Source organism: Zonotrichia leucophrys, chromosome 3 (genome assembly GCF_028769735.1).
Source record: "Zonotrichia leucophrys gambelii isolate GWCS_2022_RI chromosome 3, RI_Zleu_2.0, whole genome shotgun sequence".
Classification (NCBI taxonomy): domain Eukaryota; kingdom Metazoa; phylum Chordata; class Aves; order Passeriformes; family Passerellidae; genus Zonotrichia; species Zonotrichia leucophrys.
The window spans coordinates 47,889,940-47,948,141 of NC_088172.1; the positions used below are offsets into that span (position 1 = coordinate 47,889,940).

Consider the following 58,202-nt stretch of genomic DNA (forward strand, 5'->3'; position numbering starts at 1 on the left):
TGGTAGATTAGAAAGTTTCTCCCCACTAGAGTTTCTGACAATAAATTCATTTTATAAACAAATGGTAACAGTGAGATGACAGAGACTGGGGAAATCAAGTCTCAGCTCTTCATGTGAGCAGAAGCGATGCTCTTCAAGTCACTGTAGTCTTGCATATCTGCATGTGGGAAAACATGAGCTCTACCTGTGTAAGGGGTAGGAGGAAGAAAAAGGGGAAAAAGAAGGGAAAAGGGGAAGTGTCTTAATCCCACCTTTCACTTGAAAGGGTAATTAAGTGTTAGGCTTTTTTTTTTTTTTTTGTCAGGGCTCTGCTAAGAAATACTTGTCCAGAAAAAATGCTGGTTTGAGAAACAGGGGCAGTGCAACCTAAGGCATGATCCCTGCTACCTCTTAAGCTCAGGTGGAGAAATCCTCCCCTGAATTGCTTCTTCACCATGAGAAAACAAGACCACTATTATCCATGAAAAAAATCCATGTTATTGTGTTGACAGAATAGTAGATATCCATGTTGTCCAGTCACAACTTGCTTGGCAGCAGCCAGAGCCATCACACTGTCCCCAGCCTGACACCAGGCAGGGGCAACAGAGGGATGTCAGTCACAGTCTCCTCATGCTCCCAGTTCATATCTGCCTCTTTGTTCATCCTGCTCACTGGACTCCTAGTAGTAACACAGAAGTGCTGTTCACAGAAAAAGCAGCTCAATACAGAGCCGAGAAAATTATGAGTGTCCAATTTTTTCCTCATTTGTAGCTCTGCTGCTGCTTTACCAGTTTGTAAACAATGAGGTTATAGAAGCTTAAAAGCACCTTGGCACAGAACATGGAAGGACAAGGACAGTAGAAGGACAAGGACAGCAACCTCTCTGCAAGGTGGAAGAGCTGAACAAGGGGCATTATATATCATCCACTACATGAGCTATGGAGTTGCACCACTCTAACACACTGGCCTGGCTGAGCAAAACAAGCTCTGCTATAAACAACTCACTTGTGTTCTGGACAAATTCTTTCTGGAGGAGCTTGACTAAGTTAATGCAGGGATAAATTTAATTGCTTGGTTGTAGAGACGTTGTCATCAATCTTTCCATTAAATACTGCCATTAATTTTTTTGTCTTCTCTCTGTCACCTGGCTGCAGGACGAAAAGCTCAAGAGTGAGGGAGACGTCATGCATCTCCTCTGGCTGAGTGGGGTTTCTTGTCATGGCCCGAGGCTGGAGAGAGTGGGACATGTCCTGGAGGTGATAAATAGGATTGTGGACAGTGATTTCACACAGAAATGTCACTCACTTTGATGAACAAGGAGTGTGTGAAAAATACATAAAGAAATATGATCCTCTTCTTTGAACGCTTACGTCTCTATCTGAAACTTTTTCTACTCTTCTTCCTCAGAGGAAAACAAAACCCACCTCCATCTTGATGGTCATTTTAGTTTTTGACATACCTGAATTGTGGTAGATTCGGTGTGGGGCACTGTTGGAATTTTGATGCTTAATATTCCAACGGGGCACTTAAGCATGATTTCAGAAACCACAGACAACTGAAAATTTTCTCCAACAGGCAGAACCGGGGCGGCAGCTGACAGTGGCAGTGGTGACAGCACAGGAGCACAAGTTTGAGAGCCTCTGCAGAAGCTAAAGAGGACAGTATCAGGCTCAAGGGGAAGGATGCATTTAGCAGTTACTTCATGATTTTTCCTGTTATTTCCCTATGGCCATCTCATGGCCTGAATTACTGCTATGTACATTATTATTTTATAGCCTCCATGGCCCAACCAGGATGTAAGGAAGCATCATTTGCCAAGTTTTAATAGTGAATTCCAAAGCTTTGTTTAAGATCATTTGAGAAGGCTGTGTCAGAGAAGGAGAGCAAACCTGCAGCTCCTTCCCATACCTCAGCCATGAGCCTTGGTTGTCAGCATTTTATACTTTAATTTCTCAAATATTCCCACTCTGTAGTGTTTCATCCTAATGCTTTTTTTAATGCTGTCCTACTTTTCTGTCTTTTAGTTTGTCTAATTTCCAGGAAAAATATAGACAACTGATGCCAAGGAAAACTATAAATCACTTTATATAATTCGTAACACTGCTGAAAAATCTGTTTGAGATTAATGTCACTGCAAATGAAATGTGCCATTTGCAAGCTGCCTCTTATAATTTATTAAGCATGCTGAAATGTTTGCTAAAACAAGCTTTGTTAGCGTGTCATCTACTAGAGTAGAAGAAATATTTTGCTGACAGATCATAGAAATTGGATTTTTATTGTCCCCTATCGACTTCAAAGGGTTTTCTTTTCTCTGACAGGGTTGACACAGGATGCTACTTCAGAAGCATTGCATATGCTCTAGGGGACCATCTCTGTTTTTAATTCATACAACAACTCATCCTGCATTTTCCTTGTGTTAGCTGAATACTCTACATTCCAACACCTTAATCTGGAAAAAAATAGGTTTATAGAAACACAGGTTAAATGTTTAAGGCTGATGTAATGCACACTTGGAAAACTTTCAATCAATCATTTCTGACACATAACCTGCTTTGACCCTCACTCAGTTGCAGGCAGCTGCTGAGCAACCCCAGCAGGCAAACCTGGTGACAGAGCTGTGTGTGCCAGCCTGAGAAGGGCAAATCCCAGATCCAGATCCCAGTGAAGAGATGACAGGATTTCCCTGGGCTTCAGTGATGCTTGACAGAGGACCCAAAGGAAAAGACTGATCAGTCTCTTCACTTCAAGACTTTCTTCCATGAGCCCAAACGTTGGGGAGGTGCCTGGAGCAAGGACTGTCCTAGGGGCTGTACTGGTATTTTGGAATACAACATTAGAAAAGCCTCCTGTACAGGACAGCTTGGACACCCTGCATACAGTTTCCAATGTAAGGCCAAGACCAGGAATGCTCATAAATAAATGTGTTTCACAGCTTGCAGTGCTGCAGCTTCTGCTTGCACACTGGCTGGAAATGTGCTCAAGCCAACATCTTCTCCAGTGTTACTTCCACACACTGAGAGAAAAAGAGTATAATTACAGCACTCTGTTATTTTCATTTTGGTGAAGAGTGCTCATTTTGAAAAGAAGAAAGAGGTGGCCCGAACTGCCTCTGAGAGGTGGGAGCACCATCAATGTGCTCAATAAAACTCTTTGCAGGCTGGAGGTTGGACTGCTGCCACAGCTCATGTGATACCACATCTCTCAGAAAACTATGGAAAATAAGATTAAATAGTGACATTCCTTTCCAGGTGGCTAATATCCTGTTTGTAGCTACTCACATATTAAAGTGACTGAGAGAGGAAAAAACCCAAAGAAATAAATAATTTCTATTAAAGTTCCATGCCAAATACGGGTCACTGCATTTTTCCAGAATTAAAAATCCAAGGGATTTTTATATTTTTTCTGAAAATAATGAAGAGAAATTATAGCTAATGAATCTATTATTTTCTTGATTGTTATAATTTCTCTTGTCCTCTTCTAAAGACAGAAAGTGCCAAGTCTTCACCAAAAGGTTACTACTATTTGCAATATGTATACTCAGCTCCTGGCTGATTCCCATCCTCACAGGGGTGAGCAGCTCAGAGCTGGGGGAGGTTGAATTCTGGGGAAGTTGTGGTTTCTGGACACTGAGATTCTGCAGAGGAAATCTGTGATGACAGCAATGAGAGTGGGAGCCTGGAAAAGTGAAAGAAATGGGATAATGCCAGCATGGAGGCTGCGGAGAACCACGAGACTGCATTGCAGTGGCTCATGCATGATAGGGCCCCCCTCCATGGGCTGCTCTGGAATCTCTCCAGCTGCTCACTGGGTGAGAGAGGAGAAAGCTCAGGGGAGCAGGATCCAAATGCAGGGTAGCCTGGGGGACAGGCATGGAAAGGCTCCACGTGTCCCTGCTCTGCAGAGCCCTCCCCAGGTGTGCTTGCCCAGATGTGCCGTGCATCTGGGGCAGAGCTTCTCCCAAACACTGGAGCACAGGAATTCTTCTCTGATATGCAGCGGTGCTGTGGGGAATCACGGAAGTCCTCTGGCCTTGATTTTGTGAATCTTTTCCTACAGAAAATTTCGAGTGAAAAAATAGAGATAGGAAAATCCCCAAGAAAATCTCAGAGGGAATCTGAAAGAGTTGCTAGAGTGCAGGGGTGACAGACTTGTTATCTGTCAAGGGTTATCATTTTATTAAAGCAAACGCCTAAATCCACTGTAAAATGTAGCTGTTGAGGGGGGAAAAAGAATAAAGGAAGCGAGAGAAAAAAACTTGACCTAAATTATAAATAGCAACATGAATCACAATCTGTGAATGCATTTTTCCTTCAAAGATACTCAAGAGGTGCTGCCCAGCATTGTATGTCATGGAAACACATATTTCTTAAAATCTGCTAAAGTGGCATTTCAGTCATATGACAGACTGCAAAAAGACAATCTAAGAAAAGAGTAGAACAATTGCTACCCAGCAAAAAAGCTCAAGGACAAGAAAGCAGTAACAGCTGCTGCTGGGTTTGTGATTTTGTTTTTCCTGTGGATAAGGAAAAACCCACATTCCTTCTTAGAGCAACTTCACCTCTGTTGCAGGTGTCAAAATGAGTGTTAAGTCGAAGCAGTGAGCTGGAGTAATTGGAGCTCCTCTTTCCAAGGGACAGGCAAACTGCATCTCTGGCTTCTGTCAGACCAACATAGAAACACTTTTGCTCAGAGTGTGTCAGGCTGCAAATGATTGAATTGCCACTGGCTGTGACCTTTCTTCAAGGCTGTTCATTCCTTTTGCACAAAAACCCACAGAGCTTCATGGAAAATACGGAAAACTCTCACCACATTTTTTGTAGTGGGAGGAGAAGGAGTTTTTCTAAATATTTCTTTCAGGATTGACATTTGTTGAACTTTCACAATTGTCTTTGCTTTGAACTTTGAACTTAACACAGGGGTTGGTTGGGGAAATGGGGGAAGGACAGAGAATGGGGTAAATGAGAAGTTAATTTTGCCCAGTGTTCAGGACAATTGGGCCCCTCCACAGTATCTCATCTCATCTCATCTCATCTCATCTCATCTCATCTCATCTCATCTCATCTCATCTCACTCCTCTCTTTCGGCTTGTTTCTCCAAACCTCAAACCTCAAAGAGGTCAAAAGCAACTATTAAAATATATAAAAACTGACTCTAAATATTAGAGAATGCATTTTTATTAAGAAAAAAGGGGAAATTAAAACGAAATTACTATGGTGCCTGCTCTCTCCCATCGGTAGTGTGGGAATTTTACTTACCCTAGTGAAAAGAGAGTTTAACATTCTCCACTTGAAGAATGGAGATAGACAGCTGTGTGCCATAACATAATAAAATAATCTGATTTGAGGCTTCTTCTTCAGTTAGGTACAGCACATACAGTGCTTCTGACATATTAAATTTGTGGCCCACAGGACTCCAGACAGGATCTGGGTGCTGTTCAGGCTTCCCTCAGTTGCTCCTTTGATTCTAGAGGTGGAAGGCTCAGAAAGGCTTTGTAGTGCACTGTCAAAATTGAGCTTGACCTGCAACATGTGAGCCTCCAGCACCCTCTCCCCTGCACCTATAGACAGGTTCCTCTTTGGGACAAGCAGGGCATGGGCCAACAGCCAGGAGGTAGCAGGAGAAGTGAAATCCATCCTGTCCTGTACTTGGGAAGGCTATGGTACTTCCAAGGTATCACAAGTTTCAATCTGAGATCATAGGTAGGAAAGAGACAATGAAGACTCTGTTTACAGCTTCTCCTAGAATTTCTCTGGAAAAATCCGATTCACCAGGCAAGCTCTCATAAGGAAAACAGGCACAAAGCCATCAAAGAAGAGGAGGTGACATGGCTGATGTGTGACCTGCACTTCCAAAGCGTGGGTGCATGCAGGCTGAGGGACCCATAACCAGCGTGGGCTTGGTACTCTGCAGTTCCACCAGCAGCAGACTGTGCTGTGGCTTGGTTAGATCAGCAATGCACCCACACTTCCTTTCCAGCCTCACAGGGCTTCCCCCCACCGTCCCTGCTACAGCTACTGGGTAGCCCAAACATTCCTGGTCTCCTCCTACTCAGGGTGTGGCTCTCCAGCAGCACCTCTATCACATGTTGCACCTCCTGCGGCATGGAGGCTGGGAGATGCTCATGAGGCTGGGACATGCTCGTGAGGCTGTTCTTCCTCCAGGCCCTGGTGCTCATCCAGCCTCTCCCACGCCGAATCCCAGACAGGATTCACTCCCAAAAAAGAGCAATTTTAATTTTCACAGGGTAGTTCTGCAATTTGGGAGGAGAGGAGTTGCTGGGGGCACAAATGAATAGAATAGGTGGGAAGGGAGAAGCAGAAGATAGCCCTGCTGCTGAACTCTTTTTATCATGTAGTTTAACATGGTTTCACCTAAGAACAATGCTATTTCTGCAGAGGTAGAGAGGATACATTCTCTGACTTTCCTCTTTCTGTCTGCAGTCAGAGCACTGCTGCTTCTTAAGGCACTCAATGCCTGCTGAAGGCAGATGAGAATCTGCTCTCCTATCATGCATGGAGTCAATCTACACTCTAAGCATTTAATCTAACCTTTTATATAAAGACAGCAAAAAAAGAGAGGAATTACTCCTCTCAGGGCCCTTAAACGCTGGTTCAGCTGGGGCTTGATAATATGAACACACAACAGAAAAGATACTAATGTGATAAGCTCCAGCCTTTCTTCTAAATTACATCTTAGCAGAAACAAAATCAAGGAAGGAAGGAAAGAGCCTATGAGGATTTTTCTTAGAGAATTTAACCTCACAACTCTTCAGAGAACATTAACAGTTTTCCATTCCCATGGTTATGTCATCCTCACCTCTTAAGGCCTTTCATCATTTGCCAAACACCTCCATAAATTCATTCAAAAGTATCACACATAGATACTGCTTTTGCAGCACTCACAGGAAAATTTATATTCTAATAGGAAAACCCAACAAAGTTTTTCTTCCTCAAGTATATGATTTTTCTCTTTCTGCACACTGTCATTTATAGGTTGAAAGTTCCCCAGGGCAGAGACTGGCTCATTCAGGACCTTGTTTTGTGCTCTTGACTTTGACATATTTACTAAATAATTGCATGCCTTGGGTTATAGCTGCAGTGGGAATTGCCACTGAATTTTCAACTTCTCACAGATCATACAGATAATGCTATGCTGTCATTTCACATAGAACATGCTAATTTTATTTTATGCAGCTTTCAGTAGAACTTTACTAATTTTAAATACACCTACTGTTGATGTCATGACAGATACAGCCTTCAAATCAGCATGGAACAGGACACCTCAGTACAAAAGTTATGCAGGACTGTCAGACTGCTTTCTGTCTGCTCATTTTTCACTGTTTGTAGCCACCTGTCATCTGTTTATAATGATGTGAGACATAACTCATTGACACTTGCATGTCCTCTCCTCGCTTGTTTTGCAGTATTTAACGTTCCCTAGAGCTCACTAGATATTATGTCCCATCAGCAGGACCATAAAAATATTAGTATATGAAAGTTGTTTTGTACATACGAGGAAGGAATTGCACCTGAGAGACAGTAACTGTGACAATGTCTCTTCTGGATGTGCAGGCTAATTTCACTGTAGGCCGAGCTGAGCTAAATCAGTAATGAAATCCTATCTTAAATCTGGAACATCAAAGTTTCAATTTCTTTTTAGAACAACAATATGGTCAGAGCCTCACACAACATGTAAATTCTATACCTAGGAACTATTCATATAGTTCAATAGTTCAATAATGGAGTTTTTTCCTTTGCCTGCATGGCCCCCCTCTGTCTCTCCTCCTTCATGCAGTATTTTGAAGCCTTTTGATTCAAAGGTACCTGGGTTGCTTAAGAACTTGCCATGTAGCACCGATGTGGGGGCAATTAGATGGAGGGACTTTTCAGCTTTTTAATTAAAAATTAAACTGTAAAGCAGCCTGGGCCTGCTCAAGGCTGAGGCAGCGTTGGGACAGAACTACAGATCCTCTGCCTTTGATGGCTGAGAGCAACCAACTGCATTCCTCTCACCAGGACCCAGGATTCTCTCACATTTCAGGAGAAAAATATTGGAAGGTGCCCACTTACCTTTGAAACAACTCACTCCTATTGAATCTGACATCAGATGCACACACCAAGTCATAGAGCAGTCTCTGTGTGAAACACTAACGAGGTGAAGGACCAGAGCTGAGCTCACGAGAGCTTATACAGAACAGATATATGGGGGAGGGAAAGGAAAAAAAAAGTAAGATAAACCAAGGAAAAAAAGATCAATCTCACCTCCTCTGACAAAGAGCTTTCTTTAAATTGAAATTATTAGAAGAACAATTACATTATAAGAATAATTATATCAGTATAAGAAATTCTTCCTTTCAGGAAAGGGAATGAAATCTTGAAATCAGAGGACAGAGTTGAAAAAACACTCCAGAAAGGAGACATGGTCCATCAAAAATGAAATTGAAAAATCCTGAAAATTTGAAATGGAGTGACTGCAACCAATTGTACTGAGATGAAATCTGTTGCAGGGAAAAGGACCAAAACTTGCCCAAGTTATTCTCTTTGAAATCCCTAAAATAAGGAAAGAAAGGGAAACAAAAAGACAGAAGAGAAACAGAAGAATTGAAATTTCAGAAGGAAAAATAAACCCAAACCTACTACGAGGTGAAAACAAGAAAAGCCAATGGGATGACCTGAAGCGCAGGAATACGGCCCAAGACTTGCCCAGTTGATCCTCACTGAAATCCCAAGATCTCATTCCTTTTCCTGAAAGGCAATTCTTCCTTGTTTTGTATTTCAAATTGCAGGTAGTCAGTATGGAAGAGACATAATGCTCACAGAGTATTGATTACGTAGGACTTGAAAGTATCAAAAATGTGACTGGCTGAAAAAAAAATTTGGTCAGGAAAAAATAGGTCAGGAAAAATTTGAATTCCCTTTTTAGACACCAGAGGGAGATTTCTCCAAAAAATATAATCTGGTCTTCAACTGTTTCTGTGTACAGTACCATATTCTGAACACTCAGATCTTCCTTGGGTCCACCAACATTTTTATCTAAGATGTGAACATATAGGCCATATTACACTGCTGTCCTTGATGTTTGAAATATGTTTTATTTATATTCTTCAAAAGCTTGCTGGAGGACCCCAGAGAGTGATAGGATTTGCAAAAATCTTCCAAAAAAAATTCAAAGATTTTTAGACTTTCAGAATTGTCTCAGATTTTTTTTTCATAAAAGCCAATCACTTGATTCATTCAACAGCTACCAGATTTCATAACCAAAAATAAAAAAAAGGAGCAGATAAGAACCATGTATTTGAGTTTGATTTTTAGCATGAAGGCTTTTTAGGAAATAAATGGATATCTGTGGTTTGGCAGGCTGTACCTGAAATCATGCAGCCTTTTCTGAAGGTGAACCAAGCAGGGGTAATGTATCTGCAGTTCTAAAAGGTGGTGAATATTTTTGGCTTTCCCTGTGCCTTTGTTCCTTCAGCAAATACAAGCACAGTAGGGATTCTTTCTCTGGCTCAGGTTCCAGAAAGCCAACATGGAGAGGTTCCCATCCAACCCCACTACTTATTCACTTGTGCACCTGCTGTTAGCCATAATCTGAGAGATACCACTGTGCTTCTCCATCCATTCTTAAAATCGTTGTAAAATTTATCATTATAATCATAGTATCATTCTTAATCACGATTTCTTTATTGATTATAAAAGTCAAACCCCAAACCTCAGACTTGCGTTACTCCTCACTACTCTCGTTCACTTTGAGTTCAGCAGACTGACAAATTTTGCCTTACATAGTTTGAATTTTAAAATTCAGCCATATGACAGCCATAATCAATAACAAACATATGACTGAAACTACACTAGAATTTTGTCTTGCTGTGCTAGCACTTTAGGAATTGGTTACCTGGACTTTAAAGGGCAAGATGTTTAACTCAAATAGCAAGCGTCAATAAGAATTGATTTTTAGACCAGTACTGCTGCTGAAAATGCAAATGTAGATTATTGCAGAAGAGATACCTTATTCCAACTAGTGAGGGTTAACACCTTCAGAAACTTGGTGAGTTTTGCAGAGAAAAAGTGTGCATGCTGGGGAGAACAGATGGTCTTCCTTTGCATTTTGCAACATACAGAACATGTAAATCCCTAATCCCACTAGGAAAGCAAGGGTCCCAGTTCACAGCACTGTTGGTAGGATGCACAGCCTTTAAGCTCTGGGACAAAAGTTAAAATCTAGTCCAGTACTGATGAAACCCAGGTTTTTCATTGATTTGCCAGTGCCAGTCCAGTTGAGGCAAATCCCACACCCATAGAACCAGACCAGCATTCCAAAGTCAGCTTAACATAACTGCACATGTGGCAAAGACACAGAGCACAATGAGGGAGATTTAAAGAGTTCCAACAGCTTTCAGGATTTGTTGCTGATGAGTTATCCAACTTCCTCAGTACACTGTCTGAAATCCCTGTGACTGAAAACAGGTGCTAGTTTAAACATTAAAAGGGATACTCAGGGTGCCACATAAAGCACAAAAACTATTTCAATATGAAATAGGACAATTCAGGAAGATGCTCAGAAGAACAATTAGAACACAGAATAGCAACATAACACTCTTTCTACAGGCTTTTTGATTCATGTGCTGGAAAAAGTGCTTACAGAAGAGAAGTCTCACTGCCAACAAAAGTCTGCAAACCCAGAACCAAAATGTTGCTTCTTGAGTCTGCCCAAAAAGCCTTTGGGAAGCCTGCACAGAACAGTTCACTGGATTTTTGGAGACCAACTATTTGACCAATTTGTTTGTCTTGTTGTCAAAATGGAGCCCAATGGCATTAGAGTGACTTGAATCTGGAATGGAACACAAGATGAATCATAGAATACAACACTGAATCATAGAATTATTAAGGGTAAAAAAGACCTTTAAGATTTTCAAGTCCAACCTTTGACCAAGCACCTCTGTGCTCACCACTAAACCACATCCCCAAGTGCCATATCCATGAGCTTATTAAAACACTTCCAGTGATGGTGATCCCACTTCAGTGGTGTATTTCAGTGCATGAACAACCCTCCAGTGAAGGAATTTTTCCTAATATCAAATTTGAAACTTGAAACCTCTCCTGGCACAACTTGGGACCATTTCCTCTTGTCTTGTCACTTGGGAGAAGAGACCGACCCCCATCACACTACAGCCTCCTTTCCAGCAGTTGTAGAGAGCCATGAGGTCTCCCCTGAGCCTCCTCTTGTCCAAGTTAACAACCCCAGCTCCCTCAGCTGCTCTTTGCCAGACTCCAGACACTCCACCAGTTCCACTGCCCTTCTCTGGAAACACTCCAGCACCTCAATGTCTGTGTGGCAGTGAGGGGCCCGGAATCAAACACAGGATCTGAGCTGTGGCCTCCCCAGTAGCGAGTACTGCTGATACTGTAGTATTCCCCAGTATCCTGCTGAGTCCTGGGCAGGATACACTACTCCTGATCCAGGCCCGGATGCCATTGGCCTCCTTGGCCACCTGAGCACAGCAGGCTCATGCTCAGCTGCTGTCACCAGCACCCCCAGGTCCTTTTCTTCAGAGCAGCTTTCCAGCCACTCTGCTCCAGCCTGTAGCAGCCATTGTTGTGACCCAAGTGCAGGATGTGGCACTGAACCTCATAGAGTTGGCTTCAGACCATGGATCCAGCCTGTCCAGACCCCCCTGCAGAGCCATCCTGCTCTCCAGAAGGTCAACATTCCTCCCTAACTTGGTGTCACCTGTGACCTGACTCAGGGGGGCCTCAATCTCTTTGTCCTGATTACTGATACAGACAACAAGCAGGACTGGCCCCAACAATGAGCCCTGGAGAACATCACTGTGACTGGCAAGGATCAGCATAAATGTGGTTTTCTGTCAGACTGCAAGTTCACTAAAGAGCACTCACAGTTCTGTTACTCAAATTACACTTGGCAGAATTTAGGATCCAAGTACAAGAACAGCAAAAAAGCAGATTAAAGAACTTCCACCCACCGAGTCACCAACTTGTTTCTATAACTGGTAAATTTTTAGAGAGATATAAATCAGGTCAGAGCTGAGTTTATTAATCTGGACTCTATTTGTAACATGTTAAAACTGTCATTAATGCAAAGCTGATAGAGAACTTGGGACATGGAAGTATCCTTGCTATGATCAATTCTTATTTTTAAGGTAATGAGTATAGAGAAGAAATAAATTTAACAATACCAATATGGACTTTTAAACTCTGGTGTTTTTTTAATTACAAATTTGTCCAAAAAGATGAGTATTTACAAAAGATTCAGCCTTTCAATTCTGTTATCAAAACCTGCTGAGCCCAGTACAGATAAACCCTAAAGCAGAATATTATACAAATCCAAAATATAGTAAATCAGTAAAATGGATGTGATTGATTTAATAAAAACTACACCATTTCCCAAACAGGAAAGATCAAATATGAACCAGCACAGCTTGAAGTGAATATGCACACTTCCAAAAGATTCATTGGAGACAGCCTCCAGGGTGTAATCCAACAGTCTAGTAACTGACACTACATCAAACCCACTGAGGTGTGTTTAATGAAATCTGTACATACAAAATTTACAAATATTTTCAAAGGTTCAGTCTTAGTCTTTGGAAAGATGTCATCATTAACTCAAGAAAATTGATGCAATCTCTCTGTCTAGGAGTGTTTCCGTAAAAGGGCTTAAACAGTCCTCCCAAAAGACAAAAAGGATTTAAATTCTTCTATTGGATGAAAAAATATAAATTTTTAATAAGGCAGAACTCAAATTTTAAAAGGCTGTTTTACACACAATGAGCATGTTTTCATATGACAGGCAGAAAAAAGGAAAAATCCAGATGACTCAACCCAGGATAGGGGGCAGAATATGGTAAACTCTTCATAAATCCATGTATTTGCTTGCAGACTATCTTTAGTCAGCGTTTTCAGAGAAAGGCAACATATCCCTTATCTAGCGTCTAGCATAAATAGCTAAGAAGATCGGCATGCACAGAGCTAGGCAGCTTCATGATGCAAAAAAATCAAAGCAGAAGTCTGTGTGTGGTTCTCAGTCCTTTCATAAAGCATCCCAGATTTCAGATGAGATGCTGCTTCCCTGCAGTCAGTAAGAGCAGGGAGCCCTCGCACCGAGGTCGGCCCAGCAGTTCCTCTCACTGGGTCACTGGCAAGGCCACGCTGACGGGCACTTGGCTGGGCTGCTGTGCTGGGGACCCATTGCTGAGAGGCTGCTGGGAAACAGCCGCCTGCTCCATTTTGCTGATGTGAGTTATGAAGCGCAGCCGAAGTTTCAGAGCTGGTCTTAAGTTACAAATTATCTTCTCAACCTGTTTTAAAAAAAGAAAAAACGCATTCACTAAAAAACAGGCGCATTTTTACATGCCACTACTGTACACAAACATTAGCAGAAGAGAAAATGGGAAAGGTTACAGTAAATAAAGGTATTTAGATAAATATTTAATTTAAAAAGCTAACTTTTGGACCTCTTCTGATAACCAATATTAAAAAAACCCTTCCTGCTGTAAGAGTTGTGCACCAAAGCTTTGTAAAAAAGTCACATAACTGACACTTTTAAAAAAAGTGCATACTGTTATAAACTAGAGATAAATTGAGTGAATGATTTTTCACTGAACATGAATGAAGTCTTCCTTTTGTCACATGTCAAGCTGCACTACTGAATAAGCAATTAAGTAAAACTTTAAAGACATAGATTTAAATGAATAAAAGTTATGAAATATCCAATAGCTTTATTTCTAGCAATAGCTCTAATAACAGTATTTCAAGCACCCTGAAGCTGTATTTTAAATTTCAGACCGTATAAATTAATCTTGCAATCTGAGATATCTAATCCACTCCATCTGAAGCTTTTCCCGCACCAATTTCCTACTTTGTATACAGACACTAATCAACTGTTAGCAATTTGTTGTACTGCTACCTGTACTGCTACTGCTACAAAAAGATTAAATTATTATATGGGAAGAAAGGTAACTAAAGTAACTAAAGTATCAATATCTACTGTTTACTTACTTGGTCTTTCACACTGTCACCTGTAAACATGTATTTCATATGATACAAGAAATCACAAATGGGATCCATGTAGTTCAGGTGGGAGCTGTACCGATCTGCATTCAGGAGCATTTCATAAAATGCCACTCCAATCTGTTTACACGGACACAAAGAGCAAGCCAAATAAAAACGGGTTCTATAACGTTTTATATTAACAATATAAGAAATATGTGCTGCTTTTAAAGTAGCTGCGATTCCTAACAATTTAATTTCTTACATGGAAGAATGGACAGGTCTAAGCCATCCCATTATGCTTCAGCAAATGATTCTGAAGTTAAGCTCTTCTTTCTAGCAGGGTCTCTGATATCTGACATTTTTCAGCTAATCTGCCTACGGGTGAGTGCCATCTCTTTTTTCCTCCCTTAACCTTATCCACACTGAAATGAATGTAAGAAACAGTTCATGTTCCTCCATCCTCATAATTCACCTCTTACATACTCCCAGGAAGTAAGCCTGAAGTATATTTTGCAAGTAGTTTGAGAGCCAAAGAAAGCATCTATTGCTTGATATTTCTGGGGGTTTGTTTCTTTTTTGCTTAAAAAGAAATGTACTAGGTGTTTTATCCAACAGGATTTCAGTTAACAGGGTAAGGTGAATACCAACTCAGCAACTCAAATCCTTGCAATTACTGTTTAATCTGTATAGAATTTAATTCTGAATATCTACTATGGATTTCTATCCATTCTGATTCACAAGTTAATTGCAAAAGTAAAAGAATCCACACAGTATAAAGCAAACCATGAGCCAGATTTACCTCTATCATGCACCGTGTCCTCTCCTGCTGGAACCGTTGCAGGAAAGGGCCAACAAGGTGGTAAACATAGAGCAACTGGAACTCTGTTTTCACAATGGGTATCAAAGCTTCTGTGAGGAACCTGCAGTACGTCAAGACATGTACTACATCAGCTGTTTGGTTATTTGGGGTTCTTTATTTCTTTCACCTGTACCAAATTCTAGCCAAAACATCACAGTCTCTCTCACAGATTTAGACCTTTATTTCAGGAACAAAACCAGTGTGCCTCTGGAAATATGAGCTATTCGAAATAGGGCAGCTCTAGAATTAGGAATAGTATTTACTGTTACAGTTGCAGATGCTTTAGGAACATTCTACAGTCCATGCTTTAAGAAAAAATTAAATTAACAAAAGCATAAAAGCTAATCTAGATTCAAAAAAGCTTATTAACAGCAGTCACACTACATGACAGCCCTAAAGCCTACAGACAACCAGAGTTATGTCAAAGGAAGAGGGAGCTAGAAAAAACCTTATGATGCATCTGGCAAGTCTTAGAGCTCCCCTGTACATATTTATTCACTGGTATAAGTGCTATAGGTAGACCTTTGTTATCCACATTATGTGTGGAATTTAAAAGACAAATTGCATTATCAAATATCATTGCACCTACTTAGGAATGAGAGAAAGCTGTCCAATGCTGGAATGATGCCAGACTGCATGTGCCAAAGCCAAAGTGTAGCTACAACTCATCTCAGAGTAAGACTGGTGACACGCTGTGAAGTCAAACAGCTGGAATGGGTAACCAACCCACTCTGTCTCTGATGTCAGGCTAGGACTGTTGATGACATTCACAATGCAATCATGGAGAACAATCCAGTATGGTTCCTGGGGGAAAAAAAACCCCAAAAGAACAAACCCAAAAATTCAGAATTGTTTATAAAAAGAACATCACCTAAGACACTGCTTCCTTAGCTTTTTCTGCTATTATGGCATTTCTAAAATGTGTATATATATATAAATACATAAGTATAGGTATATAGGAAACTGTTATAAATGTCATATGGTATGCAAATGGTAGTTGATAATCATGAAGATGAAAATTTAAGATGCATGGTACAGAAAGCATCTATGTTAGTGGGTATGGCCACACTCAAGGGTGTGGCATTATAAAGACATATGTCACAGATTTAATTATTTAATTGCCTGATATAAAGGTCTATAAAAGAAGCAAAGACAAGGCAAAAGGCGTTAGTGAAAGAGGTCTGAGAATTATCTAGTTTTCTGAGTGAAGGGACAGACAGACAAAAAAAATCAAGATGGAAAAAGGAAATAAAAAAGGTACAAAAGATAAAGAATATAGATGAAGAAACAAGGAGATGAAGAGTAAGTAGCATTATAAAAATAATAAGGATTAAATTCATGCTGGCTTCTCTCCAAGAAGAGGAACTAATTTTTGGGGAAGAGAGGTCACAAGCTGTGACACATATAAGCAACACATATGGCAAGATCAAAATTACTCAGGCAGTCTTTGTAAAGTACCAAGAGCCATGATATTCAGAAGATCAAAGTTTCTACTGATACACTAACTACAGTACTGCAGACATTTCCTTTTGCAATCTCAGCTACATCTCATTTTACATGGTTAAGAACTACAGGATGTGAGAGGGCAAGCTATAATTGAAAAATAACTTTGCATTAGAACCTTTATAAATCTTCCTATTACATAGCTCCATTTCTCAATACCACACATAAGGCATTTAACTAAATAGTTAAGCAAGAGTGATTTACTTCTTTTCATCCCAGCCTCAAAATATGATAGAAAAACAAAACACCTGATCAATTTTTTTATGCTGGAGGAGTAGATTTTTCTCAAACATGCATGCAGCCTTGTGAATAGCTTGCTGTGGAATCTACAGATGTTGGCTGTAGGTTTTTACAATGAATTCTAGAGAGATGATAAATGTTTCATGGAAGAGTAATTTTTTTTATTTAAAAGTACACCATATTGACTCACTGGTAAGGCTGTGATAATCAGTCCAATTGCATTCATCCAAGCCGTGATGTTCTCTCTTGGCACCAGGGGCTGACTAGAGACAAACAAAAAGAAAACTAAAGCTCCAAAGTACTCAACTGCAATTTGTGCTGCTCCTGCATCTACAGACCAGGTGTACTTACACCAAGAATGTTTGTCAATTTGAGAGAACTACAAGTCACACACAGGCATTTACAGAGCCAAAAGATGGTATAAATGCTATTGGGATGGTGTGTGCAAAAATTTATGCAGGTGTGTTTTGCACAACAGGTTTTGCACACATTAGCAGCAGGTTTCCTTCAAAGGCTTCAAACTTCCTTCCTTAAGCTTTAGTGCCTAAGGGTTGTTTGTCCCTTTATTGACTCCTTACCTTCATATGCCCCAAACAGAGCTAACAATAATATATTACTAAGCCAAATGAGGGTTTACCCAAGCAATTCCAGTTCAGTGACACCAACTGAATGGCTACAAGAATATCAGGTCCTGTCTCTGACCACAGTTTTTTCAGTGGTTGCTCAAGAAGCAGCCACAGGTCAAATTCAATGCATCATGACAAAAGGCCAGCCTTGGCACACCATTCTTTCAAAGTACTTCTGACCTACATCAGCATCAGGATGGTTCAGAGTCCTGCCAATGATTCCTGTCCCTTTCTTTGCACTCAAAGATGCTGTAGTATCAACTGTACTCCTCTCAGCACAGCTCAAAGAATAACAGACTTTGTCCAGGCCTTCCTGCTGAGCCCAATGGATAAGACCTTTGCCTGTATGATGTCTTCCCTCTAACTTTTATGTGCACCGTGCCACGTCAGCTGTTCCTGAAGCACACAATCCACTACAACACAGGAATCTAACACATAATTTTTGTGCTTGATCCCTGTCACCTTGTTTGTCATCCAAAAATACTTTACATATAAAATGTTACCAATATACACTTTTTTTTTTAATAAGAAATTTAGTATCAGAGACTACCTTAGCAATCTCTAATTATGTATGATATATTGCAGAAAACCATTTCAGAAAGCCAACATACCTCTTCAGCACAACATTCAGCAGAGCATTGCCCACCTCCTTCCCTGGAACAGCCAAAGCCATGAGCTCAACACAAGTAACGTGCAGTGCATGGGCAGCTGGGTTAGGAAATTCATTGAATCTCCAGTCACAATTTGGAAATGGACCAGGGGATTTGCCTGCCATAGGTGGCAATGGTTAAGGAAAAAAAAGCTGCCTCAACACAGACAAGCATAAGCAGCATAGTCATTAAAAACAGATGCATATACCACATACTAAACTGAACTGAAAATTATTGAAAACAAGTTGAACAATCACATTTCATTAAAAAGACAGACATACAGAAATATGTATATAAGATGCTGATAATCATTGGAGGACTGTATGAATATACATCTATAAATATATCACACACACAAAGCCATGCAAAGGATAAACTTTCCTGATTAAGAGGTGGAAAAAACACCAACCATCTCATTTACTGTGTGCTTCCAAGAGGAGAAAATATAAATAATAGCAATTTTCTATGCTCATAATCAGAAACCAATAATTTGCCTCTCTGCAAGATCTTCTAGCAGACTTCTAGGGAGACAGTTTATGCAAAAGAAGCATCAGCTTAGTCTCTGAAAATATTCCACTTTCCCAAACAAGACGGATTTATCTGAAATACATACAGAAAAGTTCTCCAGAGTTAACATTTGCATAAAAGTAGGGGTTTATATAATTTTAGCTTTCTTGGGAGACACTAAATAGACTTCTTTCAAGTTACACAATTAAGAAAGGGAAGTTCAGGAGAAGGAATAAAAGAATTTGTAACACCCTGAAGATTGGTCAACTCTTGTAAAGCTGCTCCAGAAAGAAGACAAAGTCCAAGAAGACTCCTATTCTCTAATTTGCCAGCTATTTCCACACCTTAAATATGGCACGGCTCTCAATATTTTATTCTCAGTAATAGTAATAAATGCCACTAGAAAACAGTAATAGCAATCTCATTTTTGAAAAATTCTTTAAAACTCACACTTTGCAAAAAGTTTAATTTTTTTTACAATCAAAATTTAATTCAGAAAGCATAAATATCAGTAATTGCATTTCTAAGTGATGCCTAAACAGTGAAATATTTATACAGCTGTACTGTACTTCACTTTCACCTTATCTTTTTAAGATGCCTACTAGGGCAGCACACCCTGTTTGGAATATTAAAGAAATGAAAATTCTTACTTTGATGAAATGAAGGTGTAAAACACTATCACAGCTTACTTAAAGTAAACTTTTAGAAGGATATTGTCCACTAGTCTTCCAATAAGCTTGCAGTAGTAAGCATCATCAGGAACCCATGGGTTCTCTTCTCGAGGATTCATGGCACATTTGAGGTAAGTATCACTCAGACACCAGCCTGGTGGACGATTATCTTTGAGAGAGCCAATTATGGCATGAACAAGTTTTCTCTTGAGGTTTGTGCGCTCTCTCAAATGCCCCTCATAATAGTGAAGAGTGTTGTACAGGTAGGTCACTGGTCGGTCTGCCAAAGAGAAAGGGAAAACAATAAAAGCCAGAAATAACTTCCAGCATCACTATCTGTGGCAAGTAAAACTAAAATCAAGAGTTCTGCAAGACTAAGTTGCATTTATTTAAAAACAGCACATATGGAATTGATTCACGTTCTTTATTACAACATACTCTGCAAAACTAATTTTCTTTTGTCTTGTACATACTTTAGTGTTTGTGCAGAACAAAAGAAGTTGAACCAAGAGGGTCAGTATTATTAACAGTTCACAACTTAATGGTACTATTAATATAATTGTAAGTAAACTGATTAAATCATCTCTTCATATACAAGGTATTAGATAAGAAGAATCCAGGCATGAAGTCGCAGTAAAAAAAGATAATTTTAAATTGTCTGAGCATAACAGCAACGACACCTATAAAAGATATTAAAGTGCATTTCTAAAAGTGTTCAAGTATCAGGTCAAGTTATTTGAATCTTAAGTAAGGATAGAGAGAAGAACTGCTTTTCAATTGTTTCAGTTTTGATAAGAGAAAGTTTGTTAGAACACAGGTCTAAGTATTTACTACTAGAAGGGAATGGAAGGGAAAGGTGCGAAGGAAGCATGAATTACCAAGAGATACCTGAATAAAAACAAGTTCACTGTTAGTAAGCTGAAATTCACTAAATAGGAAATACACTTCTCTGTGTAAATGCACACAGGGCTTAGAGAACAGGAAAGGAATAAGACACTGCTGTGCTAATACACAAACATTATGAATGAAAGAAGTGAAGAGGACATAATGATCACAACAGGAATCTATCCGACTGTGTTCATGGATAACTTACCATGGAATTTGTATAAACCTCCCAGATGATCCAATAAAGTTTCTAGTGATTTGGACACTGGAAGCAATTCCAGAAATCGATGAATTACAATGTCAAACACTGGCAGAAAGCGCAGGCATACATTTCCAAAATAAATTGGCAAGTACTGGGGCTGGATCTGAACTGGGGGATTCACCTGCTCTGCCAAACCTTCAAAATACAGCTTTTCAGGGTATTTCTGGAAGAAAAGAAACCCAACAAAATCAAAATCTCCTTCTTCATAAGTAATGGATTAAACATTCAGCATTTACATTGCTTTAAAAAGACACTTCAGAACCCTCTTTATCACATTTGAATTCAGTGAAGCTTACTGTAAACTTACTGAAGAAAACTGAACTCTGACTTAAATGGATTATTAAAACATCTTCAAAAAAAAAAAAATCCAGAACAAAGGGTCACCACCACTCAAAATGGCATAAGAGAATATTAAGAATCCCAAAGCAAAGCTGAAAGCAGCCAGTGCTGAAGTGTCCTTTGTCATGAATTTGAAGAGAAAACCTAGGGGAAATAAGCACTACTGGAACTTTCTGCATCATATGCTGAATTAGAAGACTAGAAATAGGATGAATGTAATAATTCCCTTGGAAAGAACTGTGGTGTACTCAAATAATAGATGGACACTGCTGAGGGCTGAACTCATGTTTTACCAGTGACTGAAATTTCTATATGCCAGGTTCGGTGTAGTGACTGTGCAGCCATGTCAGAGCACTTCCCTGCTACCCTTACACTTTTAGTTAGGCACTGTCAAAACATTGTACAGCCAAGTCAGAGGGCTAATACAGACCAAACAGCTCCTGGATCAAACCAGGTGGCATGTATTGAGCTACATGACAGCTTGTTTTATCTGTTCTATCTCACTGTTTATTTTTTGACAGAACAGCTCATTGGCACAACCTTTTCTAGTCAGCAGGAACCAGTATGTCTACAGGAGCATTAAAATCTCAGCAAGTCTCTTCCCTAACACATCAGGCTATCATGTTCTAGTCACAAAGAAGACAGAAGAAGTTTTAATAATTAGAAGAAAATGTAGGTTTAACATTTGGTAACAGTAATAAAACATCAGAAAACAATATACTGTAATTTTATGACTGTAATATTGGTACAGTCATAAAACATCGGAAAAAAACTTCTCCCTGTGCACAAAAACTGTTTTAAGTGAATTTCAGTATAAGCAAGATTATAAAATTGCTTGATTTAGATGAACAAGAATGAACATCCACCCAATTCTTAAGCTACTCCTGTTTTTTAATATTACTGCATTATATTTTCAAAATCATTACATATGTGATTTATTATTTTCATACTAGCCCAAATGAATTACAGCTTATTAGGCAAGTCCAAAAATTGATAACACTGCCCTGTAGATCAGGGCTGATATCAATTCCACAGAAATTATTACAATAAAAGAATATTATTAGTTGTGATACCTTGTGGTAACTCATATGCTTTGTATGCCAGTCATTCTGCAGCCAGTGTTCCGGAGAATTCTCCTTCACAAAATCACTTACTCTGTTTCTGAAATCATTAGGCTTCAGTAAGAGTAATTGGATTATGAAGTAACAAACTTGAGCTTCATTTCCTTCATGACTACGCATAGCCTTAAGTGAAACAGATTAGACAACATGAAATTACAGTTGACACTGTGGTCTGCTCTACAGCCCCAAAACATGGCAGCCAAATTTGCTACATCTGCACACAAATTCACACTGCATATACAGTCTTTTTTCAAGTGAAGCCATAAAAGAGGCAGGTTCAATCCCTATCTCATTTTCTGTTCCATGGGCAGAAGGTCTTACAAACTTCCCAGCACTTTCTGAAGGAATTCTAGCTCACTCTTACTTGTCAGTTGTCTTACTGAAAATAACTAATTAAGTGACAATGAAGTTAAGATTGCTTTTAACCTCTGGCCACTCTGACATGATTTGACTTCAGTCTGAAAACCAAATTACAGTTCAAACAACCAGCTTTACATTAAGATGAGATTTAAAATTAAATATAGAGGACAATCACTTAATGCAAATGTAGTTCTCTCTAGGTGAGTACTGTTTTATTTTATAGGATAACATGAAAAGCAAGAGAATGCCATTTCTGTCTTACTATGATGAAAGAAAGCACACTCAAATGGGTACAAGATTTTCCATATGCTTGTGAATGAATTAATAGCATGCCATATTCCATCTACCTTTTAAGGCTGCAGGAATCACACAACCATAGAATCATTTAGGGTAGGAAAGACCTTTAAGATCATTTAGTCCAATCATTAATTCAGCAGTGCCACTAAATCATATTCTAAAGTGCTGCACCTACACATCTTTTAAATATCTCCAAGGATGGTGACTCAACCACATCCCTGGGCAGCCTGTCCCAACACTTTACAACTCTTTCAGTGGAGGTATTTTTCTTAATATCCAATAAAGCATAACTTGATGCTGTTTCCTCTCGTCCTATTGCCTGTCACTTCTTATGGGAGAAGAGGCAGACACCCACCTGGCTACACCCTCCTTTCAGACAGCTGTTTGAGCAATAAGGTCTCCTCTGAGCCTCCTTTTCTCCAGGTTAAACACCCCCAGCTCCCTCAGCTGCTCCTCACAGGACTGGTGCTCCAGACCCTCCACCAGCTCTGCTGCCCTTCTCTGGCCATGATCAATGTCTGCCTTGTGGTGAGAGGCCCAGAACTGCCCAGCCTGCAGCACTGCATGGGCTGTGACTCAAGTGCAGGACCCAGCACTGGCCTTGCTGAACTTCAGATGACTGGTGTCAGCCATTGATGCAGCCTGTCCACATCCCTCTGCAGAGCCCAAATAACTCATGGCTCTGGGGTCACAGACTCAAACCACCAATCACAACATTTAATAATATCAGATCAAAGGTTGCCATTGAATAACCAAGAAATGTTTCTCTGAAGTCTCAGAGAACTGTAAGAGTGTTGCTTAAAGAAGTAATCTACTATTTTCTTGATTATTAACTTTGCAAATAGTCACTATTTAAGACCAATCAATTTTTAAAAGATTGTTCCTAAAAATGAGTCAGAAAGCAGACTGCATGAGCTGTCATCTTATCTTCTGAAGTGATACTTACCAAACAGAGTATCAACCTATCCAGTGTTACAATATTGTATTTCCACACCATGTCATTGAGGATCTCAATACATTTATTGAGCTGTTGTCCTCCTGCAGATGTAGAGAATTCATACACCAGAAAATCTGCAAATGTCCTGACATGTGCCACCAGCGCTCTGGCCCCAATTCTTTCTAACACTCTAGTAGGGAAGAAAAAAAAAGGCAACAAGAAATTGTTACAGTTCCTTACACATTCCTAACTGGTCTATTCATAGCTCTTATATGAATACACAGTTTTTAACACAATTGGCTTAAACAAAAAAAAAGACAAAATTCCCTCCCTTTTATTAAATTACTGAAGTAAATGACAAAGCAAAGAAAAAAACACTGAGAACTCCTAAGTCAAAATACTATTTAGGAGAAATGCTTCAAGTTCACCAGTTTACTCTGTGGTATTCTGCTCAGAACCCATGCTTTATTTATATAACTGTACTTATACACCTCTGAGGACAACCTTCTGCAACTCTCAAAAACTTTATTTTCCTATGCTATGCACTTTAATATAGCCATAGCATTATAATCTATTTCCTCACTGCACGCTAGAGTAACAGATGCTATCAGAAATACTGTTTCAGCAAACCTAGGAAGGACTGAAAAGAAATAAAACTCTTTTTCAAGCTAAAACAGATGCTATTTCTATCAGGAACAAAGTTAAAAAATCAGACGATTGCCACTTCTGTAATGAATTTTCATCTTAATCCAACATTTGTTTTCTGAAGATATATTTGTCCTTTATTCATGTATAAATGTTAAGTAAATTAATGCTTTTTATTTTCTATTTACTCTTTCAAATTGCTTGAAACACTGCTTTTACAAGTGAATTGCTTAATTCAAACACCTCACATCCTTGTTTCTCACCAGGGAAAACATGTACTGCAGACCACTGCATGGTGGAACCAATCCTGAACACTGCACAATTATTATGGCACACTGGCTACTACCTAGCTCCATTCTCTTTTACCATGCTACACATGCTTCAAATTAATTAAAAGAACAAGCTGTTAATTATTAATTATGTCCTCAAAACTGAGGATGCTACTGTAGTAACTTTGAAATAACATGTTTTTAAGCTCACCTGTAACCAATTTGATTAATGTGATCAGTGTCTAACAACATCTTCCACAGGAGACAAAGGAAAAGTGGGGATGAACCTTGAGCAGAGAAGTGTGTGATTATTTCATTCTCACTGGTCATCGACTTCCACTTCCGGTATTCTTCTTCCACATTCTTCTTCAGGTTAAAACGGCTTTCCTGAGGCACATTGTTCTGCTTGAAGAACACCTGAAAAAAGTAGGCTTTGCTGTGACTGAGAACTTACAGTAAAACATTTGAATAGGAAAATTTTGCCTGATTTAGCACTGTATGGGTTCATACGTGCCTGTACCATACAGCCTGCTAGGGAGGGTTGTTATTTCACTGTGATACCTCAGTGACTGTTTAGTCACAAACAAAGCTACATGACAAACTGCCACAAGAAAAAATGGCTTTTCCAACTTCTTATTTAGTTTTTTACTTTTTAAACCATCTGATCTACCTTGCATCAGAAGTTTGATTAGTATTCCCCTTAGAATACTCTAGGGGAATATACTTAACACATTTCTAAAGAAATAGCAACATTATAATCATGCTGTATTCTTTAGGGACTTGAGATTAATGCAGTCTAGAGAGGGGAGGACTCTCACCAACCCACAAAAGGCACAGGATCTTGTTAAGAGAATAAATGCACAGTTATTTACAATTGTAAAGTCTTCAGGTTTAAACTATTACCTGCAGAGGAGCTGGAAAACAGCTTAGTGTATGTGATGCCCAGTTATGTGGCGTGAAACTCATGATAGTTTGCAGTATGTCCTTGCACCAAGTTCCCTGAATTGAATCAGAGCCTGTGAAAAAGTCTAGAAAATGGATTGATACTATTAGAATTGCTCCTTTTGTCATCATATGCATCAAGGCTTTTCTAGTCCAACAGTTTCCCTTTTTTGTCCAACTTCTCCCAACCCTTTTCTTTAACTTTATTTGGCTACAGAAGACATGGGATATTACCTTTCTTATGCTATTAACAATAAGAAAATTATTTACAAGGTTTGAGCTAGAAATAAAGCAATCATGATTTTAACATTTTGTATTTAATTTCCTGTAATGTCACTAAAACAAGCTTCTGCTGATTAACTGATTAGACTTTTAGAAAAAAATTCTGAGGAAGACAATGATGGTGAAATTGCCAGACGCCATTTTATACTGCTTCAAAAAGGCTGCTCAGAAGTACCTGCCCCAATTAAGCTGTAGAAATGAAAGCCTCATTCCCCCAAACCTTGGGCTGATTTCATCAAAGGTTGAGAAGTGGTTAAAAAAATAAAAAAGAAATTAACACATAGAAGTTCTTTCCCTTTCAAATCACCTCCACCTCCAGTCTTTGTGAATCTGTTGCTCTAACTCTCCAGTGTGTCTGCAGACTAGAACCATAAAAAGGAGAGAGAAAACATCTCCTTCAAATCTAACAAAAACCTGATCCATGTCACTGCACACTGTTAAAATTTCAAAAGACACAATGAAAGCTTCCTTTTTTCTCTTCCCCAAAAAAGAAACTCAACATTCAGACGACTTTTGCTTAAAAAAAAGCTAGAGGGGGTGGCTCCTGCATGATCAGCACAGTTGCTGTATTTCATGCTATTTAAATAGCAGGTATCATTCCAAGCATTTAGATTTAAAATAATGAAACTCAAAATAAGACACTGAAAAACCTCTAGACCCTAGTGTCACAGTGTCCTTCTGAATAAACTTTTTAAGAATATCTCATTGTCTCTTCAGTAATAGCTTTTTGCCTAAGAACAAGTAGTTAGAAATTAAAATTACACTTTTTTTTTCAAAACCAGAAGTGCATGGGATATGTTCTATGACTAGGTCATTACCATGACACTCTTTTGAACAGTACTTTAGAGAAATGGTTTGACTACAGCTTTTACTGGGATGTACTGCTATTACCTGTCACATGTGTTGCCCTTGCCAGAGTTAAGATCAAAGCCCTGTTGAGTTCTTCTGATTCTGCTGAAAGAACTGTTTTGGGATCATTGAGGAAGCGTGTGAACTGCGGTTGGACTTCCGAGCTGCCCAACGCTGTGATTAGCCTTAGAGCAGTACTCTCAACACTGAAAGAAGGAAACAGTCCAGTTAGCACGTAATACTTATGCTGATGCTTCCAGGATTCCAAAAATACCTACTTTTTTCCTCCATTTACTACTTCAAATAATACAGAAACATTTTGTTTTAGAAATTATGTTCTTAACCTTTTGAAAAAGTTCACTTTTTCTACTGTTTAATACATTTATCAAAAATTTTAGCATCTTATTTTCAAACAAAGCACTCCAAAGTAGATTTAGCAAAAAATTCCAAGTGTAGAGACCCTGATAAAGAGCCTCAAGTATCTCTAATTTAGTGCCCCCTTATTATTTTTTGCACATCTTCATCTAAGGCAGATAATATAAATAAATATATGCAAAACCAAAATAAAACAGCATGAATAATACATAGGAAGCTTCAAAGCTAACTACCACCTTCAAGTACACAGCACTAAATTGTCCTTATTAAAGAAATTAGGAAGCTGAGGAAGTATAACTTTTGATTAAAAGCATTTTAATTTCCAGTGCTTTAGCTGGAAGCACTTTTCACACCAGGTAGTTTGAAGTCATTGGAAGAATTTTTATAACATTGTCTTTGAAATGCCAAAGCCATAGTTTAGTTTATTCTAGTTGCAATGCAGTGCTCATTACAATTGACGAACATGTGTATTTTACAGACGAAGTGACAAAACAAGATTGAGGTCAATAAAAACATCAAGGCCTTGAATTTAAGGAGAAACTTGTGTTAATTTTTTATTTATGCTTGGTAAAGGATAAGCAACTAGGCAATTTCAATTTGGACTATGAAACTGAGAAGCCTGATCCAGTGGAAGGTGTCCCTGCCCACAACAAAAGAGTTGGAACTAGATGAACTTTAAGGTCCCTTCCAACCCAATCCATTCTATGAATCTGAATTTACTGTATAATTAGATTTTGTCCATATGAACTGGTAATAATGAAGTTACTCTGTCTCACACACTCCCACAAGATTTATTGTACTCTAAGTCAATGCACACTATTTTCCCCAACTTTTTGACAAGCCCCAGATTCTACACAGAAACTGAATCTCATCCTCTTCAGCTTTGTTAACAGTAAGGTAAACTCAAAGCTTTTGCCAGGAATTTTCTGCATAACCTCTCTAGACCTTCTCTAACCAGCTTTGTCACCTTTCTTATATTCAAAGTAGCCATTGTTTTAGGCTATCATGACACACACCATAGGAGGGACTCCACTCAGGTTCACAGTCACCATTGCTTTGCAGAAACTCTTTTTCAGATGCAGAGTGAACCAGATTAATCCTCTGACCTGACTGAAAATCAAACTTACATAAAAATTAAGTGAAACCAGTTTAACTCTTGTGATGGAATTAATCTTTCTCTACAGAAGGAAGTAAGCACAGTCTCACTATCAGACCAGCCAAGCACTGATTACAAGTAGCAGGCATTGCCCTTTATCTACCATGCAAGAAGCACTTCTTGGATATGACAGTTCTGTCCAAGAACTGTCCTGTGTGCTAACCCATGACACTGCTGCCACGTGTGTGCAAGACACTACCTCTTGCATCTCTGCAGAGCACTACTACTAACATTCAACTGTACTGCTGAAACACATCCTGCTGAGACACCCCAGAACAAGTCAGTCACAGAAGTAAGACTGGGAAGTGCCATTTAAACAGCTCTCATGAAGCTTTCTACAAGAAGAAGGAATCTGTGTTTATGGATAAATATGGCAAATGTCACTCACCAGAGATGGAGCTGGTTCTGATTAGTTTGTGGCACAGCAGCCAAGGAATGAAGATGGCTAAGGAGCTGGACTCTGTAATGAGGCTGGATGTGATGCATCCGATAGCTAAACATTTCCAGCAGAGTATGCAAAATTCCCCACGCGTGAGATTTGAACACTGTTGGCAGGAGCTGACCTTATGGAAAAAAAGTTTAAAAGGTAAGTTTTACAACTGACCATACCTTGAAATATAACTACAGAGTACACTGGTTTTATTAGGCTATAAGTCACAGACAATTGTTTTCAAAACTGTATTACCTCCAAAGAGCATACGTGCAAGTGCTGTCTGAAGATGCTGTAAATGTATACAGCGTAATAATCTTTTGAATGTACACATACAGCAGACATGCAAATTATTTTGACAAGAGCAATTATGTATCCTGTGTGTCTCAAAGTAACTTTGCTTATGCTTTTCCATTAAGTATTTTTTTACACAACACAGCACAACTGGAAAGCTCCCAGCAATACAAGTGATGGCATAAAGGGATAGGAGCACAACTAGTCTGGAATTTACTGCAGCACTAGGACAACTTTCAGTTTCTTTTATATTAAACTAATTTATACATGCTGCATCATTATATTTTCAGTTTTACTACAGCCTCCAGTTTCCATTAAACAAATACTACTTAACAGAAAGAAAAGGGGGAAAAAGGTTTTCTTTCTTACTGATAAAGCCTTTGATGCCCAAGGACTCTATTTCCATATAAACCAACAGGCGACTGTAGGTTTCCACAAGAGCAGGAGCCAAGGCCACACTAGACTTTGCATGAGCCAGCTTAATTACCCTTGTAGCTATGCTGTGAATCAGACTGAGGAAAGAGAGAAAGTGTTTCTGAATCAAAAACAGGGATTTGAAATTTAACACATTTTTAAAGTAAATTAATAGATCTATATATGACATGTCCAGCCACAGGAAGCCTTTCTGATGATAATTAGCCACATACAGATTTATGAGTTAAAAAGGAAAAGCTAGCTGCATATACTGTACCTCATTTTGGCATGAACTGTGAGTGAGTCCAAGAGGTTCATTGGCAATGGGGTGATAGACCCTGATGCCATGCAATTAGTCCCTGGAAGAGGTGTCCTCATGTTGCCATTTCCATAAATAGTCTCTACTAGCACACCCATTGGCAAAGTGAAACACTCTGAATTGGTTGAGTAAGCATTGCACAACAAGGCAATTTTGTAGTCATTCATCTGTAAGCTTTTATTCCTTAAGCTCTGTTGCAAAAACCTGTGTGCCATAAAGATTAAATATTAAGCAGAAAGAAGAATACACATGCATTCCAGGAATACAACTACAACAATCTCAGTCATAAAACCCATTATAAAATAGTAGAAAAAAATCAAAATAGTTATTAATTGCACTACATCAAAACAACTGCTTCTTATGCCACAGTTTCACTGTTACGGTTTTTCTACATTGGAGAAACAACTCAGGAAAAAAAAAACACGGTTAAAAATCACCTTTCCAGACATAAACTTAACCCAATATACTGCTTATCCACACTTTCCAAACCACAGTGCAACAAAGCAAAATTGTCCATTTAATTTCAGATTCTCTATCAGTAATAAAGACTGATTATTCTGAGATAAAATATATAATTTCTGCTAGCTGGATAACAACATTTCACTTTTTATGAAATATTTTGAGTTTGAGCTCTGTCCTTCTGAATGACTTTGAAGTCACTCTACTGATAACCTTTATACAGCATCCCATCACACAATACATTCTGAATACAGACTTGGAACTGCCAATTTCATTATGCCTAAATATAAATCAAAACATAACAAAACCCCCACACTCACTCATGGTGAAGCTTAAGAGAATGAGGAATGGGAATCTGCAACTTGGAGTTGTCACTGTGGGCCTTCCGGTTCAGATGAATCCAAATGCAGGTCATCGCAAAAGCGTGAGTTGACTGGGGTTTGTTAATGTCAGGTACAGGAATATACTAAAGAAAGAACACATCAGTGTGACATACCACATGGACTAATGTGCAGAAAACCAACTTAGATAGCCAGTATTCACAAGATCGAGTTTTCAGTCATTTTAAGAAATTGTCTAAGACCTTGGCAAAAGGAAATTCATGCTTAAGAGTATACAGTTTCTAGACATACAAAGTTACAAAGCATATGCTTTTCCTCTCAGCCTCACACTTACAATAACTGGTTTCTGGATAATGTGTATCTGCTTCCATAGTAAGTATTCAGTGATTCAACAGTATTTCCTGAAAAATCTGAATTGTTCAGCATCACAGCTAAACCTTAAACATTAATATGCTTCTCATGAAAGGGTACAGATACAACCCAAAATTAAAGTTTTGGATCCAGACTTAGCTACAGTACTGCCATTGGAAAAGGAACTCTGGCTCTCACCTTTTGCTAACATCCACATTTCTTTCTTTTTGATACAGTTACTGCTGCACAAAGACCAGTGACGGTGCAAGTGAGACAGCACCAATACATCATCAACAGGATAGCAAGGCAGATTCTTTTAACAACAACATCCAGAGATAACATTTAAAGTGCTTGTGAAACTGAATCTTAAAAAATGCTTCCTAGGATTCAGTTTCACAATCATTTAAAAAGCACTAGTCAAACAAAGACTTTGAATAAGTGTAACTCAGAGCCATCACTACAGCTGAAGTAAGCAGTCCTATTCCTCTTCCCATATCTGATGCTGACAAAAGCAATTGAAATCTTCTGACACAAATTGTACTGAAGAATTTCTGTGGGTCAAAACTCATGGAGTGGGGGAAAAATTGTTACATATGAGCTTGATACATCACATAACTGTAGTTTTCTATCCATTCACCCAAAGTAAAAAGCACTACGATTAGAGTAAGCAATCAGGACTTCACACTGACAATGCTGACAATTAAAGTTTAAGAACTTTGTCTAAGTGTCCCTTCCTCAGGAACTTTAATTCTAGAGGAATGTACAAAGCATGGATATGATTCGATTTGCTCCTGCAAAATGAATTAAAAGTACTATTCTGTTTCAGGCCAGATGTAACAATATAATTACATATTATTCCTTTACAGTCTCCTCAGTGCTTTAATAAACCCCTCAAAACCTTAGTCAAACCAAAGCCAAGGAAGAGAGGAGTTAACAGAAGTCTTTCTTGCCCCTAAAAACAAATGTGGTTACATGGATCCTCCAAAAAGCATATGAAACATTTCCTCCCAGCTATGTAGCACGCTGTTCTAACAGTGACTCAAGAAGGACAGTAGTTTTGACATATGAAGGCCCCAAGTTGAATTAAAAAAAAAAAAAAAACTTTTAATATCACAGACTTACTTCTTTCTCAGGATACAGGAGGTCAAACAGCTTCATAACTGGGAGGAAGTCAGCCAGTGCATTCTTCTGGATGCTGCCAGAGATGAATTGGAGTAGCACCCACATGAGGTGGTCTCTCCCCTTAATGAGACCACGGCCTGCCAACTGTCAAGAACACTCAGTAACAGACAAATACTGCATGCAAAAGAAAAATCACTGCAAAGATTCTCATCAAACTAGAAGTGCAGACTAAAACAGTTTCAGCAGAGAATTTTACAGCTGAACTTAGGCAGAAACATACATCATTTTCAGAAAAAAGAGAAACGGGTACATTAGTTGCAATACATTAAAGGACTCTGTCAGGACCACAACAATTAATGGTAAGACTTAAAATGCATTTAACTCCTGAGGATCACTGCTCTGAAAGTGATCAGAGATCACTTTCAGAGCAGTGATCCTCAACATTTAAATATTGGTTTTAAATTGTCACCTTGTAGCCCTGTAGCGAAGTACTAGTATTGCCACAGGTTTCATATACTCCTACAAAGGAAGTCCCTGAGCCAGAACAACTTTGGTTTGCTTCATCTGGACTCACCTGTCTTTTGTTTTTGTTAATTAACTTCTTTATCTGTAACAGAAACTCTCTAATAACTAGTATGCTACTCTTATCTTGCTTGCTGTAGTTTTATATAGATTTGTACAATTGTGTTGAACAATGCCTATTGTTTCAATGTTTTATTAACAGTAATTACAGGAATACAGCCCTGGTAAAACTAATTTAAGGGAAAACAAAGACAGCAGAGAACTAAAATCCATCAGAAGTGGAAGGCAACATGCATAGTAAATTTTTACGTAACACGGAACTGTAGACAAATGAAGACGGAGCAACGTGTTGTGCATGTTGGAAACTGCATCAAAATAGCCACAAGCTGATCCTACAGCAAGGAGAAAACATCCCCAGGCTACCATCAACAGCATACAGCTCTCTCAGCAAAGAGCTCTGGAGGACTGGCATCACCACCCTTAGAACCATAACCCTGAGCACCAGAGAAAAGGGCAAATACTAGTATCAGTTCAAACAGAATTATTACTAGGAAGTAATAATGACTTGGGACTGTGATTGCCAGTATCACTATAATTGGACTAATTACCTTTGATTGCTTCAGTAGATTGATTAGACAAACAGCAAGTTCCTACACAGCATGTTTTTTAGTCCACAAACAGAACAGGGCATTCACTTTGTTCAAAACTTGTTTGTAAACTGGATGCATGCAACAGCACAGTACTTAGATCTTCCGAATTATGCCAGTTTATCTCTTTATTCTAGTTATTAGCACACTTCGAATCCAAATAAAATGCAACATCCTGTAACTGAATACACTAAAAACACACCTAGCTCAACAGCACCATAACTTGAGAATTTGACTTCTAGAGAGAATAGTGACTAAAAACTTAATTAATTCTTACACATAAGGTACTTCTTGCAGGGATGAGTGACAGTTCTAAAAAAAATACTGGTTTTGCTTTTTAATCCCTCTTACCATGTGGGAGTGATACAAACAATTTACCTTTTGATGGAGTGACAGGACCATATGAGGAAAACTTGCAAACTGAAAGAGCACAAAGAAAATGAGCTGGCTGGAGAGATGCTGCCACAGAAGCTGACTGGTTCCACCATCATCAAACTTCTCTTCAGTTTCAGACCGTTCCATGGCATACACCACAAGATCCACCAGCTGGTCCTCCAGCACAGGGCAACGTTGCTTGTGCTGTAAGGCAGAGATCAGATACAGTATTCCAAAAGCCTTGCCATTAACTCTAGAACTTGCACAGTTGCAGTTACAGTACAGTACTTTGACAGAAGGCTGGGAAGCATGAGATGAAGTCTGAACTTAAGTTAAGGATAAGCCAGTATATTAAAGCTGCACTATGTTACAGGTCACAATGATTTTTTACATTTTATCATACATTCCACAATTTCCCTACTCAGTTCCAAAACACAGCTCATTAACACACAGATAACATCTGAGTTTTTTTGCTGTTTCATAGAATATTCAGGCCAAATTATTCCTCTGATCACACACTCACAGAAAACAAAGTCCATTCTTTAAACACACATGTGGGGGTTCTTTTATTTGGTTTGGGGTTTTTTGCTGTTTTTTTTTTTTCCTTTCCTTCTTTTCTCCATTAAGTCCATTTCAAAAGAAGGGATTACCATAAAGAAAATGTATCAATTATACCATAAAATTCAGAGAATGCATCCCAGTACATGATGAAGGTATTTGATTACTATTCTCTTTTTCACTCTCTTATTGGGTTCACCTACTGCCTGCAACTAGCAGCAGAATTAACATCTGGTTAATACCCCTATAACTAGATGCTGTCCTATTGACATAGCACCACAGGTTACACATCAAAAAAGCTTGAATTAATCACTGCTGTGTTCTACATACTGTAAATAGAACAGAAATTACACATCAGAGGGAGGAACCCATTGGATGTTAGAATGCCACAGCTTTCACACTGAGCTATGCAAACCCAGAAAAAATTTTAAATACACACCATCTCTGGTGATTTTTAACAATGATCAAATAAGGAATGCATTATATATTCAGATATATACTCTTAGTACAGATGTATATAAAGTAGGTCCACTAGCAGTAATTTGGAACTCTGATTATAAATCTGCAGTTCAACACTACCACGTATAATGTCACATGTTACAAGATCTTCAGTGCAACAACTATTTGTATTATCCTGCATTTGCATTGTTACACTCATTTAACATACTATAACTAAGGAAAAAATCCCATGGAGAATTTAACTTATCTCAGAAAGTGTTAGCACCTTGGAAATGATCTAACCTGTTTGTTTCAATGCAATCTGTACTCAGGAATGGTCACGTTTATTCATTTTTTAATTTGGCCTGATGCCTGTAACATAATGCAGCCTTAAAGAAAAAATTATTACTTTATGATACAAAACAAAAGGAACTGAGCTGCTCAAACACTAATCATGAAAATGCATCATCCCTTTCTAGAGGCAAAAAGGTGTATGTAAAAAAGTTTTAAAAGATCACCCCAATACTCATAAAACATTTCAGGGATGCCTTAGATGAATTCTTAGACTTACTAGCCAGGCAGCCTAACAGAAGGCTAATATAAAGATATAATAAAAGTAAAGAGAGATGCTGAAAGGAGATGCTTGTTCTACCTTCATTGATGGTACTCTTTAGCTATGAAAAAAAAGAGATTCTTTTCAATTAAAAATAGAATGCAAGAATTGGAAAAGTTGACAAAATACAGTGAACAGCATCCCCTGTTGCATGCTCTTTGCCAGCTCAAAACTGCAGAAAGCTACAATTCCAGCTGTGCTTTCTTGAAGCATGCTTAACACAAACCTCTAGCTAAGACAGAAAGCACCAATGATACCTTGTCTCCCAGTCCGCAATGTCATTATCACAGAGCAACCACGGTACAGGTTACAGAGAGCAGTACTGGCACCATCCCTCCAGAACACCTTGGGGCTTTTGGGGCTCCTTTTTCTCCCCCTCCCAAAGCAACTAATTATGAAGCAGAGCAGGGTGCAACAGACAACACTACAGACTAGTTTATAATCCAGCATGCAAAACTACTATGTACAGGGCTTGAAATTTAATAGTTTGCTAAGCACTGGGTTAATGTCCAAAAACCTAATCATGTTAGGCTATATTAATTTGGAATAAAGTTATTCAAAGAATACAACAGGAAAAATATTAAAGAGAGCCAGAATTTCCAGTAGGAATTTTTGCTATTCTGAATAATTCTAAGACTAGGAAGTTTAAGAGCCAGGAAATTAAAAAAATGAATTCAAGCTTTAATTCTGAAAACCACACTTTCACTGTGTTAAAAACAATCTTCCATCAGAAAAATAGCAGTACATCATATTCTATCCTCATAAATTTAATTTTTTGGCAATTTTTCTTTCCTGTATTTTCAGTGAATATACATTTCTGTGAAGGTTTTATATCTGTAGTTTCAGAACTCTTGAAAATAAAATACTGTGCTGCACAGGAATTTGCAGAATTGGGCCCTTGTTTTATTAATTGCTCATAAGTGAAAGAAAAGCTCAGTATAAACTGAGATGAATAAAATTATAGGTGAGAGCTGATTACCCTCATAAATAAGTAGGAATTCATGTTTTGGCACAGTTTAAGTAAAACAAAAACAAACAACAATAAACCTCCAAATGCTGTTCTGGATTACGAATGAAAAAATGTAGCATTCAAGATCACTGTACTTTTTCTCCTAAAGTAAATATGACTCTAATTTTCACAATTTGGTTGTACAAACACATTCTCCATTTTGTTATGAGTATAACATTTAAAGACCTGAAAAAACATAATTTTATTGAAAACATTATTAAACCATGAAGAAATAGGAGGGAGAAAATGTGCTTCCATGACAACTTGACACTACAATTTCTCGAGGCCAGCCCTCTAATGGACTGGTGGTATTTCTTTAAGTGGATCAGAGCTTCAGTTGGATGGTGGCTTGTTGCTCTAATTTGAGTTTGAATTTTTAATTCCTTCTTTTTTGGGATGTCGAGACAGGGTGGGTATCAAAGGGTGGGGCAGGGGCATGGCTAGCATTAAAAGTATTTCCATAAAGAAAAATATTTTAAGGATTTAATAAGGCTGGCTGATGGCTATGATAGCTTTTCAGTATTTTAAACAAACAGCATTTAGTAGATATCTACACTTAAGAAATGGACTCAGAAGACCAAATCACTGAGGCCAAGATCCCTACAAAAGTAAATGGTGTCTCCAAAAGTCCAATTCAAAATGCCTAAAGTAGTTAAAACATGGCAGAACTATTTCCACACTTCCATTTTCAAAAACTGTGTGCTATGAGGACACAAAACCTTAAAGCTTATTGTTTATATTATACCTGATTCTATCATCTCTCCCAAGTTTGGCAGCCATTCTCAAGTTTCCCTCATTAAGAAAGGGAGTTTTATACTTATACAAGGAACTTGAGTGTTCTCAACGCACACCCTTACCATCAGAAACCTACAGAAAATAATCCCACCCATTAAACTAAATACTTTGCCACATTATCACCAGTTTAATCAGATAGTAAGATCCTAGCATCAACCAGAATTTTAAAAATAAAAGTAAAAGTCAATTTTAAATATTGCATTATGTCATTCCTTTCACTTAACAGCTCTGCCTACAACAGCTTCCCCATGCTAATTATCCTGGTTTGTAGCCAGCAGAGAACACAACTACACATTCACCAGCACAGAGCAAGGCATAGATAAGCTGCAGATCACCACTGCTGGTTTAAAAGGTGACCAGCCAAATACACTATTTAAAGAGCATATCATTAATTCAATAGCTTCTAATTAAACATTTTTACATTACAGAAACAAGACATCCAAAAATTATTTCCTCTCTCAAATATTCTCCAAAATAACAGTTTTTGATTGATTTAGAGGACTGCAACAAGACCCTATATTCTTCACACAAGCCTGTACATACAGAAAAGGTAAAGATATAAATCAAAACCTCCAAAGAGAGTTCATGTCCTTAACACATTACTTTAGTTCTGTTTTAAGAAACAACCATAAGATCCCTAAACCAAATCTTAATGTGGTATCAGTGCACTATGACACTCTGAACTTTTAATCATTTTCCAAAAAAACCAAACTGTTATATGGTTCAAAAAATTATTTAAAAAATAACTAAGAATTGAAATTGACATCTCAGCTAGCAGGAGAATATGAATTGACATAGAATTGTTGAGTCATTTAGGTTGCAAAAAGACCCTTAAGATAAGATTTCCACTGCTAACCATGATAATAATATACAGGATAAAATACAATTTAAATCTCTACTTCCTATAGACCAATTCAAACAGACATACAAGAGTATGTACTGTCCCACACAGTAGCAAAAGCTCAGAGTCCCCAGACACCACCAAAAGAAACATTTTGAAGTCTATATTATTATATTTGGACTTAAAACCATATACTTGATAAGGTTATTGGGAAACATCATCCCACAAGAAAATTTAGAATCCTGAAAGGAACACATGAATCTTTAAACATACAATATTTTACCTTCATTTTTCTCCCTGCAAGGTTAACAGGAGAGCTGGATTTGTGTATTTTTTACACAACTCAGAGATGGCTTGAGTGAATGGTTTTCTAACACAGATCTGCTTAGTTAAGACTGAACCACAAAATTTTGTTGTTCATCTTCAAGAACTAGGACAAATCTGGCTGAACCATACCTAGATTGTGATGCCAAAAGATTCAAATGAAGGCTTCCAATCCTGCAACTGGATCTGTGTAAATAGTTGACAGGGCATACAAGCAACTCCACACAAATAATTAATGATCATAAATAAATAATGATCATTGCGTTGAGGTGTTTCTGTACTTAATCTGAAACAAACTTGGCACTATTTGCATTTCTAAGTGTCTTCTATTATAGTGACAGTTCAATTTCTGCAAGTAATTTCTCTAATAATGAAATACAACATTATCAGCCATTTTACTGAAAGCATTGACATACACAATTTCTGAAAAGCATGCTACTATTTTTGTCAGGTGGCTATATTAACAAATTGAAATGTAACACAAAGGTAATTTGTACCTAAAAACAAGTAAAATTTCAATGTTTTCCACAGTTTTATGCAAAGTATAGTAACGTTTAAATGGAACATATTTCCTGTTCTATACCACTGTACCACCCACCTCTATATCTGTATTTTCAACTCACATATTTTCAACTCACAAATTTTCAACATCTTTATGCTGGTGTAACTGTAGTAGCACAGCTATAGTTCATGTTCTGTCAGCATTTCCTTTATAAGCTACATTCTTCACGTTTGTTGCTTGGCCATAAAAGTTCACGCCAGAATGAAACTTTGTGTAGGAATTCCTATACTGGCAAACAAATTTTAAAAGTATAATTTAATACATTTTATTTCTTCAATTACTTTTAGAGGACGGTGAAGTAGGAGTTAAAACCCAGCATTTTTAACATAAATTATATTTTTTACATGAAAGGATAGACCATCCATAGTTAGGAGAATAAAATGGGTTCAACATAATTTTTGCCTGTATCTTGTATTATTTACCAGCTACAAGATGGATAGAAGAATAATTTTGTATATCAACTCAATGCAGACACAGAAAGACAAACAAATACTACTCATTTAAACAGTAAACCTAGCAGCTCAATTCCAGGTTGAGGATTTAACATTTCAGCTGCTTTAAGTCTCAGGTACAAAAGATTGTTATATACAACACAGAGTACTGTTAGCCAAGATGTAAGAATCTGTGCATTCAAAAACATTGTCCCAGTTCAGAAAATGCACTGGTGTATTCCATTACATTGGGAAATGTACACAAGGTTTCAGAATCATGTAAATTTTATAGTCAAGTTACAAACCTGAAAAAAGTTTCTTAAATGGAAACACTGACACAACCTTCACTATAGTATTGCAAACAGCAACGCTATTTTATAAATCTTAAAACACTGCTTTTTTAAAGTAGGTGTGGCAATTATTAGTGTAATGAGGGATAAACTAAAACACCCATAATTTGAAATTTCAAGCAGAAGTCCACTTGGTTGACTTGCTCAGGTGTTTATTCATTTAAACAAGTAGTCAAAATTTTAAGGAACTACTTTTTGTGCAGTATTCTGCACTACTCGTCTTTCACCTAGATTGGAGAATATTTTAATTGCCTGTTGGGAAGTTCTTTACAGAAGCTTCCTAATGGTAAGAAAATTCCACTAGTAAACCTTTCTTTTTTTAAATTATGTATTTACAGCCTTATATTTTTACAATTAAGTCCAGTGGATGTTTTTTTTTTCCACCGGATTAAGGAAAGAAATTTTGAACTAAAAATCTCTCCTCATCTGAAAATTCCAGCAAAGTTGAAGTTATGACTGGTAAGGGAAATGGTAGCAGTCCATTCCAAGAAAAAAATGTTAGTATCAAAGGACCACTGACTGTCAAGCTTTATGCTATATCCCTTGTATCTCTAGAGAATTGTAGTGAAAATTTGCCCTTGACTAATGGTCCTGCCAATTTCAAGCCCTGACTGTACATGTATTCTCTACCTGGAATCAGTGGCTACAAAGCGGCCAGCGTATCGTTAGTCACAATACAACAGTAAGGTTGTGAACATACCTGAGCAATGTTCAAGGTCTAGAGCATTGGAGGATGGGCAGGACAAGACAGGACAGAACAAAAATAAAGGAAGAAAAAAAGAAAAGACAAAACAGTGACTATGAGGCCAGCCTCAAGGATCCCCAAGTCAGACTAAGCCCCCCCATTCTAAAGTTTCAGAAAAAAAAAAGTAACAAAACAAACCCCAGCTTTCAACTATTCTAGTACTATAACATTCCAATACAACAGAGTACAACAATGCTTTAAAAACCAACGAACAACAACCAGTCTCCTACTGTCTGTCAAAGGTGTACTTGAGGCTGGCCTTATAGGAAAAAAAAGCAATGCAAAAAAAAATCATATTTTAAATCTCTACTTTTCAATTTAACATTCGTAAAGCAATATACAAATGATAGGAATAACAGTGTCCAATTAACCTAATACGATCTCATAAAAAAATAATCACTCTTTGTACCTAAACTGTTTTGCTTAGTTAGCTATAGCAAAGAAAAGAGAAAAAGAATAGTGCAGATTCTATGCAGAATTAAATCATGTGTTACAGCACAGTACAGTACCTGTTTATTCAGACCTAGCATATTGCAGACCATATCCCTTGAATACGGTTGCTCCAGCACATATCTCAACAAAGCAGTCTGTGGCTCAAACAGATCCTTGAAAAAGAAACAAGGAATCACATACAAACATATATTGCCTCAAGATTATGTTTAATACTGAGCTTACATTTAACTGAATAAACAATGTAAGAATGAATATTTAATTTATGCAGGTATGTATCATCTGGGATATTGTCTTCCTCTCTGGTAACTAAAAGAAACGAGGAGATAATCGTAGTTCTTAAGAAGTGGCAGATTTTATGAAGTCCAAGTAGAAGAACATTCTTCATCCAAGAGAAGGATGGTGCACTTCTTGGAACAGCTTTGAACTCAAAGGAAACAAGGTAAGACAACTGAGGAAATGCACCAAAATGCATAAAAATCAGGACTGATGTGAAGAAATCAGATATGAAACAACTGCTCATTGCATCTTCCCACAACCTGAATCACTTTAAATAAAAATGTTATCTGGAGTTGGGTTCAAAACAAACAGGAGGAGTTGATTCCTCATGCAACATGAAGCTGAAATGTGACACTACTTGTCAAAGGGATGTTGAGGATACTAAAAGCTTACAGGGGCTCAAGAAGAGTCTGAACAAGCATTTGGGAGATGAAGGTTTGCTAAACACAGAGAAACCACATCTGTGTCAGGAAACACACAAAATTATAATGGCTGTAGATTGAGAGCACTATACATGGCACTAGACATACTGGATTTCCTTTCTTAGACATCTAGGGTATGGGGAATGGGATGCAGGACAACATGGATTTTTGTCCTGATCCTTTAAATTCTTTCAATACACCACTACTTCACATTCAGAGTTTAAAGTTTAAATATGCAAACTTTAAGTTTGAATTGTAAATTATCTTTCCTGTGGAATAATGAAGAGCATAGAAAAGAAGATATTGCTTTCCCATTCTCTTCCATCTAGCCAATTTTCCAATCAATTCTCTGCTCTCACTTGCTCTCTCACATGTACACACTTACAAAGAACATTAAATTATGTCTCATGTTCTTCAACAACCTGGACAGCAGTTATACCAAACACTACTTTCCAAGTCCTCTGTATATAGCTTGAAATCACTGAAATATTAAACATCTACACCTTCAAAGTTAGCCTAATTGGAACAGATATTCACAGTTGAAATTTTTCCCCACTTTAATGACATAGAAATTTTGTTTTAGTGAATATAACAGGTTTAAGAATTTTAATAAGGCATACCTTATCATATGGTAAGAGACCTTTCAAAGGAAAACGGAGGGTTGTAGGATCCAGCTTCCATGAGTTACACATGGCACCAGAGTTATTTACCACAGGAAGGAGACTGCAGCGACCTATATGCAATGAAACATAAATTCTCAGCTGGAGAATTTAGTGAAACTGGCCCACTGCCTAATCATTTTGATGCAAAAACTGGCCTTGGCCACTTTTATGCTCTCCTTAAATTTCCACTGTTTAAAGGTTTTACCACAAGGATTGCTTCAAATTGATTTTATTTTTCTAACCAACTTTCAGCTAATAAAATATCTATGCAGTTAAGTCACCATTTATTCACATTGGGTACCTCCAAAATAAAAGTTTTTGCAAATATCAATCTACAAGTAATATCTAATATCTTAGATATTACCAGAATATTGTTCCCCTGCCATTGCTTGACCTAGGGATTTGATTTTGGCAGACTCACCCTTTACACAAAGAAAATAGCCTTATAAACCTAAGCACAATCTAGTCCTTCAATTTCCCTTCATTGACCCTGTGGGTAAGATTGCATTTAGTAAGGCAGTCAAACACAAGCGTGTGTATTCCCATTAAAAGTCAATGAAGATCCAGTCAATTCAGTCAGCCAAGCCCAGTGAGACCAGAACACATGAAGTGTGTTTGATACGATAAATTTACACTTGTTAGTCAGTGCAGATTAGACAACTAGCCTTTACTTTGGTTGCTTAAACATAAGCATCTGAACTGAGCCCCAAGCAAACCTGTATCTAAATTTAGGTGCCTCAATTTTGACCTCTCTCCAGCTGAAATTCCGTAACTTCTATTATCCAAACTAGCCATATTTTTATCAGATAAAACAAGAAGTAAATAAATATTTATTTCTTTCCTTCAATTTTATCTATACAGGTCATTTACACATACAACACTAGTCAAAAAAAAAGTGATCCCTGTCAGCCATATAAATAAAAGCTATGCCATACTTTCAATACTTATGATGCTTCTGAAACAAAATGCTTTGGGAGCATTACAGATGAACTTATATTTTTAATCTCTGCACTAAAGAAGCTCCATCACAATAAACCTTGCTCAGAACTAATGCAGCTCTTATTAAACTACTCAAAACAAACAGAAGACATTTTTATCTTTTGAAGAAAAATGTAGCAGGAATCATATTAAAACAAAGCCAAATTTTGATCACCAGATTTCTAAGAATAAATGAAGATGAGCAATTCTTTCACAGAAAAGTAGAATGAGTACCCATCTGAACTAGGAACCATTCACCCAGAAGCCAGCAACAACAGAGAAGAGGCTGAGCAGCTACAAAAGCTCCAATGGAAACTGAAGTCAACACATTTCAAGACTAACATCCCAGTGGATATGTATTAACTTGGGCACAGAAAACCTACAATTTCCTTTCTCTACTAGTGACCCATAGTTACAAACAATATGACCATGTAACAACTAGCACACTTCCACTACCAGCAGGTAGCAAAGAATTGTTTTGATCTCATGAGTGAATTCTCCCCATCAAAGCAAAAACTGAAAGGAACCAAGTCTGAGAAGAAACTAACAAAGGTAGAGGTACTAGGTGAAACATAAGATCTGAATTATTTTGCTTAGCTGATATAGGTCCCAAGAAGTTCTAAGAAAAAAATAGCTCAAAATAAATTAATTCATTTTAAAGTCATTCATTAAGTCGTTGTCTTACCACAAATAGAATTTATTCTTGCTGTAGGTCTGAAGGTATCCACAAAATCTGATACTAAATTACCTAGTAACTGGGTGAGAAGAGGAGAAAAAAATTAGAGTTTGAGTTGCAGACATTGATATGGAATATTTAAGATTTAAAAATATATACATGTATGGATTTTAATAAAATATACAGAAATTGACTAAAATAACTAGCTTCCTATTTCAAACAGTTGGAAAAACTATCTGGAACATAAAGCTACAAAATAAAAACTGTGGCATTAGAAAGGAGACACAGGAAGTACTCTTCCCTATTTGCACTCAAGCAGGAGTTTATATAAGAAGTGTCTCCCATGCAAACTATGTTATTTGAATGCATAACACTTAGAAACAGATTATTTTTAAAAATATATAATTTCTGTTCATAACAAATCTCTGCTGCTGAATAACAATTCCACATAGAAAAACGACCCAAATCAGTACAATCTACTTTAAATCTTCTCTCAAAAGACAGTAACAATTTTCCCAATAATACAGGGAAGTTGGGATTTTTTCCAAACGTATTCAACAACACCAACTCAGTGCTTCAAAAGTTTTGAACATCAGACCATATGTCAAAATTATGTCTTAAGTTTCATGCAAGAACACAAGGAGCTGCTGCTGCAATCACATCGAGCCTGTATCTTCATTTATGTGACTAAACACAGAGCTTACTGTAGAGCAGATTTTAAATTTTCAGATGAACTTTGTTTTAAAATATAGGTGCTGTGCGCAACAAAATTCCAGGGTACATTACTTTATATCAAATCATTACCCAGTGGGGAAGCTTTCCTTCAGGATATAGTTTTCTGATTTCTGTGACTGCAAAGTAGGCAGGCAGCAAACAAGCATTTCTTTCCAAGATGTAGGCTACCACCTATAAATTAAAAAATACATCAGTGTAAAAGACCCTGGACAGGGTAAATGAATGTGTAATCCGTCTAACAGTTTGAGACAGCCCACTAAAATAGATATAAGAATTAAATATTTTTTCTTAAGTTATATTCTGATAGCAATACTTCAATAATTCTCAAACTTCGTTTTAATTGTACAAGCGTAAGTTAGACTGTTTGAGTCTTAAGACCATGCCTCTAAGTCTGCCCAACAAAGTACAGAAAAAAATTACTATTTTTATTCACTAAGGAAAAACTATTAATTGTTATTATATCCTATACATCTTACCTTAGGCAAGTCAAGTATTGGGCCTGACTCTCTTATTAGGAATTTTATCACTTACAATATCCCACAAAAGCACTTTGTTTACTGCATAAACTGCAATTGCAGTAAAGAATTTGAACACAAAGAGTAAGACTTTCCTGTTGAACTATACCAACAACCAGAGCCATCCCAACCATCAGAAACTCACTAGTAACAAGAGAATGAGACCTATCTTCCTCTATAGCAGTATAAAATCCATGTAGTTACCTCTCTTGCTGCTAAAAGTTGCTGTACAACAGCTGAGCTCACAGTGTTTGGAATTGTTAGGATTTTCTCTAGGATGACTTTCAGCAGATCACGCACACCCTGAAAGAAAGCACATGAAATTAATGTTCCTAGATATTCTTTATTTCTGGGAGAAAGATTACACAATCAATATGCTCAGACAATATTTTGACAGAAAAAATAGCTCTTGCTGCTAAGTGTCAGAAGACAAACTGCTACAGAGACTATTGATACTGAATACATTAAAATTTAACACTAATTACATTAAATGCCGTATGGAATGTCTCAGTCTTAGGATGCTCCAGAAGAGAAAGTAACTGTTGGTATTTTGATGTGCATTCAGAGATATCCAACCTACAAAGCCTTTTGCAGCCTGACCAGAGCACAATGTTGTATTTTGTGTTTTCTGCTCTACCATCATCAACAATGCAGTGAGGTGATTCTCTGCAGGACATGCATGGTCTCCTACTCCTGTTGGAGCTGTACCATGCCAAGGACTCAGCTTTCAGGAGCTTTCCTGCTGTGTAGCAACAGAGGTAAAGCAGATGACAGCATTCCAGCCTTAATACTTGATAGTTTTTATTTTCCGGTGCTTCTGCAACTGCATTAGGGTTATTTAGCTTGTAACTGAAAATGGAGGAAAGGGACTGTAACAAAAAAGTGTATGAAGAGTTACAATGTAAACACAAAATTATCTCTTAGGGTAAAGTTCAAAAAGCATTAAAAGCGCTCACTGAATTTTCTTTTGAAAGAAAGGCAGACTTCAAAAAAATGGGATGTCTCTTAGCTAAATTATAAAAACAAAGGTAGCAAATAACATGTCTTTGCAAAGAGAAAGGAATGAGTGGAAGATACCTTGTAGTCTACACCTCCAATAATCTTCCGAACCAACTTGAATGTTAATGCCCACAGCTGAGTCCTTTCCCACTCCAGTGTATCTGAGTTTATCAGAGATTCACACACCATCCTAGCAGAAGAAGACAATGCAGGAATGAAGGGCAGATAATAAGAGCATATTTTCCAGCAGTAACTGTACAATGTCATTGCAAAAATACTTCCAATATAACATCTTCCATGTAGCTAATAAATTACTCCAACATGGCTCACCTGGGAGGCAAAAGTCCAGTTTCTACTGCCATTGCTAGGCAGTCATAAAGAAAAGAAATTCTTTTAGGACTATGTTGGCTATGTATGAATCTTACAATCCACTGGACACACTGTTCGTGCGACTCCTGAAAAAACAACAGAGGGGAGAAAGAATGTATTTACTGGTAGTGAAACAAACTATAAAATTCATACAGTATCCTCCCAAGAAAAAATGAAACTAACACAAGAAGAGGACTATAAATCAGTAGAAGTGATCCAGTTGCCCAACCTATAGCTTTTCCTACAAGTCTTTCAATCTTATTTTGATGAAGCTCACTTGTCCAGCAGAAGTTGAGGTCAGTTGTCCAGTAGAGGAAACATTTCCCAGTTTAACCACTGATTTCTACAGTCAACTTTTGGTTTCACAAGTTAGCACAGACTAAAGTAAAATAGAACTGTTTGTTCTACATTATTTTTCCCTTTCACAGTTATAATCAAATTCAGTGGAAATAAAGATGAATAGGCCTCCAATTATGGAGCAATGTCAAAAGGTATCTAGCTTTTGAAAGGTAATTCTTTTAACTTCTTAACCATCTTATTTTATTTTTTCCTCTTTTACCTACTAATTCACTTCTATCAAAAATTCTGTAACAAACTACCTTTTATTCTTTATTTCTTTACTGTTACACTTATATTTGCTAATTTTTATTTGCACTGCATACCAACCTGTGCTGAACAACTATTTAACCTTACAAATCTCAAAATTACCTTTTTTTTCTTGCAAAGTCTTCCTATATTCTTTACTATGCCACGTCTGAAACCAGATTCTGAATGACTGGACACAGACCTTACAGCTTCAGTGTTTCTCTACTAGAAAAGGTATCTTTATATTAAAAAAAGTATATAGAGTACAAAGACATAAGCAACAAATCAAATGTTAACCTGGGAAAGACTGCTCCAGAACTGTCTAAAAGCCCCCAGGCAGCTGATCAGTTTGGTTCTCTCATCTTCAGGAGTGTCCATAAACATCCTAATGCAAACAAGAACATTAGTTATTAGCAGTACTCAGTGAAACAAGCAGAAAAACACATTTACAAGTAAAACCTTCCACAAATAAAGCAGTAGTACACTTACCCAGGAAAAGCTTCTTCAATTACTTCTGTTTTCTGTAAGAGAAAAACTCCAAGTGAGCTACTGTTAGAAGGTTTTCTATGACTATCATGGCCCCAGGATAAAGCACAAAAGATAAAGTCACATTGTTATGGGACTGTACCAGAGAATGACAGGTGTCCTCTGCTAAATCACACTACTCCAAAGACGAGATTGCTTTGTTTTCACACAGACATATAAAAGTTGTGGATCCAGATTAAGGCTTTGTTTCTTTGTTATGGGGTTTTTTTTGTTTGTTTGTTTTGTCTTCTAAAACCTAGAGATTAATTCACTTCTCACTTGTTTGATGTTATTATTACAGCTCTCTTCTCATCATTTGAAAAATTAGTATTTTTGAATTGCATTAAGTTTTTGCCCCTCTTATGTTCCGTGACATTCAGTTACACAAATCAACTAAATACAATTACTTTCTCATCCAAATTTAGATCTGTTTCTTTTCAAATTTTATTGAATAATGTAATGGTCTTGTACTAGGTAAAAAAACTAAACATGAATATTCAATTTATCTCCTGTAAGACCTTGCTTTATCCCCTCCCCCCCACCTTTTTCAACTTCATTTTGCTCAAAGGCTTCTACATCATTATTCTAAAACTTCAGCAAACAGGTTCTGGAAAATATTATCCTAAAGCCTTTCCTACCTTTTGTAAGAATTTCATATTATACTCAGGTGTGATCTATCACTGACCATTATGTATTTTCATTATCACATAACAGACATAAAAGCATGTAACAAAATCAGCTTGTTGGCATTCCTTTTCCATCATTTGGCTCAGAATTGTCTGTCACTGCTACTCAAGAAGCAAAGCAGAAGCTGACATTCATCTGATCTGCACAGAAAGCAAGGTAAGGTTTGCTGCGGTCTACCAAGCCCAGACCAGCAGCAGAGAAAGCGGTAAGTTGCTATTTTATCAGTTATGGCTCCAAAAATACAGAGAAATTTTCTCAGGAACAATTTTGTTGATGTTCCTTATGAATTTTAGGCAAATAACAGTGCATAAAAACAGGTAGTGTGACAACAGGCAAAAGACAATGTTAAAAATGCAAAAACAATCTGAATGGCAATGACAAAATGAGAAATCAGTCATGTGTAGACAATATGCTACAAGCAACTAAACACCACACAAAGAAAAGTACATCATGCATTTTATAATGCCAACTTAAAACAGAAAGGTTGAAATTCATCACATGGAAATAATTTTCAATTGCTCTGAGACCTACAGATTCTTTCCACTTCAGACATTTCAATCAGCTTATTTTGTCTGAAATGTCAGTCAGCTCCCATTCAGGATCAGCTCCTGTCAGCCCAGTGTTTCCAACTGTGAATGTCTCATATCTACCAAGAAGCTCATTCATTTGTATGAGCTTTAATTTAACTTAATTAACACTTGTCAATAATTTAACAAGTGTGATTAATGACCCACTGACTTGGCTTCACAAAGGGAAAGTCCTGTTTAAGTAAATTAATATCTTTCTATCATAAGGTCACCCACCTAGAGAGGACAAAGAGAAGGCAGTGGAAGTACTTCTTCTGGACAATGTTTTTAATACTACCCCTCACAGCATCCTTCTGGACAAGCTGTTGAACTGTGGGATAAGCAGGTTCACAGTGTGCTGGGTGAAGGGCAGAGCTCAAATGGGTGCAGTCATTGGGGCTGCATCTGGCTAGTGATGGGTCACCAGTGGTGTTCCTCTGGGCTCAGTTCTAGAGTTCAGTGTATTTATATAATGGTGCAAGAGATAAATGCACCATTAGCAAACCTTCTGATGTTACTAAACTGACAGGTGCTGTTGACTCCCTTGATGAGAGGCCTTGCAAAAGGATGTGGATAGACTGGAGCACTGAGCAGTCAGTGGCAGGAAATCCAGCAAATGCCAGATTCTGTACCTGGGACAGAGTAATGCTGGGCACAGGTACAAACTGGGAGAGGAGGGGCTGCAGACCAGCCCTGCAGAGATGGATCTGGGAGTGCTGCTCAGCAGCAGCTCAGTGTGAGCCAGCAGGGAGAGCCCGGGCAGCCAGGAGGGCAAACCCCATCCTGGGATGCATCAAACCCTGTGTTCAACCATTCACACAAAAGAGGGGATTATCCTGCTGCACTCAGCTTTGTACAGCCACACCTCGAGTACTGTAAACAGTTCTGGGGCCTTGAATGCATCCATGGATAGGCAGCAAAGCTGGGTAAAGTGCTGGAAGGAATGTCGTAGGGAAAATGGAGGAGGCCTTTGGGCTAACTGTGTTTCGTTTTGCGGGCAGCATCGTGCGTGCGTATTCCCACAACCTGATCATGCCATTATACTGGCTCGTCTGCTCGGGACATCCATCTTTTCCTAGCCTCCTTCAAAACTCCTTAAAGTGCTTATTTTACAGCAAACTCAGCGCTCTGAATTCGGTACTGACCAAGCAAACTGTTTCACGCCCAGTCCTACTCTGTCCCAGCTTTCCTATGAAGCCCAGCGGGGGCAGACGGCAGCCCTGAAGGGCCCTTCCCTCCCAGCTGCCCGGCCGCCGGGAACAGCGCCAAGCACGGCCGGGAACGGCGGCGGGGCTCCATCGCCATGAAAACCAAAAGCTCCTCTCCCCCCTGCTTCTCATCTCCGTCAGGACGGCCCCAGCCCCGAGCGAGCACTGCGGGCCGCAGGCACCCGGACGCAGCCCCGGCAGCGGCGGCGCTCCGCGGACGGACTCACCACCACCTCCTCGAAGATGCTCTGCAGCTGCGTCTCCATGGGCACCATGGGGATCGCCATGGGGCCGGCTGGGCCCCGCCGGGCCCTTTGTCAGGCGCAGGCGGCGGCGCCCACGCCTCCCTCGGCGGCCCCGCCGGAAGCTCCGCGCCGGATCCCGCTCCCCGGAAAGCGCCTGCTCGGCACGGCCGTTCCGGGGCAAGATAACAGCCTCTTAAAACTTGAGGTTTCTTCCACTTAGTTTTGTTTTTCTTTTCACAAAAATATTCTCCTAGGCTTCTTTGTTTTTTGAATAATCCATTTTTTAATAATATTTTCTTAGACTATTTTGGCGAAATGCTGGTTCTGGTTCTTCCGGAAGGACCCCTGAGGTTATGATGAGATCCCTCTCTGCAGGGCTGATATCCAGCCACCGCTCTCCCTATTTCTAGTTGTCCCCAGTTTGGTGTAATTACCGTGGAGTTATTAATTCCTGTAATAAGTCACAGAACAATATGAAAATGCATTTATCTGAAGACATCCAGGAATACAGAATCACAGAACAGCAGAATGGGTCGGATTGGGAGGAATCACAGTGGATTGTGAAAAATGCATATTTTATGATTGGCTTTTCGCAAATATTAAATGAATATTATATGTGTTGTGTTAGAAAGTGTCATGAATAAGAAGCTTGACTAGGCCAATATTCAAGCAGCAATCAATTTATTATTTAATATAGTAAAGTATGAGCAATACAGCGCTAGGTACAGTGGGGGAAGTTTTCCCTCCAACTGCACACCGATAATTGATGGTTACAGGTATTTATAGGGGTACTTATCAGGTTTTTTTTCAGCAGATTCTATTTCCAATCTTTTACTCATCAGCAATTTTTATTCCAAATTATTACATCACAATTCTATACACTATTGTGATTTTAATTTCTCAGGATGCATCTCAAAGGAGTATCACCAGATGGTGACGGTCCAATTTCCGAAAGAAGAAAGATGAATCCCATCTGGTGGGGTCCAGCTCCCCAGATGTGTGTCCACCTTTTAATTGCAGAGACTATAAATCTCATAACAGTGATGTCCAGCTTCCCTTCGGTCGAAACCATAAACCCTTGAGGTGATGTTCATCTTCCCTTCTCAAGCTGTTTTTTTCTGCTTCAAAAAGGCGTGAGATAAGCGTATTTCCTTTATATATATTCCAAAGCTATAGTTTCAAGGATACAAGTCATATTCTAAAATTATACTTCAAAAGGTTATTATTGCAGAGCTTTTTATGGATTAAATGCAAGCAAAAAGCAACATCTTTACCACCTTAATTCCAATGCTCGTAAATCAACCAGGGTTAATTGCAAACAAAAGATAGGTTCAAAGGCCTTTTTCCATGCTTTATTCTCCTCAGTTATTATTAGAATTCACAGCTCTCCCATTGTTGGGGTCCACACATTTCGCATTCACAACTACACACATCGCCTGTTTGTACCTGACACGAAACACAACTTTGTATTTCACAAAAGTAATGCTGTATTAATTCTCTTAAGTAGTGTGTTAAATACAGTTTTAGGTTATAAAAAATGTTAAAGTAGAAACTATGCTATGTAAGATACTTTTTTAAAGAAAGGACTCACAGCGAGATAGCAGCCACACCTAAATCTTTCAGAAAAAAGAATTTATTGCCCTCTTAGCAGATGAAACAAACTTCTTCCTGCCTCGAAGGTGCCGGCACCGTTGGGATTCAGAGGAAGAAGCTGACGATGACCAGACAGAATCCTGTATTTGAATGGAATTTGTGCATCATGTATGAGGTGAATGAATATGCAACAGGTAATTGTTTTTAAGGGTTAATCCTTTGTTAACGGGGGTCCTTTTTGGGGGCTTATGCTGCCCAGAAAAAGGTACATCTGTAACTCTTTGTTTCTATTGTCTCATATTGTCCTAATTCAAATTGTCCAAATTATCATTACTCTAATTGTGTTACTGTTTTATAACCATTTTATTATTATTAAACTTTTAAAATTTTAAAAAACAAGTGATTGGCATCTGCTCAGTCTCACAGGCTCATCTGCTCCAGCCCGCTGTTCAAGCAGGGTCCTCCCAGAGCACACAGCACAAGATTGTATCCAGACAGTTCTTGAGTATCTCCAGTGAGGGAGACTCCACAACCTTCCTGGACAATCTATTCTGGTGCTTGGTCATCCACACAGTAAAGAAGTTCTTCCTCATGTTCAGCTGAACTTCCTGTGCATCAGTTTCTGCCCATTGCCTCTTGTCCTATTGCTTGGCACCACTGAGCAGAGCCTGGCTCCATCTTCGTGGCACCCCCCCCTTCGAATACTGATAGACATTGATGAGGTCCCCTCTCAGTCATCTCTTCTTGAAGCTGAAAAGGCTCCCTCAGCTTTTCCCCGTCAGAGAGGTGCTCCAATCCTGCAGTCTTCCTCTTAGGCCTCCACTGGACCCCCTCCAGGAGCTCCATGTCACTCTTGCCAGAACTGGACACGGTAAAATGCAATAGTGTTACATTTAAAAAAGGATACAATAGTATTACTTTAGAATCACGGAATCATCAAGGTGGGAGAAGACCTCTAAGAACATCTAATCCTACTGCCAAGCCCATCACCAAACCATATCCCCAAGATCTACATCTATACATTTTTTGAACACTTCCAGGGATGGTGATTCCACTGCTTCCCTGAGCAGTCTGTTTCAATGCCTAAATACCGCTTCAGTGACAATTTTTTTCCCAATATCCAATCTAAACCTCCCCTGGTGCTACTTGGGGCCATTTCTTTTTGTCCTGTAGCTTGCTACCTGGGAGACGTGGCTGATCTCTACCTGCCCACAGCCTCCTATCTGGCAGAGAGCATTATATATATATATATATATATATATATATATATGTTATGCAGAGGTTTTTATACTAGAAAGAAGTGTAAAAAGCTGAATCGAGACAGTTCTAAAATTGTGTGTGTGTTTGATGCCGACACTGCATTTTCTGAACTGTCTGTGGATATTTGGCTGCAAACATCCAGCTAGTGCTGGTAAACAGCTACAAACTTGTGTCTTCAACAGAAAAATAAAGATGATCGACTCCCTGTCTGATCAACTATCAAGCTGATAAACAGAGGCCTCAGAGCGGTGAAAAATTAACTTTTTCAGTCTTGAGTGGAAAATAGCAGAGTGTACTCATGGGGGAAATGCTTACCTGGAGTTGGGTAAACAATTACTTGTTTTAAATGTAAACAGCTTTTGTATAAATAGGCCTGGAAGAATACCTAACATAAACAGTGAGCAATGTTATAAGTAAATTTATGAAGTACAACATAAGGCAGTGATACATGGGGCATCAGTGCTTGCACAGCTAGCAGAGATGTATGTTGTAGCCAACAGGCACAGGATGCTGTGAAGTCAGTGCTTGCTTTTCAGCAATGGGAAATACCTGGTTAGGAAACAAATAATGCTTACATGTGCATTATTTACCTAAATATACATGTAACAGATGATCATTGAAAATGGAGGTGATGCAATTGAAGGCTGCTTGTCTTCCTCTTAGAATCGGGTTGCCCTCAGTCTGAACATGAAGTCAAGAACAATGCTGTAAGAATTGTTCTTTATACTCTTTGTTGTATGTTTATTTAAAGAGTGTTGCACAACAATCTGACATGCCCATGTGTGTCCTGTCAAGACCCAGTACTTGTCCATCCTGGACAGACCACCTCATATTTTATTAAAATGACAATGCAAAGGGTGTGTACTCAAATTCCATGCCAAGCTCTAAATCCATTCCCACAGTGACCCATAAGAGGGCTGGTAACTGAGCCTAAAAGGAGTTGTTTTACTCATCATAATGTCTTATTATTATATTGAGGACCAGTCTACTAGTCTTACTTTTTTTCTGTCGTACTGCTCTGTCACACTCCTGGGCTAACAGCCATTCCTATCCAACCTTTATACCAAAATACATACCCGTACCAACATACAATCTGTCCACTACTTTATGCCTAATACAACTTTACCTTGATTTTAAGTCATTAGCCAACATATATTCTAAACAGCACTTAGCCTGCAAGCCTAAATCTAGCTGGTCATATTAATAGACAGACTTGGTCTAATCCTAGTTAGGGTCCTGGTTCACAACTTGTCCCAAATACTATAGCAAATTTCAAGTTTTAAAGAATCACTCAATCAGCCTTGAACCCTCATAGAGGTTCAAATGGTGATTTCTGTCCTGAATGAATATCTTGTCTAACCAGATCTCATTTTAACAAAACTGAACTACCTATGATCCTGCCTTTGTGTAGAAGAGTAGTAGAAAGAAGGCTCTTGGTCAGGCACAAGAAGTATGACACATTATGTGGATGATTATGATTAGTTTTATTGCTAATACAGTATCTAAATATTGCCAAAGCAGTATACAATATAAGCATGTAATAATATATAAGCATGCTATAACCAGCTTAAAAGCAGCTAGAAATGTACAGGTTTACAGTCTTTGGCCTTGCAGAATGCACAATGGCAAAGCATCAAAGCACCTGAGGAGCTGCTTTAGGATTTTATCTCTTTATCTGACTGGATTTTGGTGCTGTTACTCACCTGCCCAAAAGTGAGTGTTCCTCCTCTTTGGGCTGGATGTACCCTGGAGGCATCCCTTCCAGGAGAGAGGGATCTGCCTGGAAGCTGCCTGAAGCCTGAGAGACCAGTTTGCCCAGTTGGCCCAGTCTCCAGCAGTATTTTAAACACTTTTGCAGGCTGATGTGTGCCAGAGTCAGTTGAAATCATTGCACCTCCCTGTTTCTGAAATTCATTATCATGGGAACATCCAGACAGCTCCTCCTGGAATGCTCACTGGGTGTTCTTATCTTAGCACCATTCTCACTTGGTATTCTTATCTTAGGACAAATCATATTTCCCATGGACACATTGTAAAGGAGAGGGATGTGTACCGGGAAAGGCACACTTGAGGACCTGACTAACTTATCTCAGTCAGACTTTGGCAAAGAATCTTGTTATTGGGATGGAGCTGGGAGCAAGGGGTGCTGGGGCAGGTCAGGCCTAAGGAAGGCTCATACTGCTTTGCCTAAGGGAGCCAAGTGTCCAGGAGGAGAAACTGTACAGCTAATTAACCCTGGAGCGACTGCACCCAGGTGTGTCTGCCAAGGCATGAACCACTGTTAGACTCTGTACTAAATAACAGAGTCACACACCTCACCAAACAAGGCAGAAGAGCAGCATTTGGGTGAGAATGAAATAACCGTCTTCACCCAGACACAGAAAAAGAAATGCACTTTTCAAAATTATTGTAAATATCATATTACTCTAGAAAACCACCTTCATCAAATAATCATTTTATGCTTGTGGGACAAGAAATATTTATGAGAAAAATGGCTAAATTTTAAAATGTTTTTTCCTGAGTGAGTGCCATTCATTTTAGAAGATACATGGCAAATTAGTGTCATGGTGTGTAGAGACTGTCTAGTTCTTCATGGCCTTGGAAGACTTGTGGCTTCTTAGCAGTGAAAATTGAAAGTGTCTACAACACAGTGCTATTCAGAAATGACTCTCCCCATTTTCCTGACATGCTTGTTAACATGTGTATGGTGGAGTTGTCCTGCCTGTGTTCTTTGAAAACTCCTTCTTCCTCCTGAAAGTGGCAGATGAACAGAGGACTGCAGTGTAACTATGGGGGAATGGGCTTTTTCATACCCTCACTCTGCATTGGTATAGTGTCAGTCTGTCTCAGAACAGTCACTCAAAGTTAAGATTTAGTAATTGAGAGCAGAAACTATAATAATTTCCTTCTTCCTTGTTGTTTTCTTAGACTTATGTATTGATCATATGGATTGTTTGGGTTTTCTAATGCAAATTTTCTTTTGGTAGGGATGAAAATAAGTGTTTTTAACATATGAGGCCCTTGATCTTGAAACAGAAAAGTTTGGGTTCTTGGTTAATATTTATTAATTTTCATAATCAGATTTTATTGCTGGGAAATGTTCTAGAATGTTGTAATTCATCATGAGAACAATAACATATGTCAAGTTAGCGCAATGATTGGGTAAAAGTAGCAAAATCAGGTATATGAGATCACATCCTGTTCATTGTAACTGTCGCTGAGCAGCGCTTAAACAGACTGAGGGCCTTCTCTCTGAGTAGCATGGAGTGCACAAGAGGCTGGGAGGGGATACAGACCCCAGCTGACCAAAGGGACACCCTGCACCATATAATGCTGTGCTCAGCAATAAAACTTTGGGGGAAAAAAGGGAAGGCATAGGGAATGGTCAGAGCAATGGTGCCTGCCTTCCCACGTAATCATGACATGTGGTGGAACTTTGCCTTTCTGAAAGTGACTGAACACCTGCCTGCTGATGTGAAGTAGCCATGAAGTGATTTTGCTTTCTTTATTTGAATGGCTTTGCTTTACCTATTAAACTGCCTTTGTCTCAACTCACAAATTTTCTCATTTTTTTACCCTTCCTGTTCTTCCCTGCTTCCTGAAGCAGGGAACAGTGTGAATGGCTGTGTGTGGGGCTGTGCTGCCGGCTCAGATTAACCCACAAATGTGCTTTTTGGCACCCACTGTGGGGCCAGAGGGGTTGAAGATAATGAGAAATTTGATAGGAATGCAGGGATTTACAGCTGTTACAGCTGTTTGACCTATTTATTGGCAGGCTGCTGCTCTCACCAGAGGACTTGTTTGCTTTGCACTATATTAGAATGGAGTGACTGTGGTTGCCATATACTGTAGTGCTTATCATCTCTTTCCTGTGCCTAGGAACATTTTGATAACACCACTGGCCACGTGCCTGGGCTGACAGATGGCCTGGTCACTACTGCTGTAGCTGTACTGCTGTAGGCATGTTGTAACTATAGTCTGAACTCAGGTTCAGGTGAGCTCTGAATAGCACCAGGCTGGAGCAGGTAAACCCCAAAGTGTCTGGGGCTGTGGATATGTCCATAGTGGAGCAGTTAAACCCTTGAATAATAGAATCATAGAATAATTTAGGTTGGAAAAGTCTGCTAAGTCCACCATTAAATCAGGTTCCTAAGCACCACATGTACATGTCTTAAATACCTGCAAGGATGGTGACTCAGCCATGCCCCAGTTCTTGACAATACTTTTGAGGAAGAAATTTTTCCTAAGAGTAACCTGAGGCCTTTTCCTCTTGTCCTGTTACTTGGTACCTGGAAGAAGAGGCCCCCTGGCTACAGCCTCCTTTCAGTAGTTGCAGAGAGTGATAAATTTCCTCCTTAAGCCTTCTTTTCTCCAGGTTAAACACCTCCAGCTCCCTCAGCCATTTCTCCTAAGACTTGTGCTCCAGACCCTTCCCAGCTCCACTGCCCTTCTCTGGACATGCTCCAGCACCTCGATGCCTTTCTTACAGTGAGGGGCCTAGAACTGGATATGGCACTGGAGGTGTGGCCTCACCAGTGCTGAGTACAGGAGGATGATCCCCGCCCCAGTCCTGCTGGGCATTCTATTGCTGATCCCAGCCAGGATGCCATCAGCCTTCTTGGCTACCTGGGCACACACCGGCTCATGTCCAGCTGCTGTTGACCAACACCCTAAAGTCCTCTTCTGCAGAGCAGCTTTCCAGTCAAGGGAAAGTCTGCAGTCTGGGAGAAGTCCATACCAGTATGGTAAGAGGAGGAGTTAGCTAAGGAACCTTATAGCCTCCTTCAAGGGCCCCAGGTGCGGAAATTGAAGTGGAAACAATGTTTAAGTGTTGTAACTCATTGTTTCAGTTGCGTGCTGTATGGGAAGCACTGTAGCAGAAGCCACACGAGCAGAGGGCAAGCCTCACAACCTACAGGTTTTACCCAACATGGATAGGTTTTGGCAACCAGTAGCTCCTCACAACACACCTCCTGCCCTGAGAAATCACCACAAGAGATGGAACCTTGGTCATGGAAGAAGGGAACTCAATGGGCATTTAACAGGGGTAAAACATCTCGTAGAGTAAGAGAGTGATATCTGCAAATTAAAGGATGATGATGATGATGATGTGTGTGTGTGTGTGATTAATGGGGAGGTACTGTATAATGTTGGATTTACGCATAATACAAATTGTATAGAATAAGATTACAAATTTGGGTTGCAGTGGAGATAATTTTCTTCATACCAGCTTGTATAGATTCGCTCTTTGGAATTTTTTATACAAGTATAAACATTATAAATTTGATTATTATAAGTTGCAGCTCATGTGATGCTCAAATTTGGAATCAGATCAACATTTGAATAGCTACATATTCATCATGGTCCTAGTAGGCTTTGAAGGTACATTTTCTTAACAGCCAATCCTTCCAGTAACCACCAAGATGACAAAGAAATAGATTTTAAATTGTACTTAAACAAAACCTTTTTTTTAAAATTGAATTTTATTTGGCTGTATATATTTTGTTTTTAATTAGCACAGTTTTAAGTGCTGGAAAAAAACGGTATAAGAAGGGGAAAGAAGTTGAGACAAAGATGGATTGAAACTAACAGGGAGAAATCCTCTGATGCTAAATAAGGAAAGGGATCTGAATACATAGGCGTGACACAGAACACGAAATAAGAAACCCTCTCCTTTCATACTGGTTTCGTATATTTAACACTTTCTTTGAGGATAAATTCTCTGGATGACAAGCTTTTAACCAAATA

The 58,202-nt window shown here is 38.6% G+C and overlaps 1 protein-coding gene across 2 annotated transcripts; it reads right to left on the reverse strand.

The window, feature by feature from the left end:
* Positions 1–12,179: 12,179 nt before the first annotated feature.
* On the reverse strand, positions 12,180–49,720 carry MED23 (mediator complex subunit 23). Of its 2 annotated transcripts, XM_064708084.1 has the most exons (30): positions 49,584–49,720; positions 46,860–46,891; positions 46,668–46,755; positions 45,747–45,871; positions 45,495–45,606; positions 44,622–44,720; positions 43,972–44,073; positions 43,177–43,246; positions 41,472–41,584; positions 40,210–40,305; positions 39,656–39,673; positions 33,038–33,238; positions 31,491–31,634; positions 29,997–30,142; positions 29,176–29,421; positions 28,854–28,996; positions 28,149–28,323; positions 26,272–26,435; positions 25,060–25,184; positions 24,368–24,573; positions 23,252–23,432; positions 21,601–21,771; positions 20,135–20,351; positions 19,085–19,321; positions 17,825–17,990; positions 16,778–16,850; positions 15,434–15,648; positions 14,785–14,905; positions 13,992–14,123; positions 12,180–13,291 (listed from the first exon to the last, which is right to left on the reverse strand). In XM_064708084.1, exons 1-30 carry the CDS (start codon positions 49,641–49,643, stop codon positions 13,118–13,120), a joined length of 4,152 nt encoding a protein of 1,383 aa, XP_064564154.1. In that variant the 5' UTR covers positions 49,644–49,720; the 3' UTR covers positions 12,180–13,117. The 2 variants fall into 2 exon arrangements, with proteins under 2 accessions (XP_064564154.1, XP_064564155.1); XM_064708085.1 differs by lacking the exon at positions 39,656–39,673.
* Positions 49,721–58,202: the final 8,482 nt, after the last annotated feature.

Bases quoted from the DNA above. Each gene is read 5' to 3' on its own strand.
- MED23 (XM_064708084.1), bottom strand. From the start codon at position 49,643: ATGGCGATCCCCATGGTGCCCATGGAGACGCAGCTGCAGAGCATCTTC. The intron at 44,721-45,494 runs GTATCTTCCACT...GCTTTCTTTCAG, and splicing joins TTGGAGGTGTAGACTACAAG to GGTGTGCGTGATCTGCTGAA. The intron at 20,352-21,600 runs GTATCACAACTA...CTTTTCTTCCAG, and splicing joins AGCATATGAGTTACCACAAG to AAATACCCTGAAAAGCTGTA.